Source organism: Pseudoliparis swirei, chromosome 1, assembly GCF_029220125.1.
Source record: "Pseudoliparis swirei isolate HS2019 ecotype Mariana Trench chromosome 1, NWPU_hadal_v1, whole genome shotgun sequence".
Classification (NCBI taxonomy): domain Eukaryota; kingdom Metazoa; phylum Chordata; class Actinopteri; order Perciformes; family Liparidae; genus Pseudoliparis; species Pseudoliparis swirei.
The window spans coordinates 14,801,133-14,854,546 of NC_079388.1; the positions used below are offsets into that span (position 1 = coordinate 14,801,133).

Consider the following 53,414-nt stretch of genomic DNA (forward strand, 5'->3'; position numbering starts at 1 on the left):
CTGCCCGAATGCGCTGGGTAGAGTTGTTGGCACTCAGACTGTGGCATTAAACCGCCAGAATGATAACATCGTGGAGAAGCTGACGGCTCTGCAAATGAATTGGATCGATTTGAAAACCTATTGGAAAATGGGAGGAAAATGGAGGGATAGTAGTTGCGCAAATTGAATGCATCTACTGGAAAACCAAACAATCCCAATCTGATCTGCTTTCGGCTCCCTCAACCAGAACGGGCCTTGGCCGAGGCCGTTACTGGAACAACAACTCCCCTGAAGATCGCTGAAGTGAGAACCTCTCTCATTCCCTTCCCCCTATCCACAGACACCTGTGGTTGTTGTCTCCCCAGGACCTTTCAAGGCTATCTCCATGGCAACGACCATCTTGCGGTCTGAGAACTCTGTCTGTTGTGGCCTGGGGGAGGACGACATACCAGGCCACTCGCACACGAACTTTCAACACACTGATATGCATTCACGACCCTCACCCCCACCCCACGCCTTCGCCTGCTTCGTCCCCCCAGTGTGACGGGGTCTGTGACTGGCGCCGTAATGGCTGCTGGACTGGCTGGCTGCTTGTCTGTGCTGGTTACCTTCTGCCCCCCAATGGCTGGGCTTAGATCACCCAGTCTTTGGCTTACCTCCCCCCCCCTCCATGTTGCAAGTCATGTTTAAAATGTATGTGCTTCATGTGCTCTCTCTCCTCATGTTATGCTGTAATCTTCATCCTTTCTTGCCATTTCGTTGCCTCTGTACCTGTACTCTAGCAATGACAATAAATTGAATCCAATCCAATCCAATCCAAATACTCTTTACATACAATAATCCACACAGTTCCCCTCCAGATACGTTTTTAAATATGTTAAAAATACTCTCTATTTTTGTCTAATAAAAAAAAAATACTCTGCTTTGAATCATATTTTTGTTTAACCTAATGTTCTTTGTAAAAAGAAACAACAATAAATAATAATAAAAAAGGGAAGATGGAAGCTCATGTGATTTTTTCCCCTCATTGAGTAATTCTGAAAATTCACTCGTTACATCACATATTGTATTTTCAGAATAAAGGAGGAGGACGTTTAGACCACGAAACCACTTAGCTGTGTTTAGTGACCCGTCCCATGTTTATAGAGAATAACAACTGACGTGATCACATGTCCACTTTACGGGAAGCGCGATTGGCTTTCGAGTTTGTGACGTAAACCAAATCCGGTTCACGCCACAAAACTCAGATTTCTGACAGAGGTGAACAAACATCTCCCCCTTCAGTGGGGGAATTATTTTTATTTCTTTTTTCTTTTGTTGTCTATCTTATGCATTTTTCATTTTATGTTTGTAATTTTGTAAAATGTTAAATATTATAAAGGTGGCTTTTTTGGCTTTTTGTCCCTTCCTGCACTGTGATATTCATGTATCTTAGTTGTGATTTTTATTTCGTTTTATTGTTTGAATTGTGCAAAACAATTAAAATAACTAAATAAAATAAATTAAATAAATAAATAAATAAAATTAATTAATAAAATAAAATAAATAAAATAAAATAAATAAATTAAATAAAATAATTAATTAATTAATTTAATTTAATTAATTAATTTTATAAATTAAATTCAATAAACCTCCAGGGACACACGTTGCACAGATAAAGTCAGTCTAGTCCCAGGGACATAAATATAAGGTATAGTGCTACACGTGTTAACACATTAACCATGTATTTCCCACATCTTCCTTTATGCATCCCCAACTAAATTCATGTCCTTGCCAAAAAAGGAATAATTTCTCTCGCAATTAAAAAGTTAGAGAAGGAAGTGGCAGACTTTCAGTTGGAAGACACTGACATTTGATTTTTTGTGTGCATGTAAAACCAGCCAAAGAGTCTGGTGGACTCGGTGGTGGGGAGGGAAGAGGGAAAGGAAGACTTGGAATTGGATCGATTAGTTTGAACCAACAGAAAAAAATCTGTATGACACTGATTTTGGAATTTAATAAGTCTTAATGAAGATTTGGAACAAATAAAATAAATTAAGTCGTTTAATGATGATTTTATATCCTCTTTACTCAAAAGGCCGTCCTCATAAACTATCACCAACGTGACTGTGTGTGTGTGTGTGTGTGTTAAGTCTTCACACACACTCACGGTGTCTCTACTGATTTATTAGATTTCATAACAGAAGTAATGAGGTGCCACAAATAATCCTGGTTTTGACACCTAATGTATCTTAATGGCTCCGATTCAAGCGCCATGCATATTGCATTGGAAGAATATTCATATTATGCAGTGTGATATTTCCAACCTTTATTCAGTCCAGTTAGTCCCAACAGATCTTCACAAACATCCCGCTCGTTTCCACTCGAAATGATAAAGAAACCAGAAACAAACAACCCTTGAACCGTGAGCGCTTTTCTGTAAAATTTGGCATATGTATATTGCATTATTACAGTTTTACAAACAAATGTACAACAAATACATCATAAATCGACTCTTTATTGTGAGACAGTGGGGAGCCCGTTTGCGTGTTTTCTTCTTCTTCTTCTTCTCCTCCTTTTTCCCAAGTGGGGTCTGAGCCGTGGCTTCCCTCTACGAGGTGTAGTCGTACTCCTCTGCACTGCGGCGGCCGAAATCCATCCAGCCCAAGTAGTCCCTGTCTACTATCCGGTGGTTGGTGCTCAGTCCGTTGGCTCTGCTGTTCGCCGTGGAGTTTCTACGAACAGAACCTGGGAGGATGATGAAGAGGAGGTGGATGAGGAGGAGTGAAGGTGACAGAAAGAGTGGGCGGAGGGGGAACAGAGCAGGAGGGAAATCAGTATTCCTCAGAGTTTGTCGAGCATGAGGTTCGTGGTCCTGCTTTTTGGTTTCCGTAGAAACGTGTTTCAACGAGAGTAAAACGTTGTTTGTTTGTTTTATTGTATGAAACACGGCAAGAGGATTCGTTTAGTTTTTTAAAAATTATAACTAAAACATCTCCAATCTATGACATCCGGTGGTAGTTTCGGGGTGAAATCGGACGCCAGTGGTGCTCTCGCTGGTCTTAATGCACTAAAATGTATTCGCGGTGATCGATGCTTTTAATATTTTTCACAGCTGGGTTTTTTTATTCAAAATTTCAGACAGTTAGTCGAGTTAAAGTTCCTCAACATGTTACACTTTTTACAATCTGGTGTTTGTTGATACCAGAGACTAAAGGTTTTTTTGGTTGATTTGTGTTTGTGTGGTTTCCGGGACTATTTGGTTTTTTTTTATGTCGTGAAGCCGTTTCCATGGACATTTAAATTGTCTCTTTCTCGAGTTCACACAACACCAACAATTTTAAAAAGGGCGACGTTCCAACACCAGCTGGACTTTAGGGTGACAGCGTACTATTACCGTGCCCTTGTGTGTCCATGCATGTGTGTGTGTGTCCATGCGCGGCCGACATGTGTGTCCATTCCCTCCAAATGATCTTCTTCTTCTTCTTCTTCTCCCTCACACGTGACCTCCCTTCTTGCAAAACAGAAGGAGGATCACTTTTGGTAATCAATTGAGCGCTAGCAGAGATTCTGTTTTCAGTTCACCCACATCCTCCTACGCAACACACACACACACACACACACACACAGCGTTTAAGTTCCTTGGCGTGCTCCGATTGGCTGCAGGAGGCTCGACAATGACACCTCCTACGACCGAACATGCAAAGTGAACAGCGAGCACACCGACACGGACACTCACAAACACACACACACACGCATGGCTAACACACACGCACACATTCGTTTATCGATTCCGACGTGCCCTTTAACATTCGATGGTCTTCGCTGTCCGTTTTTTTTGCATTTATTTACACTTACGCAACAGCAGACGATAAGTTTCGCAGCTTGAATTTGCAAATGTCGCTGAAGACGGAGGACACACTTTTTCTGCAGAGCTTTCGGAGAGTCTTTTTCTAGCTTTCGATGGCACGTGGAAGCCAAAGCAGAAGATTCAGGTCTCGACGTTGAGTGTATTGAGTGTATTGATGAGAGATCAGAGCCCTGAACATGAGGAACCGAGGCAGGGTCGAGGGCTTTGTCTCTCGGCATTGAAAAAGACAACAACAACAACAACAACAACAACAAAAAGAAGAGCGACTGGGAGTCAGATGGGAGAGAAAAAAAGTGAAATAAGATAATATGAGGGGAATGGCCGGAAGCCCACGCACACTAATACGCACTCTGTCAAACCACAAAAGCTTTTCAGAGCCACTAATTTGTTTTACTAAGATGGCTCTGCGCCGATTCCAGTAATTAGCGAGATCGAGGGGAGGAGATAGTACTCGTCTCAGAAGATGAACCAAATATGTGCAGTTGCCCGATGCTTTTTTCTCCTTTACACACTCCCCAAACATCCTTCAAGATGCTGCCGGAGCTGCAGGTATGATGCAAACTAACACACACACACACACACACACCTTTCCTGGAGGAGATGAGTCTTGCCAGCAGCTCACTGAGGTTGGCTCGGGAGTCGGCATCCTCCTCAGCCGGAGGAAGAGCTTTCACCTGGGGGGCAGAGCGGCTGTGTTGGAGGCGGGGCTCTCCCAAGGTGTGCATGTCACCCTCAAGGAACGCTGCTCAACACAAACAAACAGACAAAGATGTCAGACGAGGAAACTTATGGTGTTGTTTTAGTGCGACGTGCCCTTTTTGTTGCTTTTTTTGCTCGCCCGTACCTTGGGAAGCGGCGAACGAGGAGCGGTGGCCCTCGTCGAGAGGCTGGGAGGAGAAGGGGAGCCCCAAACAGCTGGTACACAAGACCGCCAGCACGACGCACACACACAGACCTGCAGTCATCTGGAGAGAGAGAGAGAGAGAGGGGGGGGCACACGGCGGAAAAGTGTCATGAATCTGAGATCTCCTTGTCACCTTCCACACACACACACACAAAAAGCACAACTGAGTCCGTCTGCCAGACAATTCCTCTTTTTGGACTGATAGCGATCGCTCTGACGTGCACCGTGAAGAAATAAAAATAAAAAGGGAAAGAGCGTGAATCAGAGAACAGCCCCATTCACCCTGTCATCCGAGGGGCGGAGGAGGGTCGTTGCATCTCAGAGGGTCAGAGTGACCCGGCTGTCAGAGAATCTCTCATTTACACAGATTTACATTCGGGGGGGGGAACATATTTTTGGTGGCAAATGAGTTTCACCCACTGGGGATAAATAAAGTTTTCTAATTAAATCTAATCTAATTCATCTCTGGAAATAAATTGAGTAAAATGAAAAGAAACAAGTAAAACATGATCATTATTTAAAATGTGAATCTTCTCATTAGTTTGGAATAAATACACCAAAATGTTACATATTTGCATCGTTTGACGTGTGAGAAATGAACCAAATAAAGGCAAAAATTTACACAAAATTAAAACATATTTGGACTTTTCATGAAAACTGCCTCCATGTCTGATGCAGTCTGATTATGAAGGGTACACAATATAATAACAATATTAAAAACAACATCTTGTAAAATGCCTGAAGCTCCGCTCCGTCATACAATAATAAAGACATAGCGGTTTCCTTACCTTGAGAAATGAGGTTCAGTGTCAGAGGAGTGTGTGTGAGAGTGAGGAGAGCACTTCTCTGTTGAGTGGGAAGGATGCCCCTTTTATACTCCACCCTCAGCACCCTGTGTGTGTGTGTGCGTGTGTGTGTGTGTGTGTGTGTGTGTGTGTTGCCTCAGCGTACATCCTGTGTATTCCTCTGTGCCTTATTTCCGCATATTTGAACAATACCAACAGCGTGCTTCAGTTTTAATCGTCTTTATTGTTTGGTCATCGTAAAAAAAATCAGAAGCTGCCTGTTTGTGTGTTTGTTTGTGTGTGTGTGTGTGTGTGTGTGTGTGTGTGTGTGTGTGTGTGTGTGTGTGTGTGTGTGTGTGTAAAAGAGTGTGCATTCACATGGGGGGGGGGGGAATCATCAGGGTTAAAAGTGTGTCTTGAAATTGACATTAACATATATATCTTTTTGTTTTAATAATATAAAAAGGCTGTCACGAGTGTGTGGTCGGGCATGTGTGTGTGTGTGTGCGGTTGTGTGTGGGTGCGTGTATCTGTACACACACACACACATGCATTAGAAATCAGAGGATGTTCACACATAAAAATAAATGTAAAAAAAGTGGGCGGAAGCAGCGAAGGAGAATTTTCACTTGTTTTCATTTAACAGGTGACTGAGCTCCAACTGAGAAGGCGGTTAACACACGCACACGCCATTTTACTGTGGTCTAATTAGGAGGGGAAAGACACATAGACACACACACAGTGAGCTGTACTCATAAGTAACTCTGCCGTTCAATGGAATATGGATCAAGTGCTCTATCGATGCCGAATAAATGAAGAATCGCTGCAGTTACATCTGTGGGGAGTCCCTGGTGTAATTGGCGACCGCTTGACTTGAGCCGCTGCCAGTGAGGATGAACGACCATCATCTAAACTGTCACCGGAAAAAAATGAAAAGGGTTGCCCCACGACCAAAACGTCGAAGGATTGAAACCGGTTTTCTTAAAAAAAGAAGATATTTTAAGAGAGAGAGCACAACTTAAATAGCAGATTAATCATTTTAGAAACTGTAGAATCACACATGTTACTGTAACTGCAGTTAACATTGAGATATGAGCCCAATGTCTCTAAAATAGGTTTATGAAATTATTACTTTAATACTTAAAGCTGCCTTAAAAGAGGTAATTCAAACTACGACGCTATACGCCACAGGTGTCAAACACCGCATCGCTTTATGTGGCCCCCTGACGGCGTGATCACCTTTTCTTAAGAAAATTATCCCGTGCTTTTATTTTGAAGGTTTTAGATTAAATGGATTTATGTTGTAATATTAGAGGTGGACTCTGTACTTAGATCAGGGATGCCTCAAACACACTGAAAGGTGATGCACAATCTCATCAATGTCTGATGTAGGTAGGTAGGTAGAGAGTGAGGGAGGGAGGAGGGAGGGAGGGGGGAGAAAGGTAGGGAGGTAGAGAGATAGATAGATAGGTAGGTAGGTAGGGAGGGAGGTAGAGAGATAGATAGATAGATAGATATGTAGGTAGGTAGGTAGGTATAGGTAGGTAGGGAAGTAGGTAGGTAGGTAGAGAGGGAGGGAGGTAGAGAGATAGATAGATAGATAGATATGTAGGTAGGTAGGTATAGGTAGGTAGGGAGGGAAGTAGGTAGGTAGGTAGAGAGGGAGGTAGAGAGATAGATAGGTAGGTAGGTAGGTAGGGAGGGAAGTAGGTAGGTAGAGAGGGAGGGAGGTAGATAGGTAGGTAGGGAGGTAGAGAGATAGATAGATAGATATGTAGGTAGGTAGGTAGGTATAGGTAGGTAGGTAGGGAAGGAGGGAGGGAGGTAGAGAGAGAGAGATAGATAGGTAGGTAGGTAAGTAGGGAGGGAGGTAGGGAGGTAGAGAGATAGATAGGTAGAAGGTAGGGAGGTAGGGAGGGAGGTAGAGAGATAGATAAAGTAGGTAGGTAGGACGAGTCTCTCTCTCCATCACATCTCTGACACGTTCTTCAGCTTTCTCCTTCGTATTTGTGGCTTCGCTCCATGTCTGCTCGTCTTTCTCGCTCCCCGAAGACACGATCCGAAGGCACGAGTGTAGGAGGTGAGGCCACGGCCGTCCGAATTAGAACTAATTAACCGTGTGGAGTAGGCGGCGTACGAGCGTGTGTGCGTGTGTGTGTGTGTGTGAGTTTAAGATGTGGACTCAGTGCAGCCTGGAGACAACCTGCTGAGCGTGATCTCTCGCCCAATAATGTCTCTGAGCTTAAAGGCCACCGCTCAGCGTCCATCCGACGCACGTCTGGCGTGAACGATCGCTCACGCGTCTCATCGCTGACGGCGGACAGCGTGGAAAATAAATCTAACTGAAATCTGCAATTATGCAGAGGGACGGTGAGAGACCCCTCGCCGAGGGCATTCGCTCGCAGCTTTGGTTTACAGTTCGTAAACACGCTAAATAATGCACGGATCTATTACCGTCTCCGACGCGCCATGCACTCAGGCGAGGGCGATAGTTAAATATGATAATCTATCGTCTTAAACTGGAGCGATAACACACACAAAAACATTGAGATATCATGATGTGAAATAATAGTCGTCCACATTAAGCACATACTTAAACATCGGAGGAGAAATATTCTAGGGAATGTAATTCACTTATTTTTTTTACATTATCTCTCGGTTCAAGGTGATTAACCCTCGAGCTTCTCTGGCTTTTTTCGGGCCGCCGCGGGTCCCTGAGGTGCTGCACCTGTTGGACCAATCATGATATCTGCTCCGCGGGAGCGGCGTGTCGCAGCGCTTCAATTTTGAAGCTCAGCGGGAGCCTCGTGTCAGCGGGAGCACGTCGTACCGTACGCCCATCTGTGAGCGGGGTGAGAATACCAGAGTGCGATGGTCCAGATTAATCACGTGAGAACTAAACAAACTCGAGGAGCTGGTGGAACGCCGCAAGACGATTGGTAAAGGAAAGAAAGGAAAAGGGATGGATGTACGGGCCTTCATCGTGACATGACCACCACCTCTGAAGGAGAGTGAAACAGGTATTTAATGTAACGTGTAACGTGATGTGTGTGTGTTTTCTCTCCCCGAGTCTGAATGAAGGAAGGAAGGAAGGTAGGAAGGAAGATAGGTAGGTAGGTAGGAAGGTAGATAGGTAGGAAGGAAGGAAGGTAGATAGATAGATAGATAGGTAGCAATGAAGGAAGGAAGTTAGGAAGGTAGGTCTGTAGGTCGATTGGTAGGTAGGTAGGTAGGAATGAAGGTAGGTAGGAAGGAAGGTAGAAAGGTAGGTAGGTAGATAGGAAAGAAGGAAGGAAGGTAGGTAGGAAGGTATGCAGGTAGGTAGGTAGAAAGGAAGGTAGCTACAAAGGTGGGTAGGTAGGTAGCAAGTTAGGTAGATAGGTATAGGTAGGAAGGTGGGTAGATAGGTAGAAGGGAAGGTAGATAGGGAGGTAGATAGATCACTTAGGGTCCTCTGCAGACAATTAATGAGAAGAAAACCTCCAGTACACAAAACACTGGCCTTCCTCCTTCCTCCTACTTCCTCTTTCCTCCTTCCTCTTTCCTCCTTCCTCCTTCCTCCTTTCTCCTTCCTCCCGCCAGTGAGCTCTAACTCTTTCCCCCCTCGTCCCCTGGCCTCTGTGGTAAAGTAGAGTATTTTACCACTTCAGCCCCGGTGGCATCAATCTCCCCTCATTGGAGCCCATTAGTGAAATGCACGACAGTAAAAGATATTACTCAAACTTACCTTCTCAAGAGGCTTGAACAACAGTTATATACCCTTAGTGAAGAGAAACAAGTAAGGAGGTGACGATACGGCCCGCAGCTTCAAATACGCCAAATACATTTCCCCCAATTACGGAGTCAACGCCTACAGATTCTCCCTGCACATCCAAAACGTGTGCGTGAGTAAAATGTTGCATCCAATTAAGTTGATTGGGGGCAGGGAGGGGGGGGGTAATTAAATCATGGCACATTTCTAAACGCGGTGCAATTAAAAAAGCTTTTGATGAGTGAAAAAAAGGGCGTGGGGACATCATTCAGGATGTTTTGTGATGATAATGAAGCTGAAACCTTATTATCCCCGATGAGACCTCGTGCAGATATGTGTGTGTGTGTGTGTGTGTGTGTGTCACACCAGTCCGCTTCAGGCCCAATGATATTAACCCTCTTTGGGAAAGGCAATCACCTGTATGTGTGCATGCGTGAGCGGCGTGAGCGGCGTGAGCGGCGTGAGAGGCGACATCGCAATGGCCGAGTCACGGTGTCTTCTCAAAGAGATCAATTAAAAAATATGTCGAACTCCGACTCCCCAGAACTACGAGAAACCTGTTTTAAAACATAATAATAATGTGATAATACAATATTGATTATGTGTTTTAGAGGCAGGAGGTGGAGGAACATAAGAATGTGTTTCAAGCTTTAAGATATTGGGTAACAGGTACATTACAAAGCATGGTTAAAGTGGAAATTACACACACACACACACACACCCACAACTCCCATCTTGTGTTATATTATTGGGAAAAAATAGCAGCTGACATTTGCCAGGGGGTGTGGAGAAGCGAGGGGGGGGGAGGGGCTGTGAGCCGACAGATTTACCCTCTTGTCGAATTCAATAAAGTTCTGCAATAAAAACCGTCGACTCTTTTTTTAGATGTTTGAAATTATTTGGAACCATTTTTCGGAAACAGTGATTAATTAATATACTTATTTTTATAAATTCTAAATTATTTTGTTATATCTCGAGCTTTAAACACCAGCTCTACAAGAAAAGAAGAAAAATCACAATAAAAACGCTGTGAGTTAAAACTTTGAGACACTCTGAACTGTGCCCCCCCCCCCTCCCCCTACTATTGCTTAACTAATGAACGCTGAATTACAAAGAAACAAGGAAATTATTTCCAACGCAGCCTGAGGCGCACGTTGCACGTCCTCAACGAGCTGTGGGCGACGCGCTCTTGCTCTTGTGTTGCAGTGGAGGGGTAATTAGTCCCAGCGTTGAGGTCACGACCCCGTCAGATTGACCCGGCATCGGGTTGAGACAAAGTCCAATTTGGGGGGGTTTTTCTTCAGAAAACGCACCAAGTTCATGTGTTTTTGTCACGATTTCCCCACCTTCATAGTTATATTCATCCTGCATTCTTAATTAACTCTCCTGTCGTTCCAGATCCTGTCCTCCTCACCTGATTGTCCCTCATTCCCTTCACCTGGTCCTCACGCCCTTCTCACCTGCAGCCCATCCCCTCATTAGTCCCTCACTATTTAGCTCCCTCTCTTCCACTTGTCCTCTGCCAGATTGTCTTGTGTGTCATTGCCAAACTCTCCACCGAATTCCTAAATACTAACTCTGATCTCCCCGTTACGACCCTGTTTGCCCGTTGACCTGACTTCAGATTTTTGCCTGCCCCTTTTTGGATTTGTTGCCCTGTTTGACGGACCACCCGGTTTTGACCCTGCCTGAATCACTAAGTAAAAAGCCTCCTATGCATTCCTGTTTTTGTGTCGTGCTTTTGGGTTACAGTACCATTGCAGTGTTTTAATCACCGCCCTTTCCATCCTCCAATCACAGATGTAAACGTGGCTTTTAAATCTAGTCCCAGCATCCCTCTGAGGCAAATTTGTGATATTGGGCTATTTAAAATACACTGAATTCACTTGGGAACATTTTTTCTCCATTCATCATGTTTTTTTATGTTTTCTCTCTCTGAGAAAAGACCAAAGTAGCTCCATAACTCACGTCACGGCAGTTAAGTAAAAAATCCTTTAGCCCCCCCCCCCAAAAAACAAGAATATTAATTATTAAACCCCCAGATTGATGACCCCATGTTTGTGTATATGAGTCGCACGCTCATGCAGGAAGATGTCCGTGTGCTGTTGGCGGATATCTGTGTGAAATTGGCCAATAAAAGAAGATTATGAATCATTAGGCTTATCTCTCATTGAGGGAAACCAATACCCAGACCTCACAGCTGCACATCAAACACGATCTGTTACGTAATAACCAAATATTGATCACCTCTGAAGAAACGATCACTTCATTATTTCACGGGACCAGGTCTTTTTCACCTGGAGGAAGATACTGAGTGTTCCTCTGCGGAGATGATGATGATGCAGCGTGTTCACGCGATGTGTGTTTACTCTGGTTTGTTTATCCGGGTGAAAAACAACATCATTCAAACTCACCCGGCACCAAATATCATCGGTTTGCTCGAAAATGAGCCTCAGAGATGTCTGTTTTTCAACATGTGAAAATGAAATCCCATCAACAGCAAACAGCTCCCCCCCCCCAAAAAAATTGTTTTATATAAACATCATGTCTGACCAAATAGCTCTGAACCAAATCATCATCATGTGATCATATCCCATTACCATGCCTCCACCTGAAGGCTTTCTGTGCCACACTTTATTACAAATGGGGTTTTATTTTCCCAGTTTGGGATCTCACTTCCTAGTCTGTGAACGCAGCACTGTGGAAACAATAAGCTGGAAAACCCTGGCGCACTTTAGATACCGGGTGAGCATGTGCAAACGACTGAGAAATGAAAATAATGTGACTAAAAAAGGAAAACAGTAAGTCAAATAAGTATAAAATTAGACTCACATCCTCAGGCAGATGTTTTAACAACCACAACCTTCAGATACTCGTCTCTCTTCATGCTTTTACTACGACCACAAAGAGCTTTAAGCTATAAAAGCCTTTCAACTAAACTATGGCTGAATTTTTATAAATCATATTGAACTTGTGTGTAAATAGCCAAATAGTTGCCATGTGACTTTTCTCATGCAAATAAATACTCATAAACAGTGAATTAATATAATGAATTCCTTCTCAACCACAGAACTGAGGGTAAAAGGAGCGGTGAGGCTGGATTCTGTGGCGAGTGTTTATGAGAGTTGTCCTGCCCGTCCTCGTGGTCGGTGTCGTCTGGACTGTGTGAAAACTTTATTGATTATGCTTCAAAGTCTTGTAACAAACATGAAGAAGAGAGAGGCCCACTTCTCTCTGTACTTCCCTTTATGCTGCTCTGTTGGCGTGACATCCATTTCCAAACACTTGTTGAGTGCTGGAGACAGCAGGAGATTTAATGATTTTCGTAAACACACACACACACACACACACACACACACACACACACACACACACACACACACACACACACACACACACACACACACACACACACACACACACACACACACACACACACACACACACACACACACACACACTCCTTCGTCTCTCCCTCCCACAGGATGTATAATTCACGAGGCGTCCGTGGGGTTTGGTTTTGGATTCTGAGAGAGTTCAGAGCTGCAACGTGACACGAATTTGGAGATCGCCGGACTCGATGTGTCCGAGTCCACGGGAGGACGGGCGCCGCGGGGTTTTGGTGTGTGCGGTTGAGGTGGATCACAGGTGACGCCGCTGCTGATTGGAAACCAGCGATTAGCCCGTCGAACCGATTTTCATTGTCATTCAAAAGATTTTGGTGGGAGCTTTTTTTTTTAAGTTCCGTGTCATGTCCTCATGGCTCTATTTGAGGTTACAGTTTATTTCTGATATTGTGACTTTACAACTCGCTCCAGAGAAAGCCTCTTTTTGCCTTAGAGACAATAACTAAGGATGATTTCAACGCAGAGAAGAATGTCCCCACGGGGATGAATAAAAGTGTTCATTTCTTTTCTTTCTTTCTTTCTTTATCATCTATTTTTACCATAATTCACTAAATGAACATCATGCCGTATTGGAGAAGACTTGAAACTAGAGAATGAGACCATAAACTCTATGTTTAATACATAATATTAACAAATAAAGGAATATTATATATTAAAGGGATAATTTATATATTAAATATTAAATATATTTATATAATATGTATATAATAATATTATATAATATAAATATATATATATAATAATATATATATAATAATATAAATAATATTTATTATATATATTTTATTAAATATACATATATTTAAAAAAAATATTAAAGGACAAAGAAAGGAATATCATATCATATCATATTATATCATATATATATCATATCATAAAGTGAGAAGCAGAGTAATTTTTCTTATAGATTTCCATAAAACCAGACTTCTATTTGCAACCAGAGGAGCCCAAAAGACCAGGAGAGAGAATACGAGTGTTTAGGAACTTCAACATTGGCCTCACTCTTTAGAACCTAGAAGTTGTCGCCTGGCCCCAAAATCAAGCGTTCACGCACTTATGCACACACACTCACATGCACGGACACACACACACACACACAACCACTCTGAAGCATTGCAAAGCGGAGGACGACCTCTGCGACTCCCATCCTGCAAACCGGTCTCCATCAGCACCGCGGGCAGCGACCCGAGAGCTTTATTCTGTGCTGGACTCAGCGGCCACATGTTCACACAGACAGCTCATTATCCCACAGAGGTGACAGAGAATGACAGACGAGTTTGATTGGCAGCTGATATCTGACTGTAAAGATCAATTCGTACAAAAGGAGGGAACAAAGAGCGAGAGAGGAGTGATTCAGATCGTGATCGCCGACTGAGAGCTGAGAGAACTCCTTTAATGGTCAGAGCGGAGGGCTCATCCTCGTCTCTTCATCCCACCGACCAGATGTGGACCGCTATTGTGTTTCTCTGCTGCTGTTTTCAAGCAGTTCTCATAGCAGAGAGAAAATCAGGAAGAAAGAGAAAATCTTTAAAGACCAATGTTCTGAAATATTTGCCAAACTATTATGATGAGAATACAATTCGCTCTGTGCAAAATGTCCCTCTGTAACATTTCTCTCTGCACCATTCAGCATCATAATGTGCAGTGAACTAATATCCTGTTTCATTTATTGTAGGTTCCCTGGAAGGACGCTCGAGTTCTCCAAATATATCTCAAATAGTAGAATTTTTTTTACATTTATAGCACAATTAAAGATGATAATCGCGGTTATTTCAACCAATATTGAAATCACGATTATTTATTGATTTTAGGAAAAAATTGAATTAACAAATCACTACTTTCACTTCCATGTTGTATTAAATTCCTGCTGGTGTACAAATATTTGATAGGAAATGGTTCTTAATTTCAGTGGATCTACAGGAAGCAAAATAAAATAGCACCGAAACTTTTTACCCAAAATTAAATCAGATCACTGCTTTCACTTCCATGTGAATTCCTCAAAACATTAATTCAATAAAGGTCTTCTTCTCTCGAATTTAGTTCAATATACAGCATATCATTATTTTTTTTACAGGCTGCATCTAACGGTTGCGCCTCAGCAGCGTGACGTGTCTGGAAAAGTGAAGCCAAAACATTTGTATCGCCCCCCCTGGTGCCTCGCAATTTATAGTTCAATATAGATAGATAGATAGATATATACTTTATTAATCCCCAAGGGGAAATTTGTCGTGACAGTAGCAGCAACACACAAGAATAAAAACAAAACACAAAATATAAGAAACAGGGATGAAAGATATAGAAGTATACAAGTAAAATAAAAGTAAAATACAAAACAAAATATATATGTAAATATACAACACACATGCATACACAACACACAACAACACTGACAAATCAAATACAAAAAATATTAAATATAGACAGAGTGCAAAAAAAAGCAAAGTGTGTGTATGAGTGCAGAGCAAATGAAATGAAATGTGTGTGTATGTGTGTAGTGGAAACAAATGAGATGTGTGTTCATGTTATTGTGGGGAGCCAAAGAGGGGATCACGATTCATATTATATTAATTGTGCAGCCATACGGACCTGATATGCATTGAATAAGAAACTGGATTTCAATAATTGGAAACTTGGAAAATCATTTTACCAATAAATTGGGAGCAAACATAAAAAATATTTACTCCTTTGAAAAAGATGAACTTTGAGTTTGAGCAAAATATACAACCACCAGTAATTTGTTTTAAAAAGAAGGAAGATACATGTGGCTGACCTAAAGGGTTAAGGCTGAAGCTATATATATATATATATATATATATATAAATGTAACTGCCATGAATGTTATTTATGTCATTTGTAGTAAGTTTGGTTGAATATATTATTTGTACAACTCGTTTATTGAATGTTGGTTTGTTTTTGTTTTGTATTTGGTGGGAACTGTTTGCGTGTCCTGTGTTGCGCTGGGACGCATTTGATTGCAACAATCGCAGGTGAACATGTGGTTGAAGCTAGAAGTGCAAGTAAGTGAAGCTAGGAAGAGTAAGTAAGTGAAGCAAGTAAGAGAAGCTAGAAGTGCAAGTAAGTGAAGCTAGGAAGAGTAAGTAAGTGAAGCAAGTAAGAGAAGCTAGAAGTGCAAGTAAGTGAAGCTAGGAAGTGCAAGTAAGAGAAGAATACATGTCTAAAGTGGACCCATTCCCTCGTGGTTTATGTGCAGCCAGTGAGGTACGTTTATGTTTTATGTTAATGTTTTCGTCGCATATATTTGTCAACTGTATTTTATGTAATGTCAACGTCAACCTTGTTAAATGTATTTTGTACAGTTCGACGGTGGATTGAAGGTGGATGGCGAAGTGCGCCCGCATCCAATAAACATCTGTCAGTAAAGAAAAAGAACAACGGTGGCGTCTAATTCCTGGAGGGAGTGATAGTCGAACTCAAGCCTGCTGATTCCCTGGACCCGCTCGTGCAAGACAGCTCGTCAAGACGGAGTCACAGCCACACTGTTAAAGGACACACCAGTTCATCCATTTTCATGAAGACGTCCGTAAGTCAGGCACTTAAGTGTGTGTTCTGAAAGGTGACACAAGGATTGAAAAAGTACAATGGACTACGAAGGGCTGTGTGTAGCCAAATAACATAACAGTGTTTAGCAAGATATTAAGTCATATTGATCATTAATTATTTCATTATAAATAGTTAATTGATTTCCTTAAGAAAAGTGAATTTTCGTTTATGTGCATTTAAAGCTGCTATTTGAAGTGAAGTTTGAAATTCTGTATTTTATTTGAAGGGTTAATTTGAAAGACAGTAACCTAACATGGCATATCCTATTCTCTTGAGTATGTTTGGAAAATGTGTATTGTAAACTGCATTGCAACTTAAGACAACTTGATTGTGTACAGGCTATTTTCAAATAATCTAAAATGTCACAAATGAGTGAAGAGAGTCAATATAAAGGATCACTTGTAGAACAAGTAGCAGAGGCAGAGCAGAGAGATGACTCTAGCGTTGTACAACAAGCAGAACAGTTCGAAGAGCCTCGACGAAGTGATAGAGCCCGTACACTAACAGAAAAAGGGAAAGAATTGCAGAAAGAAAAAACAAAAGAGCTTCTACTTCACTTTGACAATATTTACGAGCGCTGGAAGGCCTTAACTAAGTTGGCTAAAAAATCTGTTGTCAAACAAAATCCTAGCAACATCCTACAAGATCACATCAGCACTATTGAAAGAGAATCATCTGAACTGAATATTGTTTATGAAGATTATCGAAGGATCGACAGCCCACCTCATGAGATGCGCCGGAAGCTGGATAAATGTATATCAGTCACAAAGATTGTTGTACACAATGCACAGTCTCAAATTCAAGGAACAAAGGAGGAACTGATTTGGCCTGATGCAAGCTCTGTATTCGCATCTACAATGTCCAGTGTTTCATCTCCGGACTCAAAGTGTTCTAAGGCTACTTCCATTCTAACGTTTCCTCCGTTAAAAGACAAGAAGCCGCTGTATGCAGCTACCAGAGCTGTATTGAAGATTATGGCTGAGCAAGACTGCCAGCAAGAGAAACTGCAAAGACTTGAAGTTGAGGACAAGCGGATAGTTGCAGACCAAGAAGCAGCTGCATTAACTCGCCGTCTTCAAGGCGAAGAGAAGAGACTGAGCGTAGGAGTGAGCGTAGGAGAGAAGAGACTGAACGTAGGATAGAAAAGGAGACACAAGAAGCTCTCTCTTAAAGAAACAGCAGGAAGAGAATGCTGCAAGAAAGGTTCTGTAGAAGAGTTGAAAAGAGAGCTTGGACGTTTAGAGGAGCAAAAAAGACTGGATGCAGCCAGAGCAAGGCTTCAAGTCTACGATGAAAATGAGTTTTACCCAGACCAAAGGCTGAGTCCACATAAGTATGAGCTGCCTAGGTTCGAGCAAGCAATTGACCAGGTGAATCCTGTGTATCAGGACCCACAACCACTAAGAAGAGATGTGGCTCCAAGAAGTGTGCTTCAAAACGACACAGGAGAGCTTGTTAAAGTCCTGGCTGAGGCCATATCAGCAAATAGGCTTCCAATTCCAGAGCCTACAATCTTCAGTGGGGATCCACTCAAGTTTAATCATTGGAAGTCTTCATTTCAGACCCTAATTGAGAGAAAAAATATTCCAACTGCAGAGAAAATCTTCTTCCTTCAGAAATATGTGGGAGGAGCAGCTAAAGAAGCAGTAGAAGGTTATTTCCTGATTGATTCAGAAGATTCATATCACGCAGCATGGAACGTGCTCAAGGAGCGTTACGAGCCTTTTGTGATTGCCAAGGCCTTCCGAGACAAACTACATGCATGGCCAAAATTAGCTCCGAAGGAAAGTGATGACTTAAGAAGATTTGTGGACTTTCTACGTAGTTGTGATTTCGCTATTGCTCACAATGAGAGTTTAAAAGTTCTTAATGATGCGATTGAGAACCAAAAACTAACTGCCAAACTACCCGACTGGTTAAGTACCAGATGGAACCGAAGGGCCACACAATACCAACTGGAACACAGAAGGTTCCCAAGCTTTAATTATTTTGTGACGTTCCTGTCAATGGAAGCTAGTATTGCGTGCAACCCTATAACATCTTACAACGCATTACGACAAAGCGAACCTGATAAAGCAAAGATCAAGAATCAAACCCCTTTGTCTTACAAGAACCAAACTGTAGGTGCCAAGATCTTCACAACCAACACCAGTGAAAGAAACATAGTCACATGTGTGTTATGTAAGAAATTAGGGCACAGTCTACACAAGTGCCACAGATTCAATGAAAGGACTGTCGCTGACAGAGTCAAGTTCATTCAGAGTGAGAGACTGTGCTTGGATGTTTAAAGCCTGGACATCAATCCAAGAGCTGCAGTAGCCGGATGATCTCGACACCTGTTCAAAAGTCATCCCACATGCCTACGAAGATCGCTCAAAACAAGAACAAGAACCTAGAGAGAGCTATCTAAATACACAAGTTATGGCAAGGAAAGAAAGCTACAGCCAACACAACTGCAAGACGTTGTCAAGGAAACCACATCAAACAGAGTTGTGCAAGATGGTAATACTCCACAGACATCAGCGATTGTACCTGTCTATGTGTCAACGCAAGATGATCCAAGTAAAGAAGTTCTTGTCTACGCTCTGCTAGATTCACAAAGTGATTCTTCCTTCATTCTCGAAGAAGTGGCAAACGTTCTAGATACGAACACTGAACAAGTGAAGCTGAAACTATCTACCATGTCGTCAAAATGTACAATTGTACTCTGTAAAAGACTCAAAGACCTACAAATAAGAGGGATATTCTCCTCCAAGAAGATCACAGTGCCAACAATGTACACTCGTGAATTTATCCCTGCTAATCGGACACATTCCAACTTCAGAGACTGCTAAAGCATGGCCTCATTTGGAGCATCTTGCAGAACACATTGCGCCGCAAATGGAGTGTGAAATTGGTCTGCTCATCGGATACAATTGCCCACAAGCCCTAATGCCTAAAGAAGTCGTATGTGGGAAGAAAACCAACCCTTGCTCAGAAAACCGATCTAGGTTGGAGTATCGTAAGTTATGGTGACCATAAGAGCACTATGTTGAAGTAGGACCCAATTGCGACCGGAGACAGATAAAGTATTTGTAAGTACTTTATTTTCGGTTCTGCAGTGAACAAAATGAAAGCGCTCACGTAGTGAGGATCAAAAACTTTCAAGAGCACAACATAACCCGACCTGATCATGGCAAAGACCAGGCAGACTGACAAGGAACACTGGGAGACAGGGAATTTAAGCACATGGTAACAAGACACAGGTGGGACCAATCAGGGCGGGCTGACACTGATGAGCATAGGAGACAGGTGTGATGACAGGTGAAAACAATCAGGAAGTCTGGAATGAGAGAAAGCGAACATAAATGACATGAACCTCTCTAGCATATCTGTCGGTGCACAACAGTACCCCCCCCTCTAGGGCCAACTCCTGATGGCCCAGGCTGATTGTAAAAGTCGTGGATAAGAGTCTTGTCTACGATAAATGAAGCTATCCAGCTTCTAGCCTCAGGACCGTAACCCTTCCAGTCTACCAGGAATTGCTTGCCCCTCCCTATTACGGACCTCCAGTAGCTTACGGACCTTGTAAACGTCACCCCTTCAAAGAACTGGGCGGTGGAGGGCTTGAGGCGGGAACAAGTGTGCTCTCACACACGGCTTGATTTTACTAACGTGAAACGTTGGGTGCACTCTCAAGGTCCTGGGAGTTGCAAGCGTGCCGGCCGGGTTGATGACTCTGGACACTGGAACGGACCCACAAATCTGGAGCCAGTTTCTTTGAGGCGACATGGAGTGGTAAGTCTTTGGTAGAGAGCCAAACCTTTTGGCCTGGACTGTAGGAGGGCGACCCTGCGATGAGCGTCGCAACAGCCTTCATCCGAGCTGAACTGGAGAAGAGACTGGCGAGCACCAGCCCAAACTCTGCGACAACGTCTGATCATGGCATGTGCCGATGGAACCATCACCTCTTCCTCGTTGTTAGGGAAAAGTGGAGGCTGGAAACCATTGACACAATGGAATGGAGAGACCTGTGGCCGCCGTGGAAGGGTATTGTGGGCAACCTCGACCCATGTGAGGTGGTCACTCCAGGTGGTCTGATTCGGAGGCGAGACAACGTGCGTAGTCTCTAGTTCTTGGTTCAGGCGCTCCGACTGTCCATTTGACTGAGGGTGATATCCTGATGACAGGCTGACGGTGGCACCTAGTCGACAAAACTCTTTCCAGAAGGCGGAAATGAATTGTGGACCCTGTCGGAAACAATGTCATTAGGGAATCCATGGATCCTGAATACATGATTCATCATGACCTCTGTGACTTTGGCAGAGGAAGCTTGGTCAATGGGATGAAGTGAGCCATCTTTGAAAATCGATCAACCACTGTTAGAACCGTAGTCTTGCCTCTGGATGAGGAAATCCTGTCACAAAATCCATCGAAATGTGTGACCAAGGACGATGGGGAATCGGCAGCGGCTGGAGCAAGCCCATCTTAACTTGAGATGAGGTCTTATTACGCACACACGGACAAGCCGCTACATACTCGGCCACATTTTTCTTCATGGATGGCCACCAGAAACGTTGTTGAATCCTGAACATTGTTCTTGCTACTCCCGGATGGCACGAGCACAGATGAGTGAGCCCAGTGGATGACCTTGGGTGAAGAGCCTCAGGAACAAACAGCAGATTGTTGGGACACTCGCTAGGCGCTGGATTCATGACATTTGCCTCTTTAACGTCTGACTCCACTTGCCAGGAAAAGGCTCCGATCACCGGTTAAGTGGAAGGATGGTCTTGGGCTCTACCGCAAGTGGTTCGGGATCGTAAAGCGAGACAAAGCATCGGGTTTTGATTCTGAGACCGGGACGAAAGAGAGTGTGAAGTTGAATCTACTAAAGAAAAGTGTCCACCTGGCCTGACGGGAGTTGAGACGCTTAGCCTTTCTTATATATTCTAGATTCTTGTGATCTGTCCAGACTAAAAACGGTTGCTCTGCACCCTCTAGCCAGTGTCTCCATTCCTCGAGTCAGCTTTTACAGCTAACAATTCCTTGTTTCCCACGTCATAATTCCGCTCTGCCGTTGTCAACTTCCGCGACAGGTAAGCACATGGATGCATCTTGTTGTCTTCTGCAGAACGTTGAGACAGTACTCCTCCAATTCCCTCATTGGAAGCATCCACCTCGACCATAAACTGGCGCTGGGGATCTGGAATGGTGAGTATGGGAGCTGATGTGAATCTATCTCTGAGAAGTTTGAAAGCAAGATCCGCCTGGGGGGTCCACTTGAAGGAACCTTAGGAGAAGTCAGAACATGCAGAGGAGCAGCAACAGAACTGAAATTCCTAATAAACTTCCTATAGAAGTTAGCAAATCCTAGGAACTGCTGAACCTTTTTCCTGGAGTCTGGTGTGGGCCACTGGGATACTGCACTGACTTTCGCAGGATCCATTTGGATATGATTAGGTGAGACTATGTATCCTAAGAAAGACACCTCTTCTGTGTGGAACTCGCACTTCTCTGCCTTGACATATAGCTGATTATCCAGTAGTTTCTGCAAAACTTGGCGGACATGGTTAACATGAGATTTAGCGTCTGGGAGAAAATCAGTGTGTCATCCAGATACACAAACACTGAAATATTCAAGAATTCCCATAAACCTCATTCACAAAAGCTTGAAAAACAGCGGTGCATTGCACAGTCAAAAGGCATTACCAAGTACTCATAGTGACCATTCTGAGTGTTGAATCCAGTCTTCCACTCATCCCTTGTTTTATTCTAACCAAGTGATATGCATTTCTTAAATCCAACTTGGTGAATATCTTGGCCGTTGAAGCAGTTCAAAAGCAGATGACATGAGTGGCAGAGGATAGCGGTTCTTCACCGTAATGTCATTTAGTGGACTGTAGTCTATGCAAGATCTCAGAGACCCGTCTTTCTTTCCACAAAAGAATCCGCTCCGGCTGGAGCGATGAAGACGGATAATCCCTGATTTGAGTGAAGAGGAGATGTATTCATCCATTGCTGTTCTCTCAGGTCTCGAAATCGAGTAAAGTCTCCCCTTGGGAATGGGGGCTCCGAGATCAATGGGACAGTCAAAATCTCGGTGTGGAGGTAGCTACCAGTCTTTAGACTTGTTAAACGCTCCTTTTAAATCATGGTAACAGGAAGGTACCTTGTGTAGATCAGGATAGTCAGGGTGATCTATAATGATCCTTCTAGAGTCTGTTGGTGCATTAACAGGTTGCAGTTTACACCTGCCCTTACAATCCTCTCCCATTCCTTAACTTTCCTGAAGGCCAGTCTATGTGAGGATTGTGGATCTTCAGCCAAGGAAACCCCAAAATAATCGGGTGCTGAGTCGACTCAAAATATGAAATTGCATGCTCTCGGTATGGTCCTTATTTATAGTAATCCGTATGGGCTCAGTGCAATGGGTAACTGTGAACAACAAGCGGCCGTCTAAGGCACTGGCACTAACAGGATGAGATAGCGGGACAGTTTTATTTTTAGCTGTTTGACTAGGCCCCAGTCTATAAGGCTTTCGTCAGCCCCTGAGTCTATTAACACACCCTGGTCAATGGTCTGATTGTTAATACAAATGTCTACCTGAGTAACAGGTCGAGGACGGAAGTCTGAAACTTGCTCACCAGCGCCCTCCTTTTGACTGGTGAGCACGATCTTTTCCGGGCATGAAGCGAGTTGATGACCCGGCTGGCGCAGTAGAAACAGCAACCCTCCGTAGACGGGCGCTGCCTCTCCTCCAGAGAAAGCCTGGTTCTTCCAAGCTGCATGGGTTCACGAGTCATTCGGAGTGTAGTCCTCTGATGGTCCGGTAACATGAGCTGGAAATCCTCCGCTGGCGGCGCGACCCTCGGCAATTCTGGAAGCTGGGAATAACATCTCGGTTGCGTCGGCGCTCTCTCTCTTTCGAAGACGGTTATCGATCCGGATGGCCACAGCGATGAGGATTCCAGATCCGGGTGTCTCCAGTGGAGCCAGCTGGTCCTTTATCGGTTCGAAAGTCCTGTCATGAAGGCGTCACGAGCCGGAACATTCCATCCGCTGTCCGCTGCTGCTGTACGAAACTCGATGGCATAATCAACCACCTGACGGTTGAGCTGACGTTTGAAACAGTCTTCTGCTGGCCTCCGTAGCAGGCGATGAGTGGTCAAAATCGCCTCATAGTCTCTATGAAATCGGCCAATGAGTAACATAGTTCGGTGTCTCTAGACCATTCTGCAGTAGCCCAGGCTGCAGCTCTTCCCGTTAAATGAGACACAATAACCGCCACTTTACCATGCTCAGATAGAGAAGCTGCTGGGTTGTGTTGAAAATGCAGATCACACTGTACCAGAAAGGCTCTGCAATTCGAAGAGTCTCCGGAAAATCTCTCCGGAAGAGCCAGCCGTAACGGGAGGAAACAGCCTGACCTGGGTCGTCAGCTGGAGTATTGACAGGCAAATTCTCAGCTGTGGATGACGTCACGGAGGAGCAGTCTGTTGATGAGTGAAAAATTATTCATTTGGGCAACCAGTTGTTGCATCTGTGTAGATAATTCTTCCTGAACCCGGCTCAGCTCTTGTATTTCCGGCTGACTTTGTCCAGTCTTTCCTCGTGATGAAAATCGTCACGCCCTGTACCGACAGAGCGGTGAAGCGTTCTTGGTCGGCTGGGTCCATAATGTGGTCAGTTCGTTCTGTTACGAACTCAGACATAGGAAGTAGGACCCAATTGCACGACCCGGACAGAGATAAAGTATTTGTAAGTACTTTATTTTTCGGTTCTGCAGTGAACAAAATGAAAGCGCTCACGTAGTGAGGATCAAAAACTTTCAAGAGCACAACATAACCCGACCTGATCATGGCAAAGACCAGCAGACTGACAAGGAACACTGAGAGACAGGGGAATTTAAGCACATGGTAACAAGACACAGGTGGGACCAATCAGGGGCGGGGCTGACACTGATGAGCATAGGAGACAGGTGTGATGACAGGTGAAAACAATCAGGAAGTCTGGAATGAGAGAAAGCGAACATAAATGACATGAACCTCTCTAGCATATCTGTCGGTGCACAACACACTACAGTGACGCAATTGGAGTAAGTCACCGCATCATTGTAAGGAAAGTGACACCTGAACCCAAATCAACAATCAAGCTCAAAAGTGAGGTTCACTATGTTTGCAAGACTCAGATCAAGGAAATGATCAGTCCAGAGGATGTAATTAAGGTGCTAGAATCTGACTTTAGTGAAAGAGTTGAAGAAGAGGCAACAGTCTCTCAGGAAGATCTTCACTTCTTGACTAAACTGAGAGATGAAATCAAACAAAAACAAGATGGACATTATGAAATGCCCTTACCTTTCAAAAAAGACAAACCAAATCTACCGAATAATAAGTCATGTGCTGTTCAGCGTCTAAAAGGTTTGGAACAGCTCAAGAGAGACCAGAAATACTGCTCAGACTACATGCACTTCATGAAAGATATCATTGCTCGTGGTGATGCAGAGAAGGTTCGAAGAAGAACTCAACAATCAACCAGCCTGGTATATTCCCCATCACGGAGTATACCACCCTCACAAGCCTGGGAAGATACGAGTGGTCTTTGATTGCTCAGCAAGATTCCAAGACACGTCATTGAATGACCACCTTCTTACTGGGCCTGAGCTCACAAACACCCTGGTGGGAGTTCTCTGTAGGTTTCGCAAGGGCCCGATCGCTATTATGTGTGATGTTGAGCGGATGTTCCATCAGTTTCATGTAAGGCCGGAAGACCAAGATTACCTGAGGTTCCTATGGTGGGAGAATGGTGACCTGGCGTCTCCGCCATCAACTTTCCGGATGAAAGTCCATCTGTTTGGGGCAGCCTCCTCACCCGGCTGTGCCAATTTTGGTCTTAAACATCTAGCAATTGAAGGTCAAGATCAATTCAACCAAAAAGCTGTCGAATTCATTCAAAGGAATTTCTATGTTGACGATGGACTAGTGAGTGTAATGTCTGATGCAGAGGCAATTCAACTCATCAAGGAAGCAAGAGGTCTTTGCAGCAAAGGCAAGCTAAGACTACACAAGTTCATCTCCAACAGCAAGAATGTATTGAATTCAATACCAAAGGAAGAGTGTGCTGAAAGTGTCAAAGACCTTGATATGGCTTTGGGAGAGCCACTCATGGAAAGAGCTCTCGGTGTTCAATGGTGCGTGTCATCTGATGACTTTCAGTTCAGAGTTACAGTTAAGGAACACCCATTGACCAGAGAGAGTACTATCAACAGTTGCTTCCATCTTCGACCCATTAGGGTTTGTAGCCCTTTATTCTCCTTGGTAAGCAGATATTGCAACAACTTTGTCGAGACAAGGCGGTTGGGATGAGCCACTCACAGAGGAGCTCAAGACACGGTGGGAAGCGTGGCTACAAGATCTACAAAACTTGACTAAAGTAAGGATCAGAAGATGCTATCTCCCAGCAAATTCCATGGATGTCAAACAGTATGAGCTTCACCACTTCTCAGATGCCAGCGCCACAGGCTATGGGGAGTGCACTTATCTCAGAACAATCAACACTAAAGGGGATGTCCATTGTTCGTTAGTCATGGGAAGGCACGTGTTGCCCCACCAAAGTGACCACAATACCACGCCTCGAGTTATCTGCAGCAGTGGTAGCAGCAAGGACAAGTGTTATGCTCAGAAATGAGCTCGAAATAGATGGTCTTCAAGAGTACTTCTGGACAGACTCAAAGGTTGTCCTTGGATATATAAACAACGAAGCAAGACGGTTCCACGTTTTTGTGGCTAACAGAATCCAAAGAATCAAGTCCACTACAGATCCAAAGCAATGGCGATTTGTACGTTCTGAAGATAATCCTGCAGATCATGCTTCAAGAGGCCTTAAGGCAGATCAGCTTGTAGCTTCTACTTGGTTTAATGGGCCATGCTTTCTGTGGGAAAAGGAGCTGCCTACAGAAGATGTCAAAGTGAGTGAGGTCGTTGACAATGATCCAGAACTTCGAAAGGTACACGTGCTCAACACCAAAGCAAAAGAAGAGAGGACATTGTTAGACCGTCTGACAAGGTTTTCTGACTGGGACAGAGCTGTCAAAGCTATTGCTCGTCTTAAACGCCATGCTAAGCAAATGAAAGGCTTCAAACCAAAAACAAATGAAGCCACAAGTGTTGAAGAAAGACAAGAAGCAGAGCTTTTCATCATCAAATTGGTTCAAACTGAAGCATTCAGCAGTGAAATCAAATGTTTAAAGCAATGCAAGGAAGTAAAACCCAAAGACAAAACAAACAAGCTACACGAACTAAGTCCCTTTGTCGATGAGTATGGTGTGCTCAGGGTTGGAGGACGTTTGACAAGATCTGCCCTTCACCCACATGTCAAGCATCCTGCCATCGTACCTAAGGCAAGTCATGTGTCTTCCTTACTCATCAAGTATTACCATGAAAAGGTGCATCATCAAGGAAGAGGAATGACCGTCAATGAATTGCGATCCAATGGAATATGGGTTACAGGATGCAGCAGCGCAGTTGCCTCTCACATTTACAAATGCACAACATGCAGAAAGTATAGAAGGAACACACAGGATCCAAAGATGGCAGACTTGCCAGAAGAAAGACTGAAATGACCCTCCATTCACATATTGTGGCATTGATTGCTTCGGACCATTCTATGTAAAAGAAGCAAGAAAGGAACTGAAAAGATATGGTCTTCTTTTCACTTGTATGTGCTCCAGAGCTATACATATTGAAATGCTTGATGATCTCACTACAGATGCTTTCATCAATGCATTGCGTGCATTCATCGCAATACGTGGAAACGTAAGACAGTTGAGATGTGACCAAGGCACCAACTTTGTTGGTGCAAAAAGAGAGTTCATGAATGCAATGAAGGGCCTGGATCATGAGCAGGTAAAGAAACATGGATGTGAGTTTGTAATGAACTTTCCATCATCAAGTCACATGGGAGGTGTATGGGAGAGACACATTAGAACCATCAGAAGCGTTCTAACAGCGATCCTTGACCAATCTGCTAAAAGACTTGACAGTGCATCACTCAGAACCTTTCTGTATGAAGTGATGGCTATTGTAAATAGCAGACCTTTGACAACAGAGCACTTAATTGATCCAACAAGCCTTGAACCTCTCACACCTAACCATATCCTCATGATGAAGTCGAAGATAACAAGCCCCCCTCCTGGTCAATTTGTGAGTCAAGATCTTTACCTACGCAAGAGATGGCGCCAGGTACAGTTCTTGGCAAATGAATTCTGGACACGGTGGAAGAAGGAGTATCTCCTTAATCTTCAGCAAAGACCAATATGGCAAAAGGATAAGAGAAATACGAAGGTTAACGACATCGTCATCCTACAAGAAGAAGGCTCTCCACGAAATCAATGGAAATTAGCAAGAGTAGCGCAGGTGTACCCTAGCACTGATGGAAGAGTCAGAAAGGTAAAACTGTTAATTAGTGACTCAACCTTAAATAACCAGGGAAAACGCACCACTAAGCCAGTCTATCTTGACAGGCCCGTACACAAGACAGTTTTACTGCTGGAAGCAGAATAAATGTCATGGTTATTTTTGTGAAGTGAAATCTCAAAGAATGTGATTTGGTGGGAGTGTAACTGCCATGAATGTTATTTATGTCATTTGTAGTAAGTTTGGTTGAATATATTATTTGTACAACTCGTTTATTGAATGTTGGTTTGTTTTTGTTTTGTATTTGGTGGGAACTGTTTGCGTGTCCTGTGTTGCGCTGGGACGCATTTGATTGCAACAATCGCAGGTGAACATGTGGTTGAAGCTAGAAGTGCAAGTAAGTGAAGCTAGGAAGAGTAAGTAAGAGAAGCTAGAAGTGCAAGTAAGTGAAGCTAGGAAGAGTAAGTAAGTGAAGCAAGTAAGAGAAGCTAGAAGTGCAAGTAAGTGAAGCTAGGAAGTGCAAGTAAGAGAAGAATACATGTCTAAAGTGGACCCATTCCCTCGTGGTTTATGTGCAGCCAGTGAGGTACGTTTATGTTTTATGTTAATGTTTTCGTCGCATATATTTGTCAACTGTATTTTATGTAATGTCAACGTCAACCTTGTTAAATGTATTTTGTACAGTTCGACGGTGGATTGAAGGTGGATGGCGAAGTGCGCCCGCATCCAATAAACATCTGTCAGTAAAGAAAAAGAACAACGGTGGCGTCTAATTCCTGGAGGGAGTGATAATAAAACTAAAACCAAACAAACAAACAAAACAAACAAACCAGAAATCCAAGCATGTGTCCCCATGAACCGTGACTTCTTATGCTTTATCAACTCATCATTACAACATAAAGTCTTACTCAGTTAAAAAAAAAGTTTGACAGAATCTAAATGTGGTTGAAGGGGTTCAAACAAACAATTTTTTAAATTGTTATTATGTTTTCCTGGCCGGATTAACACTCATATTGCTGAGTTAAGTCTGAAAACGAGACACTAAACGATTGTAATCTGAGTTGATGTGAAGGAATTAGTCACACAGCCTCGCTGAAACCCAGAGTCATCAATGTGACACACACACACACATGCTGACAGGTACATTTAGCTCCCATCTTATTGCATATGGATGTACACCGCTTCGGGCCCTACTGGAATACAGTATGCATGGTATACTTGTGTGCTTCTATGAATCATCATAATGAATATTTCATATTTGGCATGCCTTGTCTGGAGAAGCAGATGCTACCTGTGCTGCCTGTCTCCTGTGCACCTGCACCCTCTTCTCGTATTAGCATTCAAGAGCGTCTCGTCTCTCTCTCACTTCCCCCGCGTCCCAATGTCTCTCTCCCTCTCGCTCTCTCTTCATTTATCCTCCTCTTCTGTCTAAACCGTGGTCTGCACTCACTTTCCTGGAAACATCTGATTAGTCGGGTTTGACAGCGCGAGATCAGCTGCTCCATGTCTGCTCGATTTCCACCACATTGTGTTTATTGTCAACTCCTCAAATGGGATCTGGGCTTAAAAATATGAAATTCATGGAGCATTTGGTCTCTTTGTAAACACCAGTTGAAGCCAGTACACCAAGCCAGAAACAAATGATTATTTCTCGCTCTTGGATTCTTATTTATTTATTTATTTTGTGGTACACCAGTCTGGTTTAAGATGTATCAGTCAAAATGCTGCATCACACATCTCTTTGCCTTTCGCATAAAACTGACAACGAATTTTGAATAAAATAACACAAGAAGCTGGATGGACGGAGCTGTTTTTCACCTCGGGATGTAGTGTGTTGTTTTATTCTGGCTATAAAGCACGGCTGACAATAGTATTCCATTCGGGTGTGACTAACAAAACGAGTCAAAAAGGCTTTAACAAATAAAGGAAGACTTTATTCTAAGCTTGTAGAATTTACTTTTTGATTAGATTAGATGAGATTAAATATTCCTTTATTAGTCCCACAGTGAGGAAATTTCAGGAACACAGCAGCTGGTGCACATTAGAGCATTAATAAAAGTAAAAGATAAAAATAAAACACAATAACAATACTAAATACCAATACTAAAATACTAAATATACAGAGGAAACTAAAGGTAAGAGCGTCATTCTAAAGTCTGCATTTGTGTTTTCATGCACAGTGGATTCAGGGATGGAGATATAATCTTGTGCACAGTCACCATTATTCCATTCCACGGGCATCCCATTAGTCAGCCATGTGGGCCACAGGATGACAAAATAAAAAAGAAGAAGAAGAAGAAGAAAAAGAAAAAGCGACCTGAATCTACAGAGAATCCCACAGAGACGAAAACCAGACGTGAGAGGAATGCGCGAACGCTTGACAGACGATGGCGGAGATGCCAAGCCGCCCATCTCCCAGATGGCTCCATCTACAAGCAGTTAGGGGGGGGGGGGGGGGGGGAGTACGCTCAACGTTAGGAGCTAATGAAAATTCCTTCGTACAGAAAAAAACCTCTTTAAAGTTAATTTTTTAAGAGTTGAATTTGGTTGAATGCTGTAAAAATGTAAATATTGAATACATTAATAATGTATGATTGTGAGAGATGTTCAGGCGGCAACTTTCTGGGTCGATCCCAATTCTTTAAAAGTCTGACCTGCCAATTCCGGAACTATATTTGGCCGCATGAACTCAAATTTGTGTCACTTTTCTTTCATGGACAACTTTGCATGTTCCCAATAAAACTCAAATAACTTGCAGTTTTGGAGAAAGCTCACACAACCTTCTCTCGCTCAACCAACACATCTCAAATAAAAGTGCTTGAGGTTACTGGGCAAATAAAATCCAACTGAAGAATATTCATCTTCACTTTTTAAAACTGGAGGTTGTCGACTGGTGAACAGAAGTCACTGGATTCATGCAGTAAATCCCTTAAATTCACTTTCAAGTCCTTCTTGGTTGAAGCCAGTGCGTATAAAGACTAATCACATGCATGCAGCAGGCTTTTTGAAAATACATTTAATAATGAGAAAACATCCCAAATGTGTTGTGTCGTTTGAGTGGAAGCGCTGGACCTCGTCCTCGTTATCGGTCCGCGTGGGAGAAGGTGGAGGAAATTGACGATGGAGCACTTAAGACCAAACTCCATCTGCAGCGTGGTGTGTTTGAGGGGCTGTTAATTAGAGAGAGGGGCTGATTGCATCTCTGAGTCCGTCTCCAGCCAGCCCTGTTGTTTTGTTGTTTTATCTACTTCTTCTAACTGTTCTGACTTTTATGTAAATTGTCCCTTTGGTGGAGTTACCCAAAATAAGACCAGAGGATCAACAGCATCTTAAACCACGTCTGTGTGAAATGTGCGACGTGAAAGGTGTCGGTGCTCATCGTTTGGTTTTATAGCCCTCAACTTTAAAGTTTTGATCAGCCTCATTGATTTCCAGTGGATGTTGTCAGCAGACAGCTGTGATCAACTAACTGGATCCTCGCTTCACAGAAAACAGCACAGCCGACAGAAGTAATGTAATAGTCGATGGAGAAAGAACCAAACTTTGTAGCCCCTTTTGTTTATTGTTGTTGGTGCTTCGCTCTCAGCTCTCATCAACTCATAAGTAAAGCTTGAATAAACAAGATTATAGTCATGCACAAATATTGATCCAAAGTTAGTGATCCAAAGTTAGTGAGACAAAGTTAGCCAGACAAACCTAGCCAGACCAAATTAGCCAGACAAAGTTAGTAGGACAAAGTTAGCCAGACAAACTTAGCCGGACAAAATTAGCCAAACAAAGTTAGCCAGACAAATCTAGCCAGGCAAACATAGCCAGACAAAGTTAGCCAGACAAACCTAGCCAGACAGAGTAAGTGAGACAAAGTTAGCAAAACAAAGTTAGCCAAACAAAGTTAGCCAGAGAAATCTAGCCAGACAAACTTAGCCAGACAAAGTTAGCCAGACAGAGTAAGTGAGACAAAGTTAGCAAAACAAAGTTAGCGAGACAATGTAAAAATGTTGAAAATAATTGTCGTGGCCAATAAACTTCAAATCTCAATGAGGAGACAAACTCATAACTATAACTATGGAGTCAACCTTCAGGTGTTTTTACTTTGACCCTGGAGCATTCCTAAAGCCGACTGCTAAGTGATGTTAGCGTAGCGGCACTAATCATGACTAACCCACAGACATATTGACCAGCGTGTGTTCGTCCCTCCATGAGGGGGTCTTTAACAACGGGCAGCGGCACATCGCTTGTCATCGTTGCCGCTGGCAGCGAGGACAGTGGCGAGGCCTCTAATCTCCCAATCCCCGTCCTGTTTGTCTTGATGGACGCGTCCACCATCGCCACATGTCAAACTGTGGCGTCCTTGAGACAAATCGCAGCAGCAGAAGGCGTTGTTACTGCGGCCGCATCATCGGTACGATGAAGTGGTTGAGGTAGAGCGGAAGCTCATCATCTTGAGGAACAACAGAATACATGGAAAGGTGTTCAGGTACCAAACCAACTTCACTGTTTTCTGGAACACATGTAAAAGACACAAAGATGTTGATCAGATAACGGATGCATTAGTCAATAGGGCATTTAAAAATATATTTTAAAACGAAGAAATTATATAATGCTATGCACATGCGCACATATTACAACACGCATTGACGTCTCACACCTCTAACATGAGTGAAATTATTTATTTGGTGGAAATATTGCCATTATTTTGTACGTAAATCAGAAAAATGGGTTCAAGTAAACACAAAGCACGATGATTTGCACATTTGTTTAGCTCGTCAAGATGAATCTTTTGACAAAGCTCCGGTCCAGCAAACAAATTACAGGATGAACGGTGAAATTTACGGCTAAATTTGTCGATTTAAGTTCAAATCCAGCGTGTGCCAAACGATTTAAGTCCTTAAATGATGACAACATTTGAACAACTGGAGGCAGAACTGTTCTGAGATATTGTTCCTTTTTTCAGTTAAAAAAATTAATAAAAATGGCAAAATTCCTGCATCTTTTTTGACCTGTTTAGTATCGATGTAATTCAAAAGTAACAGGAAGTAATCTTTACTTTAATAACGTAATACTTGGATTAAGTTACTGATAAAAAAAAAGTTAAGATACTAATCATGATACATTCTTGAAGTAGCCCACACAACCCGAGTTATCACTTTACTCCAGTTGCATTGTGGGATCTTGCAGTCGAAAAACCTGCGTCCTTTTCCCAGTTAATTTACAGCATCAAAAGTATCTCCAGCTCGGAAAAAAATTCACAATGCATATTCATCGTGATAATGAAGTTTATTCTTAGCTGAAAGTCTTTCCCCGTCACTCTGTCCTTATTAATGTATGCCTGCAGACCTTAATGGTGGCGTGCGATTATGAAGTCTCTCTGGTCTTCATTAGAGGGCTTTTTTCCCCACCACTTTTGTTACAGAGAGAGAGAGAGAGAAAGAGAAAAGGCCGGGGGGTGGGGAGGGAGAGAAAAAGAACGAGGTGAGGAAGGGAAGATGAGATGAGAGACTTGTGTTCAGCGTGCAGCATGAGCGTGTTAAACTGTGGGCACATTGAAGACAGAACATAACTGGAGAGAACTCGGGGTGCATGAAATGAGGTGTGATGTCTAAATATGCATAATTTCTCGGTGGGGTGTAATTATTGCCGCAGCTCACAGAAAGCTGGCCACAGTGTCGGCTGTTTTACATATAGAGGGATGGAAAAAGACTTTCAGACATGCGAGGAACTCTATTGCCTTCGGCGTTATATATTTTGAAAAAACACACACAATTTATAAGCTATAAAACTTCTGTTCACACGATTATGGAGACGTAAAATGAATGACGACTGATGGGAAATCATTTTCATGTTGATGGATGTCCGTCTGTGAAGCGGCTGCTTGTCCGGGTCCTTTAAATGTGATCAGTCGGAGAAGGATCAGAGAAATAAAGCAGGATTGTTAACCTCGTACATTTTTAATGCCCAACGCTTCAATATTTGATGGGCCGAGAGGCTTCACAGCTCGTGTGGCGTCAGCTGACAGATGTTTTTCTGAGGGGGGAGAATCTCAGAGCTTATAAATTTGTCTCAATGTCTTCCTCTGCCAGAGGAGAGAATATAGAGACTGAGAGAAAAGGGTTATTTTTTGGGGATTAATCCATTTTTCTTGATTTCCCTGATTTTCTAACCAGGGCTGTTTCCTTGACCCTCCTGTTACCTTTAGGGTCAATTTGACCCCATTCAATGTTTAATGTCGGTGTTCTTTGGGGTCAATTTGACCCCAGGCTGTTTTTCACTGTGTCAAACAAATAAGAAATATCAACTTTTTTATATATTTAAAGGGCTATTTAGGTAGTCAACAAACAAACATAAAGTACCTCACACTTAAACTTGGAAAACAATATTAATTCTAATAATTTTCTGGAGGTTTTAATTGCTGGGGTCAAATTGACCCCAAGGGTAAAATATGTCAGTAAATATAAAGGTAACAGGAGGGTTACACCTGGATGAATTGACTCCTTCGGCCACCGGAGGGCAATGCATCAAGCTATGAGCGTTGTATAAAGTTAAAATGGCCAGCCTGTTAGCCTCACCTTGACTCATTGAGGACACACATAAAGACAGTAACACTCAATTCACATTTGATGTGTGTCCAAGTAGCAAATAAATTGTTTTGGGCTCCACTAAATATCTCTCTTTAGCTGCTAAATGCTCCACGATGTTCACCAGCGAGTTGTTGACTTTATCTGCTGTTTGGTGCTCGAAGTTTTAAAAAGGTTTTTTGAGACTTAAACAAAGACAAAGTGCCCTGCTCTCTACCAGGCGAGTCTCCTTCTTCCCTCCCAACAAACAAAGAGTTAGATCTCTCTCCATTGTCCCTGCAGGCTCCTCTGCACTCAAGAAAGCATAGGAATGTATTCACCGTGTACATTTATTCACCTGGTACAGCCTTAGTGGAACATAGATAGATAGATAGATAGATATATACTTTATTAATCCCCAAGGGGAAATTTGTCGAGCCAGTAGCAGCAACACACAAGAATAAAAATAAAAATAAAAAACACAAATATAAGAAGGGTTAGGGTGATCTGGCAAGAGGTGAACTGTTGTAGAGCCTCATAGCCGTCGGCAGGAATGTTCTCCTGTATCTCTCCTTGTGGCAGCGGAGCGTGAGGAGACGTCTGGAGAAAGTACTCCTCTGTCCCTGTAGGAGGTGGTGGAGAGGGTGGTCCGGGTGGAGAGGGTGGTCCGGGTTGTCCAATATGGACACCAGTTTCTTCAACGTCCTCCTCTCCACCACCTGTTCCAGGTGCTCCAGCTGGCAGCCGATGATGGAGCCAGCCTTCCTAACCAGTTTGTTAAGACGGCTGGTGTCACCGGCTCCGATGCTGCTCCCCCAGCAGACAATGGCAAAGTGCAGCACACTGGCCACAACCGACTGGTAGAATAACTCCAGCATCTTGCTGCACACGTTGAAGGATCAAGCTTCCTCAGGAAAAGAGTCTACTCATCCCCTTCTTGTACACAGCGTTGATGTTGGCCTTCCAGTTCAGTCGGCTGTCGAAGGAGACTGCCAGGTACTTGTACTCCTCCACCATGTCCACGTCCACTCCCAGGACACTCAGAGGTGTAGGAGCTGTCGCCTTCCTCCTGAAGTCCACCACCATCTCTCTGGTCTTGGCCACGTTCAGCCGCAGGTGGTTCTCATCGCCCACTTTACAAAGTCACTCACCACTGCCCTGTACTCCTCCTCCCGTCCATCCCTAATACACCCGACCACTGCAGAATCATCAGAGTACTTCTGCAGATGGCATGACTCCGTGTTGTACTGGAAGTCACTGGTGTACAGGGTGAAGAGGAAGGAGACAGAACAGTTCCTGTGGGGCTCCAACATCACTGACCACCGTTCCAGACAGCACACGGCCCATTCTGACAAACTGTGGTCTGCCTGTGAGGTAGTCAGTGATCCAGGAGATGGTGGGCAGCGTCCACGCGCCCACGCAGCTTCTCACTCAGCAGCAGTGGCTGGATGGTGTTAAATGCACTGGAGAAGTCAAAGAAAGTGACTCTCACAGAGACACCGGTTCCATCCAGGTGCGACTGAGCTCGTTGCAGCAGGTAGATGATGGCGTCGTCCACTCCCACATGAGGCTGGTAAGCAAATTGCAGAGGGTCCAGCGACGATTTCACCTGCGGCCGGAGGTGGGCCAAGACCAGCCTCTCCAGCCTCTCCAGCACCTTCATCACATGGGAGGTGAGGGGTAGAGAATTACTCTGCAGATGCTCCAGTTCAAACGAAGACCACATGTTGTGATGGATTCTAGTTTCTGAGCCACAAGAGGCCTGTAATGACACAAATTCGATATTGAAGCGCAAAACGACGTAGAGTCAGGGGTCAGCAGTCAGGGGCAACCAAACCGCTCCTTGAGAATCCTGTTATAATATCAGACCGAGGAGCTTAGTGGTATGCAAGATTAGCTGTGGACAGACAGACAGATGTACACATATACACACACACACACACACACACACACACACACACACACACACTCATAATAGAAAAAGCTAAAACGCTCTGTAGAGCTCAGGGGAACTGCCACGTGAAGTTGTGTAACTATATAAAATATATTTAGCGTTTGACATGTTTTTTTTTTTTCACTTACATTTTTTTATTCGTTTAGACATATTAACATAAAACAAATACACAAATGTCAGACATAAACATAAATATATATATATATACATACACATGCACACACAAGACACATGACACAATGATATATATATATATATATATATATATATATTTATATATACATATACATATATATATATATATATATATAAATACATATGTATATGTATATATACATACACATGCACACACAAGACACAGAACACAATTATATATTATATATATATATACATATATATGTATATATATTTATATATATACATATATATATATATATATATATATAAATACATTTTGATCCTTTTGACCATCAATTTATAATCAGTTCAACCTTTAAGGCAAAGGGGCAGTTTATGTCATATTTATATAAGAAATTCGCTGAAGGCGTTCCTGAGATTCATTCACGAGAACATATTACCTCCAGCCGCCTTTGGAGGCATAACAAACATTGTGAAGCTTTACGCTTGCTCAAATATCAGCTTTAAATATCGATCAGAATTGTTTATTTTTCCTTAAATTGCTCTATAATTAAAACCAATCCGATAAAATAGGCCAAACAAATGTATCTTAAGAGGACGCACAGCCCTTTAAACCCAATAATCATCCATCCATTGGATTTAGATTCAGTAACTGGTGGTGTGTGCACTTAATCAATCCTCAGTGATCAGGTCTGCCGATAGCGTCGTGTTTGCTGTTCTCGATTTGAAATGGACTGAATCATTATCCCAGCAGATGCAGCGACGGTCGTTCCGGCCTCTTATCTCGCTATCAGATGACTTTTAACTGTTGCGCACACACATCGTTAACGCTTCAGCAGCATTCAACCCACTCACAGGGGCAGCACTGTCTTATTATAATAAGGCATCTCCTATGAAGATGTATTAATGGTTAATAAATTATTGGATTGTCAAATTGGGAAAAGATAATCTCTGGTTTGACCCATCATTTTGGTTTCGACAATATCTCAACGACTATGAGTGGATTGTCGTGACTGTTTCTGTCAATTCGTGGCCCCCAGAGGACGAACTCTCACTTCGGTGATCCAAAGTAAGTTGAGTAAAATGATTCCGTCTTCCCGAATTCCCGGCGTAATCTTCCAGAGCCAATCAGAGCCCTGGAACCCAAACATGAAACACGCTTTGATGAACTTCACAGCCGGGTCGTCGTCGGTCGTCAGAGAAATCTTCTTGTTCCAACAGAGAGGGAGATGAAGCCAAACACTTCTTAATTTACAGTACATTGCGACTGCGTGTGTGTGTGTGTGTGTGTGTGTGTGTGCGTGTGTGTGTGTGCTGACCTTTTCACACTGAGGCAACATGGGAAATCTGTGTTTTTATATGTTAAGTGAAGTTCAGCTCCCTCAGGCTGTTTCCATTTCAGACACACGTGTGGGAAAAGCTGAATCAATAAATAATACGGTTATCATATCGACGGCAGCGCACGTATATTTATGCTTGACTGACTGCTTGGAGGCGTACGGATGGTGAAATTAAAAACACTCTCTGGAGACTGAGTTTTCCTTTCTCACTCTGCTTGTATACAGAGTATATTTGTATATTTCTGCAATTGTTTGACAGTTTTCCTTTCTTGACCCCGTGTTTCTCGGCCTCGTTGGCGGCGGCTTCCACCTTCACCTCCTGGAGGAGACTTTTCTTGAGATGGGAGATTTATGCCTCGTGCTTTTCTTTTATTTTCTCGATGGTCTCTGAACTTTTTGTCATTTAGTTTTCAGCTGCGGACTCATGTTGGGCTCTAGCAGCTCCTGCAGATTATCCATTCTCAATCCACCGGCGTCCACCTCGCTGCACAGGATCCCCTTTCCAGACTTCGATTGTCTGTTGAGGAGACGTCTCTGTAGTTTATATTAAAATGCACTGGCATGTATATTTTTATGGACTATTAAGCTCTATTTTTTATAAATACACGTTGTCAGTTTCGTGCCATTAAAGCTAGAATGTAGACATTTGAGTTCTTCCCGAGGAGCAGCAAAAACTCCAAAGACATGCAGTATGTCCTCACTGTGCTGTCTCTTACATGACATCCACCATTTCACTTCAAATCCTGTCCTCCCTCACTTCCTCTGTGGTTATTTCTGTCTTCGTCAGCATAGGCATGCATGAAAGGACCCGAAGGAGCGCGCTACATCTGGTGGCAGGAGATGCGGTGATTCACAGTCGATCTCATTTTGCTCGGTAGGAAGCCGGGGACGGACGGATGGGTAATTTGCGCCAGCGAACACGGTGCCCAGAACAGAGCAGAGGTCAATGAGCTCTTACGTGGCCTCCATCTTGCATCCGTCGCTTTGTGTGGATATCAGGCCGCAGCCTGCTCTGACGGTTGGTCAGATGTGTGTGTGTGTGTGTGTGTGTGTGTGCGTAAACGTCTCTGATGCATGATGACGAGGGAGAGTAGTGGTGAGCCTAGATGAAAACGTGAGGTTGAAAGGCCCCTGTGAGTACCCCCCCCCCCTCCTCCTCACCCCCACACACACACATTATCCACACTCAATTACATTCTGCCCGACGACGCTGCTGTAGCGGGGTTGCCATGACTCACTGACGGGGGGGGGGGGGGGGATGATCAAGATCCATTGTTTTCACGTGGTAGAAATTAATCAGAGGACATCAGGTAAAGAAACAGGCATAAGTAATCCCTACGTCAACACAGTGTCATCCAAACCCATCGGTCTCGTCTTCTTTAAAGGGGGTCACCAAAACAAACACAACGCTGGTCTCTCAGTTGGAGGATAAACGGGCCGAAGCATGATTCAGTGTGTCAAACATTTGAAAAAGGGTGAATTGGATATGATGGTGAATTTATATTTCGTCGCATGCAGCAAGTTAGCCGAGCCACAGGATTTGAACGCCGTATCTTTCGCTGAGTTAAATCTCACCATATGTTTCTGTCCATAGTTTGACGGCGGGAATGAAACAGGAAAAAGGCAAATTGCTGCGGAGCCGGAGACGTGGATGCACAACAGTCTGAGGAGCTAACGTTAGCTAGCTCAGCTTCTCCAGCTATTGTTACATAGTTGTAATATTAGCTACTTGTCATGGAGTTATATTCTGGGTAAAGCAGTTTGGCTGCTAACGTTACGTCTACGTTAGCCACTTGTAGCTCCTCCATCCAAAAGTCTCTGGCGGTTTTATTATAGCCTAAGCAGTGTGGCTGCTAACGTTACACCTACGTGAGCTACTTAGCTGCTAACGTTAGCTAGCTTGGCTTCTTCAACTAATATTAGATAGTTATAAATGTAGCTACTTGTTACTCCTCTGTCATGGAGTTTTATGTAAAGCAGTGCGGCTGCTAACGTTACACCTACGTCAGCTACTTAGCTGCTAATGTTAGCTAGCTTGGCTTCTTCAACTAATGTCCCATAGTTGTATTGTTAGCTACTTGTTACTCATCTGTCATGGAGTTTTACGTAAAGCAGTGCGGCTGCTAACGTTACACCTACGTTAGCTACTTGTAGCTCCTCCATCCAAGAGCCTCTGGCGGTTTTATTATAAGCAGTGTGGCTGCTAATGCTACAACTACGTCAGCTACTTAGCTGCTAACGTTAGCTAGCTCGGCTTCTTTAACTAACGTGACACTAGTTGTGACGTTAGCTACTCGGTGCTCCTCTGTCGTGGAGAAGTTGTTTAGTTTAGGTAAACGTTCCTTGAACTTTCATCCTCCTTTTTACTCTCTTTCTTCTCTCATTTGAAAACGCCGAGGGTAAAGAGAGCAACGTCATTTGATTTGGCAAACACGGGTCGGCCTATCTGGAAAAGAAGGGTCAACAATAGAGTCCTGCAGGAATGAGTCAGAGAACCAGAATGAGCATTTCTGCACTTCCAGTTCCCACGTTTGACAAAGTCTTTTTACCGAAAGCGGTTTGAACTGGCTTTTCTTTCCTCTGTCAATGCTCCTTTGTCACGCTTGAAAACTCATAAAAGTGGTCATTTGTGAAGATTATCTGGCTAAAAAAATATGTATGTATCATAAACTTGTGTTTTCCACAGAGCTTATTTTCATGTAATTCCGTATTTCCAATTCACCACAAAATCCAATTGGAAAATCCCTTGAGTTGTTGTTCGGGGAACCAGTGCGATGATAACTTCTGGCTTGGTCTACAAAAATAACTCTTCCCTGCAGCACTCTGTAGTCCATTAAATGTGAAATGTGGGTATATTGGCAAATATATATTTAATTGGATAAGCACATTTCTATTGTGTGCACATATTATCATTTGTGACAAGAAAGAGAAAATGTTTTCCAATTTTATTTTTATTATTAAAGGATACAATTTCACAAGGCTCAAGCAATTGCCTACCGATGACATATGGTGAAACTATGGCAGAATCACAAAAATACTGCCATGGATTCATTCTTATTTTAGCAAATCCAAAACATCCGATAACAAAAAGCTGTTTGATGGTTTTCCTTGGTGCATCTTGTTTGTTTTTTTAGGGTGAAAAGGCTCATTATGAGACGGAGGGCGAACGTGTCTTGATTGTTAGTTGAAGTCGATCAGCTTGAAAAGTCTTTCGTGTGAAATACAGGACAAAATCAATCTCTATCTCTTTCTGTTCTCCTCCATCTGCCTCCTTCTCTTTTCCTCCTCCCCGACACCTCCTCAACTCTGAAGGGATTTCGACGACGTCACGCTCTCCATCACCTCAACGTCAAGACTACGTCAGCTGCTCGCTCTGTTTCGGGGTCAAATCCACCCACGCCTCGTTATCTCAGAGGACAACCGTCAAGGTCCAAGTGTTCAATATTGAAGAATAAATAAGTTTGAAATTCGTAATCACGTGAATAACGGTGGAAAAGTGTATGAATACAAGCAAATAATTAGTGATATAATTAGAGAAATTAATAAACTTCAATTAGTAAAAATGTTATTCCATTTGAATCAGGTTAGGTTTTCACATTCAAGGAATGTGCCTTAATGTTAAACATAGGAACATAGAATAGAAAAGTATAGTGTTAAGATCTTATAAACCAAATACATTTAGAATAGTGACAGCAGATAAAGGACTCCTCTCTGTCCTGGTCTTGTTAGACCTTAGTGCTGCATTCGACACCATTGACCATGACATCCTATTACAGAGACTGGAGCAGTCGATTGGCATTTCAGGCACGGCACTAATTTGGTTTAAATCCTATTTATCAGATCGATCTCAGTTTGTATTTGTAAACGATGACGCCTCGATAACCCAACCCTGTATCACAAAAATTACGTTCCCCCAGACCTAAAATACAATTTGCAGTTACGTTTGACTGAAACGTATTTCTCTCCAGATTACGTTTGCATTTGACGTATTATAATTACAAATACGTCTCTGATCAACGTATCTTTGCCGTTTGTTCTCTCTCTTTTCTACAATGCTGTTATGAATTGTAAAAAGCGTCCTCTAGCCTTATTTATTATTATGTTATATATGTTGTTTCGCCTGCGTATTCTGACAACAATAAGCGTTGTAACGGATCATATGAATTGGCGTGAAGACTTACTGCTGGTGACTCTCCTTTATTTTCTTTTTTTAGGTGACAATACATTAATTAAAACTCGTACACTATCACCACCTCATCACCACCGTAACAGAGTTAGTCCCATACGGGTCAAATCAACTATTAAACTTGTTATAAAATGCGCATCTGTCCGTAATCTATACCATAAAGTTCGCATTTTAACCTAAAAAAAAGTGTGTTTCCTTTTAACCTTTCAAAATAAAAGTCCGATTTATCTGTTAAGCGGAAGTAGTATAAAACGTCTATATTTATTCAAACAATACAATATAAAAGGCATACATCAAAATCAATAAGGAAAATGCTGAACAGTCAAACAACTCAAAACAATAAACCCTTCATGGCGTTATTTACAGGCGTATTTACTTTTCATCAAACAAAAAGAGCAGGTACCCGGAAAAATCTGGGAAATAATTTGGGAATTGTTAATAAAACATGATTTACCCTTCAACTTCCACTGATATGCATGCAAACTAATACATCGTTTCACACACACATACACACACACACACACACACACACTGACAGAAACACATAGACACTCATATACATACACACACACAGGCAGAGACACACACATACTCACACACACAGACACACTCTCATACGCACACACTCTTACACGCACACTCTTACACACACACACAGACAGACACACACTCACACACCGAATGACAGACACACACTCAGACACACATAAAGACACTCACATACATACACACACAGGCAGAGACACACACTCACACACACACATTTACACATGCACACACACTCTGCAGACTGACCCTTGACCTCCCAATTGTCTCTCAGATATAACCCTCCTGCTTTATATTTAATATATTATATTTACCTAAATATAAGACTTTGAGGTCGTGGGGGGAATCCCCTCCAAAACTTTCACAAGAGAAAATTGTCACCGTGCCAATAACCCTTGTACGATCCTTAAAACCAGTCTTTTAGTAAATTTTTTATACTTTCAATCAACTTAAAGATCTGGATTCTTTTCAGATTCAAAGAGGGGCCTCTGAATATGAATACCCTACAGGTTTGGACCGATAGCTCTGAGTTAAGGGCCCCAAAAACAGGTCCAAAGGGTCAAATTGGGTAAACATGTCAGAGCTTAGCTTTCTTTTCCACGTTGTAGCCACTCCCAAATGGGGTAGAATACAATTGAAATTGTTCATATAGTACAAACATTGAAGGAGTTGTTAACCTTTGAAGGAAGGAATTTTGTTTTTTCCGGGTTTTTAAACCCTTCCCAAGCAGGGATGCTAAGTGCTATATGTGGCCAGCCTACATGGTTGGGCCCCATTTTGGAGTGGCTACAACCTGCAAAAGAAAGCTAAGCTCTGACATGTTTAGAGAAAAAAAAGTTAAAATCAGCCCAAGCTCACAACAGGGTCTCAGATTTGTTAAACCACACACCCTCTTCAAATCCTGGATTTCAGACAGCCAATTAACTCTTGTGGGTGTTTCAGAGGAAATTTCACCCCATCACCTCATTGTAGGCCCTGTCCTGAGTGTCTGTGTTCAATTTGGGATTTCCAGGACGAATATTTAGGAGATTATGGCCATTTTTGCACTTGTCAAAAAATATGCAAATTTAAGAGAATAAGGCCCAATTTGACCCTTTGGACCTGTTTTTGGGGCCCTTAGCTCAGAGCTATCGGTCCAAACCTGTAGGGTATTCATATTCAGATGCCCTTCTTTGAATTTGAAAAGAATCCAGATCATTAAGTTGATTGAATGTATGAAAAATTAACTAAAAGACTGGTTTTAAGGATCGTATAAGGGTTATTGGCACGGTGACAATTTTCTCTTGTGAAGGTTTTGGAGGGGATTCCCCCCACAACCTCAAAGTCTTATATTTAGGAAAATATAATATATTAAAGATAAAGCAGTAGGGTTATATCTGAGAGACAATTGGGAGGTCAAGGGTCAGTCTGCAGAGAATGCGTGTGTGTGCATGTGTATTTGTGTGTGTGTGTGTGGGTGTGTGTGTGCGTGTGTGATTCTGCCTGTGTTTGTATGTATGTGAGTGTCTGTATGTGTGTGTCTGAGTGTGTGTCTGTGTGTGAGAGTGTGTGTCATTCTGTGTGTGTGTGTGCGTGTGTAAGAGTGTGTGCGTATGAGAGTGTGTGTCTGTGTGTGTGAGTATGTGTGTGTCTCTGCCTGTGTGTGTGTGTACGTATAAGAGTGTCTATGTGTTTCTGTCAGTGTGTGTGTGTGTGTGTGTGTGTGTGTGAAACGATGTATTAGTTTGCATGCATATCAGTGGAAGTTGAAGGGTAAATCATGTTTTATTAACAATTCCCAAATTATTTCCCAGATTTTTCCGGGTACCTGCTCTTTTTGTTTGATGAGAAGTAAAAACGCCTGTAAATAACGCCATGAAGGGTTTATTGTTTTGAGTTGTTTGACTGTTTAGCATTTTCCTTATTGATTTTGATGTATGCCTTTTATATTGTATTGTTTTAATAAATATAGACGTTTTATACTACTTCCGCTGAACAGATAAATCTGAGTTTTATTTTGAAAGGTTAAAAGGAAGCGCACTTTTCTTTTAGGTTAAAATGCGAACTTTATGGTATAGATTACGGACAGATGCGCATTTTATAACAAGTTTAATAGTTGATTTTACCCGTATGGGACTAACTGTTACGGTGGTGATGAGGTGGTGATAGTGTACGAGATTTAATTAATGTATTGTCACCTAAAAAAAGAAAATAAAGGAGAGTCACCAGCAGTAAGTCTTCACGCCAATTCATATGATCCGTTACAACGCTTATTGCTGTCAGAATACGCAGGCGAAACAACAGATACAATAATAATAAATAAGACTAGAGGACGCTTTTTACAATTCATAACAGCATTGTAGAAAAGAGAGATAGGCCTAACAAACGGCAAAGATACGTTGATCAGAGACGTATTTGTAATTATAATACGTCAAATGCAAACGTAATCTGGAGAGAAATACGTTTCAGTCAAACGTAATTTGGACAGAAATACGTTTCAGTCAAACGTAACTGCAAATTGCATTTTAGATCTGGGGGAACGTAATTTTTGTGATACAGGGTTGCAACCACCACCAACGTTAATCACGGAGTTCCACAAGGTTCTGTGCTTGGACCAATTTTATTTACCTTATACATGCTTCCTTTGGGCAATATTATCAGGAAACACTCCATAAACTTTCATTGTGATGCAGATGATACTCAACTATATCTATCGATAAAACCAGAGGAGAGCAACCAACTCGGTAAAATTCAAGCATGTCTTAAAGACATAAAAACATGGATGACCTGCAACTTCTTGATGTTAAACTCAGACAAAACCGAACTAATTTTAAACGGCCCTGAGCACCTCAGAGATCAATTATCTGGTGATGTGGATTCTGTAGACGGCATTGCCCTGGCATCCAACACCACTGTAAAGAATCTTGGCGTTATCTTTGATCGGGACTTGTCCTTTAACTCCCACGTAAAGCAAATCTCAAGGACTGCATTCTTTCATCTACGTAATATTTCAAAAATCAGGCACATCTTGTCTCAAAAAGATGCAGAAAAATTGGTTCACGGGTTCGTTACTTCGAGACTGGATTACTGCAACTCCTTATTATCAGGCTGCTCTAATAAGTCTCTTAGGTCCCTCCAGTTGATCGAGAATGCTGCAGCTCGTGTTCTCACTAAAACTAAGAAAAGAGATCACATCACTCCTGCACTAGCTGCTCTGCACTGGCTCCCCGTAAAATCAAGAATCACTTTTAAAATTCTTCTCTTAACTTACAAAGCCTTGATTGGTGATTGCACCATCATATCTTAAGGAGCTTGTAGTACCATATTGCCCCACTAGAGAGCTACGCTCACTAAATGCGGGACTACTTGTAGTTCCTAGAGTCTTAAAAAGTAGAATGGGAGCCAGAGCCTTTAGTTATCAAGCTCCTCTTTTATGGAACCAGCTTCCACCGTCAGTCCGGGAGGCAGACACAGTCACCTCGTTTAAGAGTAGACTGAAGACCTTCCTCTTTGACAGAGCTTATAGTTAGGGCTGAATCAGGTTCACCTGGTCCAGCCCCTTGAGATGCTGCTATAGGCTTATAGCTGCCGGGGGACGTTTAGGATGCACTGAGTATCTATCTCCTCTTTTTTCTCTCCTTAAGGATGAATTTTCATCTCTCAATCACACATTACTAACTCTGCTTTCTCCCCGGAGTCCTTTTGACTTCACGTCTCATGGGGTCATCGGACCCTATGAGACGGCATAGATCCTATCTGCCTGATGGATCATCGAGGTCTGGGTCGTGGAATTCCTGCTCCTGACTACGCCACTGTCCTGTTGAGACTCCGCCCACTGTTGAGACTCCGCCCACTCCTCCTCCCCACCGCCATCTGCCTGATGGATCGTGGAGGTCTCCATCGTGGAATATGCCTACTATCACTCCCTCCAGGAACTAGACGCCACCGTTGTTCTTTTTCTTTACTGACAGATGTTTATTGGATGCGGGCGCACTTCGCCATCCACCTTCAATCCACCGTCGAACTGTACAAAATACATTTAACGAGGTTGACGTTGACATTACGTAAAATAGTTGACAAATATATGCGACGAAAACATTAACATAAAACATAAACGTACCTCACTGGCTGCACATAAACCACGAGGGAATGGGTCCACTTAAACATGTATTCTTCTCTTACTTGCACTTCCTAGCTTCTCTTACTTGCTTCACTTACTTACTCTTCCTAGCTTCACTTACTTGCACTTCTAGCTTCTCTTACTTGCTTCACTTACTTACTCTTCCTAGCTTCAACCACATGTTCACCTGCGATTGTTGCAATCAAATGCATCCCAGCGCAACACAGGACACGCAAACAGTTCCCACCACATATAAAACAAAAACAAACCAACATTAAATAAACGAGTTGTACAAATAATATATTCAACCAAACTTACTACAAATGACATAAATAACATTCATGGCAGTTACACTCCCACCAAATCACATTCTTTGAGATTTCACTTCACAAAAATAACCATGACATTTATTCTGCTTCCAGCAGTAAAACTGTCTTGTGTACAGGCCTGTCAAGATAGACTGGCTTAGTGGTGCGTTTTCCCTGGTTATTTAAGGTTGAGTCACTAATTAACAGTTTTACCTTTCTGACTCTTCCATCAGTGCTAGGGTACACCTGCGCTACTCTTGCTAATTTCCATTGATTTCGTGGAGAGCCTTCTTCTTGTAGGATGACGATGTCGTCAACCTTCGCTCTTATCCTTTTGCCATATTGGTCTTTGCTGAAGATTAAGGAGATACTCCTTCTTCTGGTCAATGGGTGTTCCTTAACTGTAACTCTGAACTGAAAGTCATCAGATGACACGCACCATTGAACACCGAGAGCTCTTTCCATGAGTGGCTCTCCCAAAGCCATATCAAGGTCTTTGACACTTTCAGCACACTCTTCCTTTGGTATTGAATTCAATACATTCTTGCTGTTGGAGATGAACTTGTGTAGTCTTAGCTTGCCTTTGCTGCAAAGACCTCTTGCTTCCTTGACGAGTTGAATTGCCTCAGCATCAGACATTACACTCACTAGTCCATCGTCAACATAGAAATTCCTTTGAATGAATTTGACAGCATTTTGGTTGAATTGATCTTGACCTTCATTTGCTCGATGTTTAAGACCAAAATTGGCACAGCCGGGTGAGGAGGCTGCCCCAAACAGATGGACTTTCATCCGGAAAGTTGATGGTGGAGACGCCAGGTCACCATTCTCCCACCATAGGAACCTCAGGTAATCTTGGTCTTCCGGCCTTACATGAAACTGATGGAACATCCGCTCAACATCACACATAATAGCGATCGGGCCCTTGCGAAACCTACAGAGAACTCCCACCAGGGTGTTTGTGAGCTCAGGCCCAGTAAGAAGGTGGTCATTCAATGACGTGTCTTGGAATCTTGCTGAGCAATCAAAGACCACTCGTATCTTCCCAGGCTTGTGAGGGTGGTATACTCCGTGATGGGGAATATACCAGGCTGGTTGATTGTTGAGTTCTTCTTCGGGAACCTTCTCTGCATCACCACGAGCAATGATATCTTTCATGAAGTGCATGTAGTCTGAGCAGTATTTCTGGTCTCTCTTGAGCTTTCGTTCCAAACCTTTTAGACGCTGAACAGCACATGACTTATTATTCGGTAGATTTGGTTTGTCTTTTTTGAAAGGTAAGGGCATTTCATAATGTCCATCTTGTTTTTGTTTGATTTCATTTCTCAGTTTAGTCAAGAAGTGAAGATCTTCCTGAGAGACTGTTGCATCTTCTTCAACTCTTTCACTAAAGTCAGATTCTAGCACCTTAATTACATCATCTGGACTGATCATTTCCTTGATCTGAGTCTTGCAAACATAGTGAACCTCACTTTTGAGCTTGATTGTTGATTTGGGTTCAGGTGTCACTTTCCTTACAATGATGCGGTGACTTACTCCAATTGCGTCACTGTAGTGCTCTTGCGGGTCACCATAACTTACGATACTCCAACCTAGATCGGTTTTCTGAGCAAAGGGTTGGTTTTCTTCCTCATACGACTTCTTTAGGCATTAGGGCTTGTGGGCAATTGTATCCGATGAGCAGACCAATTTCACACTCCATTTGCGGCGCAATGTGTTCTGCAAGATGCTCCAAATGAGGCCATGCTTTAGCGGTCTCTGAAGTTGGAATGTGTGTCCGATTAGCAGGGATAAATTCACGAGTGTACATTGTTGGCACTGTGATCTTCTTGGAGGAGAATATCCCTCTTATTTGTAGGTCTTTGAGTCTTTTACAGAGTACAATTGTACTTTTTGACGACATGGTAGATAGTTTCAGCTTCACTTGTTCAGTGTTCGTATCTAGAACGTTTGCCACTTCTTCGAGAATGAAGGAAGAATCACTTTGTGAATCTAGCAGAGCATAGACAAGAACTTCTTTACTTGGGTCATCTTGCGTTGACACAGACAGGTACAATCGCTGATGTCTGTGGAGTATTACCATCTTGCACAACTCTGTTTGATGTGGTTTCCTTGACAACGTCTTGCAGTTGTGTTGGCTGTAGCTTTCTTTCCTTGCCATAACTTGTGTATTTAGATAGCTCTCTTTGGTTCTTGTTCTTGTTTTGAGCGATCTTCGTGTAAGCATGTGGGATGACTTTTTGAACAGGTGTCGCAGATCATCCGGCTACTGCAGCTCTTGGATTGATGTCCAGGCTTTAAACATCCGAAGCACAGTCTCTCACTCTGAATGAACTTGACTCTGTCAGCGACAGTCCTTTCATTGAATCTGTGGCACTTGTGTAGACTGTGTCCTAATTTCTTACATAACACACATGTGACTATGTTTCTTTCACTGGTGTTGGTTGTGAAGATCTTGGCACCTACAGTTTGGTTCTTGTAAGACAAAGGGTTTGATTCTTGATCTTTGCTTTATCAGGTTCGCTTTGTCGTAATGCGTTGTAAGATGTTATAGGGTTGCACGCAATACTAGCTTCCATTGACAGGAACGTCACAAAATAATTAAAGCTTGGGAACCTTCTGTGTTCCAGTTGGTATTGTGTGGCCCTTCGGTTCCATCTGGTACTTAACCAGTCGGGTAGTTTGGCAGTTAGTTTTTGGTTCTCAATATCATCATTAAGAACTTTTAAACTCTCATTGTGAGCAATAGCGAAATCACAACTACGTAGAAAGTCCACAAATCTTCTTAAGTCGTCACTTTCCTTCGGAGCTAATTTTGGCCATGCATGTAGTTTGTCTCGGAAGGCCTTGGCAATCACAAAAGGCTCGCCGTAACGTTCCTTGAGCACGTTCCATGCTGCGTGATATGAATCTTCTGAATCAATCAGGAAATAACCTTCTACTGCTTCTTTAGCTGCTCCTCCCACATATTTCTGAAGGAAGAAGATTTTCTCTGCAGTTGGAATATTTTTTCTCAATTAGGGTCTGAAATGAAGACTTCCAATGATTAAACTTGAGTGGATCCCCACTGAAGATTGTAGGCTCTGGAATTGGAAGCCTATTTGCTGATATGGCCTCAGCCAGGACTTTAACAAGCTCTCCTGTGTCGTTTTGAAGCACACTTCTTGGAGCCACATCTCTTCTTAGTGGTTGTGGGTCCTGATACACAGGATTCACCTGGTCAATTGCTTGCTCGAACCTAGGCAGCTCATACTTATGTGGACTCAGCCTTTGGTCTGGGTAAAACTCATTTTCATCGTAGACTTGAAGCCTTGCTCTGGCTGCATCCAGTCTTTTTTGCTCCTCTAAACGTCCAAGCTCTCTTTTCAACTCTTCTACAGAACCTTTTCTTGCAGCATTCTTTTCCTGCTGTTTCTTTAAGAGAGAAGCCTCTTGTGTCTCCTTTTCTATCCTACGTTCAGTCTCTTCTCTCCTACGTTCAGTCTCTTCTCTCCTACGTTCAGTCTCTTCTCTTTCGCCTTGAAGACGGCGAGTTAATGCAGCTGCTTCTTGGTCTGCAACTATCCGCTTGTCCTCAACTTCAAGTCTATGCAGTTTCTCTTGCTGGCAGTCTTGCTCGGCCATAATCTTCAATACAGCTCTGGTAGCTGCATACTCCGCAGCGGCTTCTTGTCTTTTAACGGAGGAAACGTTAGAGCGAATGGAAGTAGCCTTAGAGCACTTTGAGTCCGGCGATGAAACACTGGATGTTGTAGATGCGAATGCAGAGCTTGCATCAGGCCAAATCAGTTCCTCCTTTGTTCCTTGAATTTGAGACTGTGCATTGTGTACAACAATCTTGGTGACTGATATACATTTATCCAGCTTCCGGCGCATCTCATGAGCTGGGCTGTCGATCCTTCGATAATCTTCATAAACAATATTCAGTTCAGATGATTCTCTTTCAATAGTGCTGATGTGATCTTGTAGGATGTTGCTAGGATTTTGTTTGATAACAGATTTCTTAGCCAACTTAGTTAAGGCCTTCCAGCGCTCGTAAATATTGTCAAAGTGAAGTAGAAGCTCTTTTGTTTTTTCTTTCTGCAATTCTTTCCCTTTTTCTGTTAATGTACGGGCTCTATCACTTCGTCGAGGCTCTTCAAACTGTTCTGCTTGTTGTACAACGCTAGAGTCATCTCTCTGCTCTGCCTCTGCTACTTGTTCTACAAGTGATCCTTTATATTGACTCTTCACTCATTTGTGACATTTTAGATTATTTGAAAATAGCCTGTACACAATCAAGTTGTCTTAAGTTGCAATGCAGTTTACAATACACATTTTCCAAACATACTCAAGAGAATAGGATATGCCATGTTAGGTTACTGTCTTTCAAATTAACCCTTCAAATAAAATACAGAATTTCAAACTTCACTTCAAATAGCAGCTTTCTTAAATGCACATAAACGAAAAATGCACTTTTCTTAAGGAAATCAATTAACTATTTATAATGAAATAATTAATGATCAATATGACTTAATATCTTGCTAAACACTGTTATGTTATTTGGCTACACACAGCCCTTCGTAGTCCATTGTACTTTTTTCAATCCTTGTGTCACCTTTCAGAACACACACTTAAGTGCCTGACTTACGGACGTCTTCATGAAAAATGGATGAACTGGTGTGTCCTTTAACAGTGTGGCTGTGACTCCGTCTTGACGAGCTGTCTTGCACGAGCGGGTCCAGGGAATCAGCAGGCTTGAGTTCGACTATCACTCCCTCCAGGAACTAGACGCCACCGTTGTTCTTTTTCTTTACTGACAGATGTTTATTGGATGCGGGCGCACTTCGCCATCCACCTTCAATCCACCGTCGAACTGTACAAAATACATTTAACGAGGTTGACGTTGACATTACGTAAAATAGTTGACAAATATATGCGACGAAAACATTAACATAAAACATAAACGTACCTCACTGGCTGCACATAAACCACGAGGGAATGGGTCCACTTAAACATGTATTCTTCTCTTACTTGCACTTCCTAGCTTCTCTTACTTGCTTCACTTACTTACTCTTCCTAGCTTCACTTACTTGCACTTCTAGCTTCTCTTACTTGCTTCACTTACTTACTCTTCCTAGCTTCAACCACATGTTCACCTGCGATTGTTGCAATCAAATGCGTCCCAGCGCAACACAGGACACGCAAACAGTTCCCACCACATATAAAACAAAAACAAACCAACATTAAATAAACGAGTTGTACAAATAATATATTCAACCAAACTTACTACAAATGACATAAATAACATTCATGGCAGTTACACCTACTATGAACTATTCATACACTCTGTCATATTCATTGAATGTATTTTAACTCTAAATCTGTCCTTCTGGTCACATGACATCTATTGCATCTGTCCATCCTGGAGAGGGATCCTCCTCTGTTGCTCTCCTGCAGGTTTCTTCCCTTTTTTTCCCCCTGAAGGGTTATTTGGGAGTTTTTCCTGGTCCGATGTGAGGTTTTGGGGCAGGGATGTCTATGTGTACAGATTGTAAAGCACTCCGAGACAAATTTGTAATTTGTGAAATTGGGCTATACAAATAAACTGAATTGAATTGAATTGATACATTTACAATAAAATAGATAAACATTTTATGTTTTGAAATGTCATCATTCTTTATTTAGTTTGAGATCATATTTACTCAACTTTTTCTGTTTTTAAAATACAAAAGCACTTTTATTTCAAAGTACATCTAATTGCATTTACACATATAGCCAATTAGCTCCCGTTAGCTAGAAAAAAGCACAATGCCAAAGTCATTCAGAATCAATAAACCAAAAGGCTGCTGCAGTAAACAACACCAAAAATAAAGACACAATTCGCGACTCGCTGGTGAACATAGCGGAGCATTTAGCAGAGACGTTTAATTTCCCCGAGGAGCTGGTGGAGACCAAAAGATGCAGATAAAAGAAAAGTGAATATTGCACTTTTGTTCACGAGGTGGAAACGGAAAACAAGTCTCGGAAATAATGATAATGTTGCTCCGTAACGTCTGGATGTGTAAATAAACCCGCTAACAAGTTCACTTCATCAATTTGAAAAGGCGGCGATGAGCAATTGTTTCCACTGTGGCCAAAGATAATTAGTCGCAGCTCGTTAGCAGAGCGCGCTAACGAACTAGCTGAGCTGGTCTTGACAGCCGCTAAGAGCAACGACAGAGAGTTAGCGATCTGGTCGTGAAAAGTTTGATTAAGAAGATAAACAAAAAGTTTGATTGTATGAAAAAGGTTTTTATTGTAGTTTTATAAAGCTATTGTGAAAATAACAATGATTTCATGTTGATTCACCACATAGATTTGTAATAATTGTTGAAATTATTTCACAATTTAAATCAGTTCATATTTTGCACTATATTAACTTGCACGATTATTTTCTTCATTTTTTTATTTATTCATTTCATACTGAAGACTCTGGGGCCTTTTTTTCTTCTCAGTGCAAACAATGATTTAATGTTGATTTTTACCAGAATAAAAACGTTGATCATGTGACGCAGCTCTGGGCCGAAGCGGACTGATGTTCTCGGCCGACTCCGGCAAAGCAGTCGGCTTTGTGCCGCCAACGAAAAGCGAAACAATCTGGGTCTCTGTGTTCTGTGACTTCTTCTCAGTCTGCTACGGCT

General features: G+C 42.6%; 2 protein-coding genes across 2 annotated transcripts; both read right to left on the reverse strand.

Annotated features, from left to right (window-relative positions):
* Positions 1–2,337: 2,337 nt before the first annotated feature.
* Positions 2,338–52,040, reverse strand: cckb (cholecystokinin b). The gene is made up of 5 exons (XM_056416299.1): positions 51,704–52,040; positions 51,383–51,607; positions 4,674–4,794; positions 4,416–4,571; positions 2,338–2,706 (listed from the first exon to the last, which is right to left on the reverse strand). The coding sequence occupies exons 2-5, from the start codon at positions 51,392–51,394 to the stop codon at positions 2,570–2,572; spliced, it is 426 nt and encodes a 141-aa protein (XP_056272274.1). The 5' UTR covers positions 51,395–51,607; positions 51,704–52,040; the 3' UTR covers positions 2,338–2,569.
* On the reverse strand, positions 44,915–48,373 carry LOC130195038 (uncharacterized). The gene is made up of 2 exons (XM_056416287.1): positions 46,445–48,373; positions 44,915–46,348 (listed from the first exon to the last, which is right to left on the reverse strand). The coding sequence occupies exon 1, from the start codon at positions 48,184–48,186 to the stop codon at positions 46,852–46,854; it is 1,335 nt and encodes a 444-aa protein (XP_056272262.1). The 5' UTR covers positions 48,187–48,373; the 3' UTR covers positions 44,915–46,348; positions 46,445–46,851.
* Positions 52,041–53,414: the final 1,374 nt, after the last annotated feature.

Coding starts and splice junctions, on each gene's coding strand:
- LOC130195038 (XM_056416287.1), bottom strand. CDS start 48,186: ATGATCAGTCCAGATGATGTAATTAAGGTGCTAGAATCTGACTTTAGT.
- cckb (XM_056416299.1), bottom strand. Junction 4,572..4,673: donor CTCGTTCGCCGCTTCCCAAG/GTACGGGCGAGC, acceptor TGTGTTGAGCAG/CGTTCCTTGAGGGTGACATG. Junction 2,707..4,415: donor ACTCATCTCCTCCAGGAAAG/GTGTGTGTGTGT, acceptor TCATCCTCCCAG/GTTCTGTTCGTAGAAACTCC.